Source organism: Indicator indicator, chromosome 9, assembly GCF_027791375.1.
Source record: "Indicator indicator isolate 239-I01 chromosome 9, UM_Iind_1.1, whole genome shotgun sequence".
In the NCBI taxonomy this organism is placed as follows: Eukaryota; Metazoa; Chordata; class Aves; order Piciformes; family Indicatoridae; genus Indicator; species Indicator indicator.
The window spans coordinates 17,885,376-17,957,464 of NC_072018.1; the positions used below are offsets into that span (position 1 = coordinate 17,885,376).

Below are 72,089 nucleotides of genomic sequence, written 5' to 3' on the forward strand. Positions count from 1 at the left end.
CATACATTTTTAGTTCAGCATGACTGAGCTTTAGATATTTTCTAGCTCTGACACACTTTTTTTTTTTTTAAATGATTACATTTTAAAAGAAGTTTTAATTCCTGACAAGGGCAACTGCCAATTTTCATGCTCATAACCCAGCCATTTTTACTGAGTTGCTCCTCTGAGTTGAAATCCTGAGCTGAACTACCCTTATTCATTTATTAATTAACTACAAGTCACATTAGAATTGCCACTTAAATGTTAATGACTTTGTTTAATCAAAATTAATTGCAAGCATATGATATCTCATAATGGTAAATGTAAGATAATAGCGCAATTCCACCTCTGGGCCTTTATCACACAGGTTAACAATCTACCATTTCAAATAGCTGAAAGGAATGCAGAAAATCCAATAAAGTTTAAATTTATGACTATATTTTGCCCAGGACACTGTTCAGGAACTTGACTACTTCAGATTAACCATAAATACTACAGAGGACTCAAAGTGTTGAATTATTTTAAGTTTTGATGCATAATAAAAGTTCTTGCAACCTCTAATATACTGTGATACTGTGATAAGTGTTAACTGTGCATAATACATATACATGGAATCCGTACAGCATCATAGGATAATGGTTTAAAATCTAAGCTTGTATTTAAACATAACATGCATTTCTGGGCTTCAGAATTTCAGGAGAGACCTTAAAGACATTGACAGAGCTAACTAAAGACTCTAGTGTTAGGAACTCCATCAGTCTTTCTGTTTTAACCCTAAAGCAAATTTAATTATTGGAGAAATTAGCCATTTAGTTACTGAAAATATTAGTAGATGCAATCAGGTAATTATTTCATAATCTCAAGCTATTACTTCTCACTATTTCTCAGTTGCTTCTCTTATGAACAGACAAACCTCTCCATTTTGTAGAGGCAACTTCTACAGTGCTCTTATGTGCTAATAATAGAAAACTCTTCAGTTTGTAAAAGAAAAATTCTGATTATCACCAGGAAATTTCAGTCAAAAACTGAGAACTAACACACAACACAGAGAGAAGCATTAAGGAAAACCACCTTTTAGTAAAGCTTTGGTGAGACCTTTACCATTCTATGGAAGGAGTAAATTATGACAGAATTACACAGTTGTTACAGGAAGGAGAGTAAGCATAGAATCACAGCATCATAAAAAAAAAAAAAAGAGGCTGGAAAGGAGTTTTGGAAGTCACCAAATGCAATCTCTTGCTTCAGGCTGATCTAACTGAAAAATTAGAAGAGAATGTCCAAGTCCTTGTTCAGTCATGTTTTCAAAATCACCACAGAGGTGGATCCCACAGGCTCTCAGGGAAGCACATCCCAGTACTTAACCACCCTTAGAGAGGAATTTTTCCGGTGTGCAATTAGAATTTCCCTTGCTGCAACTTGTGATTGTTGCGTCTTGTCATCTCATTGTCATGAAGAGCACTGCCTAAGCGCCATCATAATGCATCTCCTTCCTCCCACAGTCTAACAGCAATGGTTTTTAAGAACTCAAATTGAAAAAATTCTTGGGATTTCAGTTACGTTTGAGTTTTCAGCATACCTGACCTGTCATCATCAATTTGCCTGGGCCTCAGCTGGCAACTGAAGATTGGAGACTATGAACTTGCCCAAATCCTTTATCTAACCACTTAGTGTCAGAGATGTGGTGAATTAGCATTGCTTCTCCTTTATTTGTATGCTCTTTTCTTCTGTACTTGAAACACTTCAAATTCATATCAGAGCAACTGTTCAAAATTTGTAGTTGGATCTGAAGTTTGCTGTGTCTGTTTCACACCTGGAGAACCTTGAGCCTAAGACTGCCTACTTTTCACAACAGTATTTGATGGTTTGATGAACTTATCTGGACTTAAAACTCCATATAATCTATATCCTTACTTTATCATGGTCACAGTTGCTGTACTTCTACATTAATACTGAAGACAGCTTGATAAACGTTTCATTAATTGTACATATCAGTTAACAATTTCACACTGAATGTGAAGCACAAGGTTCATAAGAAAGCATTTGCTAAACTCACGTGTGAATGCCAGCATCTGCTTAGTATCATTCAGCCAATAAATGATGCCCAAATATAGGTCATTTGTGTTTTCTGGACAGATATGTGGACAGTGAAGAAAACCTTTTCTCTCATGATTGAATATATTCAGAACTCATTCACTGCTTATAATTCCTTGGTTATAACTTCATTGACAGCCCATGAATTTATCCAGAAAATAATAAGCCTCCAATTTCTTAGAAGCTGCATTCAGTTAGAATGTTGCTAATACTTAGGATAACTTATCTACTATGCTGCTGAGACTTTTTACGTGATTTTATTTGATATAGGTTATTCTATTCCCTGCTTTCTTTTTCCCTTCTACTGTTGCCAATACTGACATCAGCCCAGAGACCTCTCAAAGACATTGTGAAACCTTTAATCCTTTCCAAATTTTAGCATTAGAAAAGGGTTACCAGAAAGATGGGCTTGTGTTTACAAAACTCATTAGGACCACAAGCACCCAGGTAAACACTAACTAAGGTAACACTGAAGGCTCCAAGAATCCACCACAACCAGCAATTGGAGGAAAACTAGCTTTAGGCATTTCTGGGATGGAAAAGAGACAAAGACCTTTCATCCTTTTGCCAACCTCAGCTCCAAGCAGAGAGGTGAATACTAGGCCAAAAGCAGGTCCTTGTAAGTGCCAACACAGGCCTGTTAAAGTGGTTATATCTTTGAAAAGAAACCATGTGCAAATCGAGCAATAATTCGTTCCCTCTAGCCTAGTTCTTCCCATGCATTTATTTACAGATATTACCTTTCTTCTCAGTCAGAAGCAACACAGGAGCTGTGAATTCTCCTTTTGACTAGAAGATCCTTATGGCTATTTAACAAGCATGTACATGACCCAGTGTGCTTGTTTGGGGTCCATGGCCATGGCCTAATGGAAGATTTGGGTCTGCAGTTCATTAAAAAAAACTAAGATTAAACAATAACAGGCAGTTTGCCATTCCACAAGGGAATTATTCTCCCTTCCTATGGGGAGATGAAGATTTATGGAATCTATACTGAAGATACATAGCTTTAACAGGCTTATCAACAGCAAATTGGAATTTGATGTACTCAAAAACTCGGTCAAGCTGCTGTATCATGGGTCTAAAGCTAGCTTTTAATAATGTGATTCTTATACACAATGCAAATTTTTGTATAATGGTTTTAATCATATTTTAGAACTTGATTATACAAAATTCCCTGTAAGTTTATTTTTCACTACATTAATATAAAATTTTCATTACTGTTCTCTGTGAAGTATGTCTGGCTTCAAGAGACATGCATATTCATCCCTTATCTCTAAAACTTGAAGCCCTGAGTCACAAAAGTAAACAGTTAAGATTTTGTTGTTCAAATGCCAGCAGTGCACCAGTCTTTGGGAAAATGTGATCAGAACAGGTTAAGCCCAGTAATGAAAATACTTCAGCAAGTTTAGTTTACTGAGAAAGTGAACATGTGGAGAGCAAGACATAAAAAAAGGTTTTCAACCAACTGGAAAAATTGATAGTTGTTTGTGTTTTTTTGGTGGTGGTGTTATTTTATCTTTATTATCTGGTCAGTTTTGTATTACTGCCTGCTTATAGCAGTAAAAGTACAATGAGTACTATTTAGAAGTGAAGGTGGTTGTTAAAGTAAGAGCAAGTGAAAAAAGGAAAAATAATTACAAGAGTCTAAAGTATGTACTTTGAAAGTTATGACAACCACATGGATACTACTCGACCCAGAAGATTTGTGAGATCATAAAATCTCAGAAGACCTCAGAAAATATGAAAGTTTAGGTAACCTTTAAGAAGATACCTAACTGTGTACCTAAAAAACTGACAAGCCATGAAGAAAACAGAGAAATTGGGCTACCTCCTGCTGGCTGTTAGCCATCCTTCCCCAGGGGTACATGTCTAAGAGCACACACAGAGGTCTAAGAGGCTGTAAGATCAAGGGGAGCTGCCTTTCAGACCCATAGAGAAAGAAGTTAATCTGAAATATTGAAGCTGTACTCCCCCTTTTTTATTCAATGGCCTTAGTGTGCTTTGAAGAATACAAGAACATCTATATGAAGTCAGGGCAAAGGTCACGTAGCCCTGTATCTGTCCTTCAATGACTAGCAGTGCATGCACAGTAAAGAGCAAAACGAGAGAACAAAGTACACGGGTGGAGAATACTTTGTCATCCATTGCTGTGGAACTTCCTGAGCCAGAGTTGTTGTCTTCATATTAAAACAGACATCAGAGGAGCTTCCTTCTAGGTATTCATCCTTGTTTCACAGTGGAGCTACATATTATGTGATGAACCATATCATGAAGCCTCAGTCACCAACCTCGTTCCCAATGCAAAGGGTCCCAGTCTGTGTGGTTCTTCCTCAGATGGCAGCTGTTATTCACCTTGGATGACCTCTCCCACTCTTCTCTTTTACGTTATCTCCCAATCAGGTATTTCCATTATGCCACTATGACCAAATTAATGTATCTCTGATTTAAGAATATGATATCAAATAGAGTAGGTTAGGATTTTTTTCATTTGAAAAAAAGCATGTACTGAGAGTAGGACACCTGGTTCTCCGTATTTGTTTGTACTTTGTCATTTTTCTTTCTGCTGCTTTATGAAAGGTGGGATCTTGTATCAGTACTCATCAAGCTTTGGATAAATGCAGTGCAGCTTCTTTTACATTCATATCTGTAACAATAAATTTCCTCTAATTCTAATAGTGTGAAGTCTCTGTGCTTATGCTTTGGATGAGATGACCTTTGATTTTTTAAATAGTATGAATCTTCAGGACCGAACCCTTTCTTCATCTGCTCAAAATCAAATAAAGCTTGACTCATTAATTGTATAAAGATTCACTTCTTCAGTGTCTGCTTTAGTAAATCTAAATCTCAGTAAGCGTGCAGTAGGAATATAAGTATCAGTCATATAAATATTTATCTACATCACATCATATTTATTCACATCATAAACCTATGGACTGGTGTCACAATCATTTATCTTCTGTGTGCATTCACCTAAACCTGTATATGGCAAAATGATCTGTTAATACAAAAAATGTCTCAGAACTGACAGCTGGAAACTGATAGAAGTCACAGAGATGATCTATCAGCAAGACTGTCAGAGCACTCATGTCACTTAAGACAGTCAGTGTTCTTTCTGATTACATTCACAAAATGATGGTATCAAAGTTAGGAAGTTTTTTTTTTTTCCATGAACAAACTGTGACTAAAACTGTAACTTTTTTTTTTTTTTTTTTTTTTTTTTTGGTAGCTGTGAGGTTTCATCAGTCAGTGGGATTCCAGTAAAATTATTCCAATCAATAGGATGCTTCAACTGGTCTTGCCCAATGTTAACATTTCCATTGGCAAAAGGAAGGGCTGTTTAGGCAAACAAAAGTCTGGCCAGTTTATGCAGTCCATTCGCAAATGCTGCAGCTCCACAGCTCCATGAATAAGGATGCTGAAGGACACATCCTTGCCTCATCCTACTAGAATCCAGTTTTATAGTTATTATTTAAGAATTTGTCTTATTGAGGTTGCTTATACCATCTTCCTCCACTGCTTCCTGTGGCACCAAGACCCTGAAGTTTACTGCTTATGGGGTAAAAACATTCTTGATTTTGACAGCTGACTGTGGAGATTTGGCTTCCAAAATGCTAACCAAGCTAACCTTTATGAAATATCTGGTCTAGTATAATAGTGGAGGACTTAGGTTGATAAATTCAGACAGCCCCCAGATGCATGGAAGAATCTCCAACAACATTTGCCATCCCTTTTTTTCTATCTCTGTGCAAGGACTTTCTCAGTATTTAAAAAGACCCTTTTATTTTTTTTCGTCTCTTCTCATCACTTGGCTTTGTCATTAATTTTAAAGTTGGCGCATTCATTCTCCTTAGTAACAATAGCAATAATAGTGCCTTATAATTACTGATATTATTGCAGTACTGTTCATTTGTACTGCACGTGTGTGTGCATGCATGTTGCTTAAGTTCTCAGTTACTGGGTCAGTTACCCACTCTGCTGGACAATGTAAAGGCACAGAAAAACACTTTTATTGTACAGATACTAATGTATCAAAAAGATCTGGATTCATTTTCATGCAGACTGTCTTATTTAGAAAGCTATTACTGGTCTCATTAGAGCTTTTTGTTTATGCTAAGTCAGTACTCAACCACTGACCTCTCTAAAAGAAAGAAGCAGTAATACTTGTAAATTTTATCACATAAAAGTCCAGCTAATTCAGTCAAGCTCAGAAGTGCTTTTGTGACCATGTCTGCCTTCTTACCCTTTCAGAAATAATTTTAGAAAATAGATCTGCTCTTACAAATTTGCACAGCCCCACCTCTTTATGGACAAGTTTCCACAGCAGCACGTTCTACTTCCTGACCACACATTTTCATGGGATAAAAAGTGCTGTGTACTAGCTAACTATAAAGTAAGAGTACATTGTAAAAGTTTGCTCATTTTTACAGCAGTTTCCTCCTCCCCTGTCTTTTTTTTTTTTTTTTTCTTAAATCAAAACCAGAGAAATTATTTTGGGGTGTGAGAAGAGTCTAATTATTTCATCCAAGTGATCCTGTGTCTGTAAAGTGTAGTCCATGAATGTATTGACAGTTACTGTTTTTTTCCTGTGCATTCCATTACCTGAATTAGATGCACAGGAAAAGTCACAGCCTACTGGCCACCAGATTGATACATTACTTCTTGTTGTATTGTATATTTTCACTTTTTTTTTTTTTTTAAATTTTCTTAGAGAACCATCATCTCAATGTCACAGTAGAACCATGCTTAGCTTTAGAAATAGATATACCCTTCACTTACTACTGATAAGTAAAGGTCAGGAAAAAAGTTAGTGTTTAAAACCAGAGTGGATGAATTAGTGCTGATAATGCATATTTACCAAGGCTACATTGCATTGTCTCAACTGGTTCCTGTAACAGCTGCTTGTGGTTATGCACCACAGGGTATGGTATGCACAAAGCCTATAAGAAGTTTTCTATCTATTGCCATTAATTTAAAATGATAAAACTTGGTATGTTTAAGCTTTGGTGTGCTAAAATCATACACGTTACCTGCTGATCTGTTTGCAATTCCATAATCTTGCTAAAGAGATGCTCTTGTTTTGGAAGAGCCTTTCAGAAAGGATCTCAAACGTTTCTAAAGGCAGGACTGGCACCTTGGGGCACCCGGTCTGAGGGTGGGCAAGGAGAGTGCCACTGGTTGCAGGAAGGCCTGGCCAGCACCGCAGCCAGTTGGGAAGCTCTATCTTCAGGTGTGCTTCTCTAACCGGAGATATCACAAGTAAGACGTGATGAAGAGATTTCTAAAGTAATTGAGCTATGGGAAAGGGGTTCATACATATAACCTAAAGGTCTCAGATAGGCATCCCTTGCAATGACTAGCTCTCCCGGAGTTAACCTGGAAACTGTGACTCGAGGCTGACTGGTTTCGTTTTGATCCAGCCAACAAACTTTTGCTCTCCCACGCACACCCCTCTTCTAGGCCCCCCCGGCAGGGCCGCGATATGCGCTGTCCTGACCGCCTCTGCTCCGCGGTCCAGCGGACACCCCTGGCTGCAGGCTGGCCCGGAGGGCAGGGCAGGGCAGAGCCGGCCGGGATGGGGCGGGGGGGACTCGCCGCGCCCCTGGGAAGGCGCTGCCCTTCGCTCCGCGCAAGGGCCGGGCCTCCCCAGTTCAGGCAAGTCCTTGCCCCGTTCCTGCGGCGGCGGGTTTGGTGCGACACAGTCCTGACATGTTGTAACTGGTTTCCACACCCACCGCGCCTGAGAGCGACGGGAAGTACCTGCGATGAGCCCTGCGCCGCCTTGACTTGCCGCCGCCGCGATCGCAGCAGCCGGGTCGAGCCGCGCCGCCGCTCCGGAGGCGAGACCCCACCGCGGGGCACTGGCGCAGTAAGTGGGTCTCCCTTCTGCCTCCCACGGGACGGGACGGGGCGGGGCATACTCTGCCTCCACCAGCCCCGCGCTGCGGACGGGCAGGTGAGACCGCCACCCTCCGCCCCCCACCAGCGGCCCGCTCGGTGCGGAGCCGCGGGGCGTTTGAAACGGAGGCATGGGCATCGCGGAATGGATGCGGCGGTCCCGCCGCGGGCAGCAGAGGGGAACGGGGAACCAGCGCCGAGCGGCGAGTGGCGGCGGCAGGAGAAGGGCGGGCAGGTGTGCGGCCCGCGGGGACAGGCCCCCACGCCGCGCTCCCTCCAGGGGCCGGGATCTCACAAACCGGCCCCTCGGCCGCTTTTCGGTGGCACAGAGCTTTGCGGCCCCGCAGCGACTGGGAATGACACACGTGCGGGGTCCTCAAGGCTGAGGTGTGCCCGAGCACGTGGCGGGGCCAGCGGAGGGCCGGCGGCCGCAGTTTTGCCTCGAAAGTTAACTTTCTGGTTTCAAACAACAAAAACAAAAAGAAGAAAGCAAGAAGCAGGACCGCTTGCGGTGCTGTTTTTCACTTGAATTTAATGCCCTTTGCATCCAGAGAAAATACGTAATTTCACTAATAATGAAGTAATGCTCCTACGCTGTTTAATGTAGGTAATTATTATTTATTCTTGATACAATTCCCTAATACAACAGTTGTTGGAAGGCAGCTGTCATAAAACGCCTATTTGTGCTGCTCGTAGTAGGCCCCAAAGTAGTGGGGAGGCTTCTCAGCAGAACCACAGATCAGAGGTGCTCAGCTGGATGTCCCAAAAGCCACACTTGAGAGAGAGGGGCTTGCAACACAATGTTCTCGTGGTTTATATTTCTTTTATCTGAGGGTGATAAGGTTGAAACTTTATATAGAAACTGTCAAAGCAGTGACATTTCCTTTGGAAAAGAGATAAGGATAACTCAAGGATAGCACCCTGGCCATGGCCATTCTAAGGGCCAGGACAAGATTGAGGTTAGAGCTGCTCCCCAGAGTTGCTAAATAGGAAATTTGTCAAGTCCTGAGAATATTAGTAAGGCAGGGAAGTTACTTGTCTTTAGTTTTAGCATTAGGGGCTCCTCTTAGAGCCACCACAGAATTTTCTGCAGTGGGGATTTTTCATCTGCTGCTTCTGTAGAAGCTGAGATACTCTCTTTCTGCAAAAAGACACATTTAATTTTCTTTCAAAGAAAGACCTCTCTTCTTGCTATGTTCTTCATAATGGCACTGGAAACGTCTGAGCATATTGTTAATAGAAGGACAAGAGGATCTCCTTTGTGTAGGAATCAGAATTTTTCTTCAGCAAAAGATTCAGTTTTAGCAGCTGTGTTTAAATTCCATTTAAGCCCAAGAATAACTTTTAATACAAAACGTTTAAGTAACTGATCCCTGTGTCCAAGCAGAGAAGATAGCCAATACTCTGGGCTAGAATTAACAGCCAGGGTAATTTCCCAGGCTGAACAGCAACTTTCCTGGTGCTGATAAAACTTGTGATCATGTACATGAAGTCTGATCAACCTCTTGAAGCCTCTAGTGATAGCCCTCATGCTGTATGTATCACCTTGCTAATAGAATTGTTGACCTGTGGAGGATCTTTGAAAAATTGAGTTGATTACGCAGAAAGCATTACACGTGGCTGAAGAAGACACCAAAAAGTTTATTTTAGTATTTTGTCTAAACATCTGCCTTTCTACCCAAAATTAGATTGGTTTTGTAAGGGTCATTCCTCCAAAATAGCTCTTACCTTCTAAGGAGGAAAATGACTGTCAGGACATGTAGAGCTTTTGTCAAATATTCATGATGCCATTGTTTTAATTCGGGAGTTTTCTATTGTTTCTTCTCATGAATATATCACATGCTGATTTTCTTAATTCCAGAAAACAGAATTAGAGCTATTTCAATTTTTTCATCTATTCTGTGATTTATTTCTGTGCTGACAGATTTTATATTTACTTTCTAAATGATTGTGCATTGCTTTAAGCTTTGTTTATAAACAGGACTTGTAAATCAAAGATCAACATCAAAGATGTAAAATAACTGTAAAATAACTATTCTTATTGGGAAGACACTGCACTAGAAGTCTCACCTTTCCATGATTATAGTATATTTATACCCTGCTTTCAGCATAAGTCTGTGCATAAATTATTGTGTTTGACCTATGCCACAAATAATTCATTCATTGTTCTCAATGAAAACTTGAAAAATATACTCTACTATTACAAGAAACAAATCAAAAGGATCAAACAAAACAAAACCCACACATGAGGCAGCGCACACATGCAATAATATTTTGCCTTTTATTTTTTTCATAACATTCAAAATTTTGTATTGCATAACTTTACATATTAAGTATAGTCCTGTTGCCTTATATTATTTTCAAAGGAAAGAGTGAGAGGAAGAAAGGGATTTAGTCAAGCTTTTGAAACAAACACATATGTCTTTCTCAACTATATATATGAAATCCATTGCAAAATGCAATCCATTTTTGAAGTATATCCATTCCCAGGTAATAAGAAGGTTAGAAATATCTTTCATTTGTTTTTATAAATCTGATTTAGTCTTAAATGTCATAATAGGGCTTACGGTTTTACTACACTGTTCAGAGAGTTACTTGCCTTGGAGGGCCCTTCAAAAGGGGTGTATTAGATTCTCAGTAAAGTCACCTGTGTTAGTCCCTGTGTTAGTGTTCAGGCTCTTCAGAATAACTCATCTGAGTAAATCTGCATTTTGTACTCTTGATGGTTTTCCATTCTTCGTCTAAAAAGACTTGAAAGCCTTTCGGTGATTGGCTTCCATGGGACACTGATTACAGCATTGTAAGAGTTTGGCCTTTGAATCAGTCTGTCATATCTGTACCGTGTCACCTTACACCACAGCCTGTATCTGGGCAAAGCGCACAGGTATCATTCCTATTTTGTAACGTTTTATTTCTACCTGTGAGAGCAGTGTAGAATGCATATCTGTCACAGGAATATATGTAATTCTTGATTGAGGGAGAGCAGTCGAATCCCTTTGACTTGCTGTTTTCCAGCTCACCACAAAGAGCTACTCTGGAAGCAGCCAGAAACACTCCTTTCCCCCAGGCTCGAGAGCAGTCCTATCTGGGAAGATCTACCCTGCTACTTGGCTGAAAGACAAGATTCAAATGGAATTATTTCATATGACATGCTGATGCCAGCCTCAGATCTGGATTTTTCTTTCTTGGTCTCTTTTTTTTAACCTCAGACTTCCAAATTTCCTCAGAAATCTTGGCTTAATTGAACATTTAGTTGGAATTTGGAGTATCAGCAGTATATGGAGATTTTGATTTTCATTCCTTTAGGTTAGTGTAGCTAATTTATGTTTCTTTTCAAGAAGCTTTAAACTTTTCCCAGCAGATGGTGGAAAGCAAATGCACTGTTTGCAAAAAAATCTGAAAGGTCTAGATTTGAAGAGAAAATTGTGTTACATTTATATGCCAGTAAATGAAATCAGAACTCTGTACAACTATTTCTTGCTATTATACTTCTACACTATTAATTAAGCTTGTAGGCAAACCCAATGCTAACTTTCAAGCTATACTCTGTATATGGTTTTGTAAGTATTCTTCCTTTGTTGGATGTCCTTTCTAATTTTGTTTCTCATCAGCTTTGTGCCCTAGCCCTGAAAGATGAAACAGGGCTACCATGTGTCATCTTCCTATTTTACATGGCCATACTCATGTTACTGTCATGAAAATACACACTGCACCACACTACCACCCTTTTTTTTTTTTTTTTTTGTGGCTTACCTGTTTAATGCAGAAATTAATTGCAGTTTAGGTTTTAGGTGAACGGTAGAGTTACTGGAGTCCCACAGGGTTGCAAAAACGTGAAAGGAGAAACGCTGGCCATTTGTCGTCTCTCTACTTTAAATCCCAAATTGTCACAGCACGAAACAACCCTCTCAGCTCTTGTTAAATGTAACAAAAAGGTTGTGGCCATGAATTTATAAATCATCATCAGTAAACAAATTATTAAAAAAAAAAAAAAAAAGTAAGATTAAAGCAGCCGCTCCTTTTGGCAGAAGGAATGAGCAGGGTGGAAACTAGACATCAGATTGCTGATTCAGAGTTTGATCCCAGATGTGGGAGGAGAAATCTTTCTGGAGTTCCTCATAACTCACTGAAATGAGATAGGCTGGTCCTGCTTGGGAGCAACAAATGGATTAGATCAGCATAGGAGAACAGATAGATAAGGAGAAGGACCTGACTGTCGTTTCAAAGAAACCAAAGAAAAAGCGTTGCAGGAAAAGTAGTGCATCAAAAGTAGGAAATGTAATTGGTTTCTCAAGTGTTTCTCTGAACACTGCTTTGTGAGTTGTTATAAAGAGTTTTGAAACACAACCTACGGTAGCATATTGGAACATGCACCAGGTATGTATGGGTGTTACTTTTGTTATGAGCTCTACTGTAGCTTTTAATATAAGAACTTCATCAAATCACTTAATTACGTATTTAGTTTTGTCTTATGAAAAGAAGCTCTTTGTCTAGCTCTTTAATATTCATTTGGCAATATTAATCCCTGAGCCTTTTCAAAGCAATTTTAAGTTCTTGGAAGATGCTAGAAAAATGTATAAATGTATAAATGTATAACAACATCACCAGAAAAATATTTTTCATAAAATGTGTCGTGGATCTGTAGAAATAGTCTGATTGTTTTCTTACTTTTCTCTCTTTACAGATAGATCTCATCAGCTCACAAATGGCAGTTTAAGAGACTTTATACAAAATATTTGTGAAAATGGAAACTTCATCTTTGCTATCATCCTTACATGATGAATGCAGATCAGACAATTATATTGAACCTCATTACAAGGAGTGGTACCGAGTAGCTATTGATGCTCTAATTGAAGGAGGTTTAGAGGCCTACAAAGAATTTCTTTCCAAAGAGAGATGCTCAGAATTCTTAGCAGATGAGGAAATTGATTATATTTTGAACAATGTTCACAAACTTCCTCAAACCACAATTTATTCGTCTAACCATGCCATTGATGATACTTCTTCCTCGGGAACCTACTGGCCCATTGAATCAGATGTGGAAGCTCCAAATCTTGACTTAGGCTGGCCCTACCTGATGCCTGGAATTTCTGGTGGCACGAATATTGATCTACTTTTTCATCCACCAAGAGCACAGCCTTACACTATAAAGGAAACTATTCGGAAGATGATACGAGATGCAAGAAAGGTAAATGTGAAAAATATTATTGAAAAAAAAGGTGGCAATAATAACATAGCTTGTGTTTTACTAGAGTTTGGTTTTTTTTGCTTCTGGCAGGAAAAAACATTTTGACTGATAGCAATTGAAACAGAAAGATTTTCCCAGACTGAGATAAGTCCCTTGGTATCATGTGCAACAATGTGCACGCTTAATTTACAAAGTGTGATTAATGAAGCATAATTACCATTTTACTGGAATGCTGACCAGTTTGTGAGAAATTTGTGGATATTTTTCTTTGACCTCAGCTGAATATGTGATACTATTTTACCCAACCTCAGGATATTTCCTAAGATTTCTCTCTTGTATCACCGTGAACATGCATGGGTTTGTTGTGGTATCCAGTTGTTATAAGAATGTTACACCTTGACGTAGATCCTGTTCATGTGCCTTGAAAGCCTCAGGTTCTGTGATTTTGCGTGCCAGTTGTCCTCACAGAAATTATTTAGACAGCGTTAAAGAGAGCTCAGACAAATGAAAATAAAGTTTAGGCAACAAGGAGATAGATTTTAGTTGGGTACCCTTCCTTCATTTCTGACTAATGACAGAATTTTCAGAAATGTGAGCTCTTCTCTAGATGTACTTTTTTGCACATAAGGAACCTTGAGTTTCGTAAAGCATACCCACTTACACCTGAGTGACAGGGTGCTGTATATACAGCTTTCTGGTGTCAGTTCTGCAGATGTTTGACTCTGGGCCATGTTACCTATGTAAACAGATGTGACAAGGTTTCAGAAGTATTCCTGGCAAGTGCGTCATGCTCTCCTTTCTGCTATGTGAAATAAGTTGGATTCTGTGTGACTATAGCCTTTAAGTTGGTAGGACCAGCTCTATCTTGAGTTCATCCATAAACATATCATTGACTGAAATGTGTATGTAAATGTGTGCAGTAGAAACAGGCTGAAAAGGGTGGGGAAGGAAAGGACAACATCTTTTTACAATGTCTCTCCTCTATTTAGATAAAGCATATCATTTGTTGCCATAATAGAGTTATCAGTAGGCCTTTTATCCTGAAGTTTACAGTCTAGAATGACTACGCTCAAGGAAGAGAATTATTACTTACCTCCCTCCTTGTCCATTTCAGAGTGAGATTCAATGTTTTCTGCTTTTCTGTGTAAACAGGCGTGATCCTGGTTTACCCAAGATACTCTGTGATCCTTTTCAACTGCATCTCCTGAACCACTAATGTATCCACTCTAAGCGAACCCACAAAAACACAGTTACCTCTGTTGCCATGACTAGTTCGGTTTTGCTACAAGGTCTTGAAATGCCAGGAAGAAAGGGTGTGTTGTGTTAGCTGCCATGATCTTTGTGCCTAGCTGGGTGGCTGCCTGCAATCCAGTCCCATTCTGATGGCTGTCTTCTCTGGTGGTGGCGCTGCCTTGTAGAACAACATTTTAAGGAATATGCCTCTTGAATGCAGCTATGGAGAAAAAAAAAGTCTGATTCATACCTCTCTTTGGAAAAAGGTTGAGTGCATAGTATATTGGTTCTCTGATGTGCTTGTGGCACTTCCATTTTATAAAGATATATATGTGTCACTGTCAAAACTGACAGCTGAAAGGTTTGTTTATTTGATCAACACAATCTCTACACAACAACCATAACACTTTTGATACAGTGATATGGGTAGCTTGCATGAGGAATCAGCAATTAAGTCTGAAAGACATAGTGTTGTTCATCTGTCTGCAGATGCATGGAAAAGTTTAAAGGATTTCAAAGTAAGGCATTTTGAACATGCTTATATCAGGCGAACACTTTTGTAAACAGGCTAACCTGCTTCTCCTAAGCCACTTACAAAAATAGTTATATTAAACAGGGTGCTTTGTTATGGAGTAGTTATATGTTGTCTTATGAAATATTCAAAGGACATACGACAAGGTTAAACATGAAAGAAACCTGTAAAGAATAAACAAGTTCTTCAGCAAATCCCATTAAACCAATACAGCTCTAAGCAAAATTGATGGGGATTTTGGCAAACTTCTGTGGGAGAGTAAACAAACTGTTGGAGGTGGGCGTATTCATATCACCTAATTTTAACCGCCGAACTTGGGTGCCTGAGTTCAGCACTGATTTCCCTGGGCTACCTGAACATTTGGTGCTGTGGGAAACCAGTTCCTACAAGAGCAAGGCAGAGAATGTGTCTGCACTGATTCACCCAGTGAAGAAACCTATATATTTATATGTATATACTGCCCCAAAAATTCATGGAGGAGACTAAGCCAGGTGAAACATAGATTCTTCTGAGTATTTGGAGATATGTAAGTGTAAGATGACATTATTAGTGGACTTACTCTTGACCTCTTTCATGCTTGATGCATCACAATGTCACTCCTTAAAATGATCATTACATATGTTAATTTTGACCTCAAGAAGACGTGTTGTAAACAACATTAGGCAACTTCCTTGCTGACAGTGATTTTTCCTGACTAAAAAGGAAAATAATTTGTAAGGCTACACTAAACATAGTGACTATGAAAAAGCGTTGTAAGAAAATTCTGTCACTTGCATGTTTCTTAAAAGCATAATCTGCATTAAAAATATGCATATCACCTTCATGCTAGAAGTACAGGCAATATAATAACTGAGTTTTTCTTACAGAAATGGATCGGTATTATTAAATCCTAGAAAAATGACCCAATCATTTGAAGGAGATGAATCCATGCTTGTGATATGTGCTTCTGATATTATATTAGATCAGGGGAAATATATTGTACATAAGATAACATTACACTGCACTAGGGGATAGGTGTGATGTCAGTAGGGTGCCTTAGGTCAAACCTGACATGTCAATGAAGTGGGTGTATTGGTGTAACTAGACCTCATCTCCAAATGATACAGCTTGTCAAACACCCTTCTCGTCAACATAACCTGTGTTCATACAAGGAGGCTGCTTGGCTGTGTCAACTGGGAGACACTAGTCTTTTCCAGATGTTTATATAACCACGTGGGGAAAAAGCACTCAAGATCTGTCTGACCTTAATGATGGATGGACTTCGGCAAACAAGCCAGTAGCCTTATTTCTCATGTCTTTTGGAGTCTTCTACCTTTAATCATTGTCAGATTTCCGGCTTCCCAGGAGCTTGAGGTGCTCCTATGGCCTGACTCATTCCAGTTGGACTGTCTGAACTGCAGCTGATAATGTTTAGCAATTTTTCCTGAGAAGATTATTCACCTGGGAAATGATATCAAGTTGATTACTCATCTCTGTCAGGTGAAACTTCCTTCTCTTACTATACAGTAACACAGAGATTCAATAATAAGTGTCTTCTCTCAGTATGACTTTTCATAAGAGTTGTGTCAAAACAGTCGGTTATGAGACCTATTCATGTGTGCAAGGAGTAGCTCATACTGTCTTCTCAGGTATGATTGACAGGGTGAAGCAGCAAGGAAAGGGCAGAACAAGAAAGGGTCCTTCTGGCAGTCTGTTTTTCTCTTACTTCATTTACTGGAGTTCTCTCTCCACCACTGAAACATTCCTGCACAGTTTTAGAGAGAATGCGTATCTCTGAGTCTTTTAGATTGACATCCAAATAAGGATCAACTGTTCCTGGAGAGAATTCAAACCTGTTTTTTCAAAGAACTACGTTGTTTAGACAATACAAGCATTGCTTATTTGCAGCACAAGCCAGAAAACACTGAAACGCTTTGGGATTTCTGCTGGAAAGTATGAAGCTGCATGCTATTTGATAAATATGCACAACTTTTCACTAGTTTTATTTTATTCAAATAGATGAGCAGTTGTAAGCCTGGGTTCATGCAATCAGTGGTAGTTGTTAAGACTTTTTTTTTTTAAAGTTAATTGTTTAGAAGCTTAAATAAAAATTTATGTCTACTGTGTTACCATTTTGGAAAACGAATTGCTCATGATTAGGCTTCTTAATGTCAGAACACTTTGCAAAACTTGGATCCTTGGGAAAGAATTAAGTTACTCTGTAGAAGAGTATGAGTTGTTAAGTCTTGCTGGGCCCACTGTAGGTAGGCCCTTAGTAAAGGACTTTGAATTCTTGTGAGATAGAGTTATGCATGCAATCCAATGCCTGTGTTGTCTTCTAGAGGAACGGACCTAGTTAAATAAACAAAAACAGTTGACTCGTTTTACAGTTTAGAGTTGATTTCTTTTTCACTTTCTTTTGTTTCAGATGAGAGTAAAATGTTGTGCATTACAGAAAAAAATGATTATTCACTATTAATCTCATTTGGTTGTGTGTATAATACAATAATAGTAATATAGTACTGAATTTAGTTTAGTATGAAAGAAAATCAATCCCTTACATGCCTGTATGCCTATACAGAAAGAAACATGTACAATATGGGTGTGCTGAGCAATCTTTTGATACTCTTTCAATGATACTCTGTAATTTGAGCAGACTGAAACAACAATACTGAATCGTGCTGGTGGCAGTGCTCGTCTTAGCTCGTTAATTGCAGCAGTCCAAACAGATGAGAAGGAGGGGCTACATTTTTTTTATTTTTGTTCATAAAAGCTACAGCAATCTGCTGAATTCAGGGAGAGGGAAGGAGGACTTGTGTTCAGGACCCCTTACTGGCCAGTTGTCCTGGTATATTTAAAGATGTAATTAATTTATAGGTATTGCCATTTTTATGTCACAACTGTGCTAATGTGTTATCAAGGTATCACATCTTCTTGATGAATTTAAAAATGGAATAGAGAAAATTAAAGGCCAGATCTTGCAGGAAGCTGTATTTCATTATTAATTTTTGTGTCATTCACATATGTATAAGAAGTAAGCATACATAGATGCTTTGTAGCAATATTTTTTCATTAAAATCTTTCCTGGCATTGATATAAATCTTTGTCAGTCAAAACAAAAGTGCTATTAAAAAGTCATTTAGGCTTTTTGCACATTCAGTAGATTAAAATGTCCTTTATCATATTCAGCAGTAACTTTGTACTGCAATATGCTGAAGCAATTACAGGTCAAAATATGCCATAAATACAAATCTACTGATTAAAAAAAAATAAAATTGCCCAGGCAGAATGTTTTTTTTTCTTTCAGTGCCCAGTGCAGTGTATTTGTGTTTTGTCCCTCTCCTTTTCTTGCTTGTCAAAACCCCCTCAATGTGGAAGTGCTATTTTTGTGCTGAATTCCTGTCCTCAAGAGAGTTTTTCTAGGTTTTTTCAGCTAGGGCACTGGCTGAAGAACTGTAGGCTTGATTACTTCACATTCATATTATTGCAGGCCTTTTTTTTTTTTTTTTTTTGGATAACTCACAGTTTTAGCATATATTTTCATTCCTAAAAATTGTCCAGCATAGTTGCTCATGCTCTGGGGGAAGTGGGGGGGACACTGTACCTCGTTTTCAACTTTAAATTAATTATATATTTGTTATGTATCAGAACTTGGAAGCTAAAATATTATACTATCTGTACTGCAGTGGTATTTGCATAATACAGTATGATAGAAACTACGTGGAAAGTGGAGAACTGCTGACAAAGAAGAAAATGAAAAAAGCAAAATTACTCCAAGGAGTGTTGCCAGTTCAGAATTTCCCCATTTGGAAGGAGTGGGATTGAATGCTGTTGTGTTATGTGCATTAAGTTTCCTTATATATCAGATCTGAGTACTAGTCTCTACTTCACTTGGGTTATTTCAGTACAATTTACTTACACTGTATATAACAAGCACTGCAAGTATTCCAGCACAGGTGGCAAAGGAGTCAAAGTACACTTTTTTAGTATTTACCTCTAAAATAAGGGCAGACCTTGCCATTGATAACCAATGCAATTACGCCCTTCCTTTAAGCCTGTTGATAAAGTATGTCTGTAACTATGGTCTAATAAAGAAGTGTTATTCTGTACAATAAACGTTAAAAGTTCACATTTTCAAAAATGCTGACAGCATGCCTGAGACCTCAGAGGGCTTTTACTCTTTAAAATCTTGTGGTAATTTACTTTGGGAAGTAAGAAGCAATGGCCACAACATAACGGGGTGTAACTGGCACTGAGTCTGCCACTTTTATGGTGGGATCTGCAGACATCCATAAAATGACTCACCTCAATAGAGCTGTTCAAGACAAATAATTGCAAGCTCTGTGTGTAGCTTGGTCAATGAAGTTAGTAATTTTAAAGTATACAGTCCACTGATTAGTAAGCCTGTTGAATTTACAATAGTGATAGTTGTGTTATAAATACAGACATGGAAGCAATCAAGCTAACCCATCTCTCCTTTCCTTGCCTTTGTTTGACATACTTGCCTGTAGTCTGGGTGCTTGTTTTCTGAAGATGCAAACATAATTCAGAATTTATATGCTCTTTTTCACCCTTAGCCATCAAAGATGACAAACGCATGCAGTTTTATAGAAGAGACTACTGAGCCACAAAAACATTAATATATATAACAGTTCAAAAAGAGATACAATTGTAAACCAAAAGTTGGAAATTACAATATCTGAGCAAACCGTACTCAGAGCAAGCAGGGGCCAGATAATAAGTTTTTATTTTTTTGTCTCTGTGGTTTTAGTTGATTTAAAAAGAATCATAGTTGTGCATTTATAGTTATGAAAACTAATTCCCGAGGAACATCAGTACTTCTCCAGAAAAAGTCTGCATTAGTATATAGCTGTAGCTTTGTAGCGCTTACTTTGCAAAAATATTTGTAACAGCTTAAAGTCTTTTCTTATCTTCAGATAAAGAGGGTGTATCTTCAAGACACACACAGGCTGTTTTCATACCTTAGCTAAGAACTGATTATCTTAACCAGTTCTCTCTCTTGGTCTGGCATTCTTGCCATTACTGCGCAGAAGATGTGAACCAGAACAGATTCCTCACAAACAGGGTCTGTTATGACCTCTGCTCTCCCCAGCAATGCATGTGGGCACAAAGCTGCCTTCAGAAAACTTAACTGCTGCGTCCAGGGGTTTTTGCTAACAGCAGCACCCAATCTCCTCAAGCCTTTTCACTTCTGCCAGGAATCTTGCTGCTAGAGATGAAGCTGGGCGATAGGATAATATGAGAAGTTATGCACCATATCTCTTAGAGATGAAAAGAAAACTTTGATATCTACTTTATCCTCTAGTAATCAGGCTTGAACAGTAGCACAGGATCGTGCATTCAGGTAGCCAAATGGGTGTGCCTTCAGTTCAAACAGCAAGTACAACATCTTCATGCTGTTTCCTTGAGCTGTAGGCACTCTTTGCCAAACAGACTGCACTTCAGCTCAATAAATGCCCTTTATGGCTTAAGCACTAGTAAATCATTAGATATCACCTTCTAATTCAGGTGAATCTGAGTGGTATCAGCCCACAGAAGTATTGTAGTTAGTGTTTTCCTGCTAGGCTTTTGATGCTCAGTAAGCCAGAAATAAGAATGAGGAATAGATGAAATAACCAGCGTAGAAGAAGAGCATCTGTTGCTTCTCTGTTGGCCCTTTCTCAAGAAATGCCCAGCAAGGGACAGCCCTTTTTCACCTGTTCAGAATTTACTGGTAGTGAGGGGTACCTCCTGATCAGACACATCAGAGGCACAAAACAGAAGTGTCAGTGTCAGCCAGCAAATCTAATTTCCCTCAAATGCCAGGGGCATGGCCTGTCAGAGCAAACAGGTCTCCATCCAGCATGACAGAGCACAATAATATCTGAAGCTATCTGCTGTTCTGATAATCTCTTGGCACTGCTTAGTGGTGGATTAGCACAGGCATGCAATCATTGCCTGAAATGTGAACAGTGTAGGTTTTTTTTTTAAATAATAGGCAGGTATATGTGGCTGCACAGCATCTGTTTGACAAGAGATCTGTAACCTGTCCTTGCTGAGGATGGGTCTAAAATTATCAGCCATCAGTGGATCCAACTCTTACAATATCATGTACTGTTAAAAGTCTACAGGAAGCTGCTTTGAAGTGTAGCAAAAACTAGGCTCAAAGGAGATACTTTTGAAATGGGAAAACTAAGTGCAGAGATGATACTGGGAATTATGGCTGATTCTTCTATTTGTTTATTTATTTGCTATCACCTTATTTCATGTTTTAGCACTATATTATCACAAGTAATATCTTAGTATTTTATGATAGATTTTATGATGCAGTATGTGATTGGAGTAATATCATCAGTTATTTTGTTCATGAATTCTAGGCTTGTTGAATGACAGTAAGCCACTTGTGCAAGAAATTCAGTGAGACAGGTGATTAGATTTCTTTTGCATAAATAAAATTTACTGATGGAAGTGCAGTCCAGATCCAGGATTGCAACCTCCTGTTAGAGAATTCCTGTCTCAAGTACAGGACTAGTACTTTGACTTGAAATTTGTAGGAGTTAAACAGTGTCTTTGCAGTGAGCTCTTGAGAGTACAGAAAGCCCTTCTGTGTAAATGTTAGAGCCTTACAAAGACAGAGCTCCAGGTGCTTTATGGAAAAATAGGAAGGAAGGAAAAATCATTCTGTTCTTGGGAGTTGGGAAAGAGGCATGTCAGAAGAGCAGGGTTCTCTGCTAGCTCTTTCAGTTGTTGGAAGGCTTCGTATTGGAAAGCAGGGCAACAATTATACATTGTTTAGACTTCCTGAGGGACTATATACTCCAAAGCCTGTAGCGTGGGAGCTTTGGATCGCTTAAGTCTTACAGCATCGTGTGGAAGGGGACAACTTAACAGAAATGCAGATGGCCCACTGCTTGATTCAGCCGGGCTCTTCTCTGTGCCATTGTGCACTGATCAGAAGTAACTCCATGAGAAATGGTATCAAATGGTTGGAAGTAAGGCACAAAATGTGTGCATAATGTCAGTGATGTGCAGGCATTTTTGCTCTCACCCTTTGAAGTGATCATACTTCCAGTACAAAAGGAGATCTATACATTTTGATTGAGTTCTTCTTTCCTTCCTCCACTTCTTCATTGCCCACTCCAACTCTTACTCCTTGGAAGAGTCCCTTTCTTCTCTGTCTTTTCACCTCTCAAGGTACATCTCAGCCAGAAGTGACCATTTACTACCTGCTTTAGGTACTTTTGGAATCTTTCCAGAATGTAGTTCCTGGCGTGACATGGGATTGTGAACTCCCTCTTAGGTCAACAGTGAAATGTGGGTGCCTTGGAGGATGCCATTCCGCACACTTCAAGCAAATGCTTGCAGTGAATTTGAGTCTTTTGCCCATCCTCTATCTCTCCCAGTAAGAATAACATCATGATTTTAGAAATTCAGCAATACTTTTGAACTGATAGTCAAATAACCCAATTTTATTGACAGTATTCTGATATTTATTATCAGTTGTAGATCTAACAGACTAATTATTAGGGATGCATTTTCTGAATAGAATCATAGAATTGTCAGGGTTGGAAGGGACCTCAAGGATCATCTAGTTCCAAGCCTCCTAGGCAAGGACACCTCACACTCAGGTTGCTCAGAGCCCCATCCAGCTGGGCCTTAAGAACTTCCAGGGATGGGGCTTCTACCACCTCTCTAGGCAACCTGTTCCAGTGTCTCACCATCCTTGTGGTGAAGAAGAAACTATTGTATTTGCCCTCTGTTGTATTTTGCAATAAATTGAAGTTTTTTTCAGCAACAAGGATGAAGTTTAGAGATAGAATATTTGTGTATCAGAAATTACAATATGCTACTTAATTGCCACAATTACTTCTATACACAATTGATTTTAATCTCACTTTGTCAAACAATACATTTAATAAAATGAAAAAAAAAATTAGGTGTTAGTAAAGGACAGAGAGTGAAAAATATAATACTTGCTCAGAGAAGACACTTTATTTCTTCTTCAAACAAAATTAGATCCCTAATCCTGAGAGGATTTAAATACTTCAATTTGTGTACACAAGAGGTTCCATTAACTTAACATGCATAGGAATTTGCAGGATTGATGCCTAGGGATATGACCACATATCAGTAAGAATCTGATTTAAAATGTTTAATTAATCTTTCTCTTAAATCATGCCACAGTGCACCTGTAGTACAAAATAAGCATATATTTTCAGTTGATTGCATCCACTGTGAGCAGCTGAAATAAGAATAACTTATGTCCAAAGAGAGCGCTGTAATTATTTTATTCTAATTAAAAACTGTATTGAAGATGAATATATAAAATTCAAGCAAGATCTTGAAACCAGTAGGTTTTTTCCCTTTCTCAGATGCTATTCCATGCTTTACTGACCCCAGCATGGACATGCAGCTCCTTCAGAAGTCTAACACAAGGCAATGGATGCACATATGAATGTTACAGAATATAGGCTGGTCCTTTAAAAGGAAATTCAAGAGCAAGACTAAGCTATCATGTGAATGAATAAAGAGCAAGAATAGGTTTTGCCAATATAGAATGTAAGAAAAACTTTTATCTCTGACTTCTTATAAATGGCCTCAATGAAAGATCAAGTCATATGCTAGCAAACCTTAAGAGTTTGCAGTGGAGACAGAGACTACATTAGTTTTTGCCATATTACACATGCTTACTGAGCTCATATACAGTACAAGACAGACTCCATAAAGAAATTTTTCAGTTCATACTCTAAGGTGTTTGAAATGATTGCAAAACATATATTAAAAGTGCACATACACTTTTTCATACATGCTGGCATGCAAGCAAGCAAATTGAAAGGAAAAGCAGTAATAAGTGAACATCTGGAATTTAGTTATTAGTGCAGAATTGCTCAAAATAGTTTATGGATTTTGTCTTTTAAATGCTACATATTCTTAATTTTTTTAAAAATAACAACAGTTGAGAAATAGTTTCATGAACAGTTATGACACTGTGCTGTTACAACATTGTATGTACACAGTGAGATATACTAATTTTTAATTTTGTTAGTGGCATTTCAAAATCCCTAGGGATCAGAATTTCATACTCTACCAAATTCTATGAAAAGACTTTGCATACACTATCTGAGGAGGTGGCTCACAGCATTTAGTTACACAAAGTATTCCTTCTTGAGGTATAAAGCAAAAGATAAAAGCATTTCAGTTTAATATGTTACTCCCTCATTCATAACTCAGCTGTGTGTTTTTAACGTAGAACATGGTAAATATCTAATTTATTAAATACATAATAGAATTTAAGTGCAGGCATTGAAATTACCGAGATGAGTAATGTATCTGAAATCAGCATTAAAAAGATGATCTTTGACAGACTTTTTCCAGGTAGAATATATTTAGTCTAAAAGGAACACAAAAAAATGGACACTGACTGAAATGCTCTGACAGAGCATTAACAGTTGTGGAAATACTGTACTGAATGCAAAACAAAAAACTCTGTCATTTTAATTCCGAATATATTCTCTGTCTAGTTTTAAAGAAGTAATAATAACCTTATTGGCTGCATTTCAATTCACTTTGGTGTTTACATGGAGTTTCTAGTTTTAAAAACGGAGCTTACTAAGAGCTGCTTGTTTTCATGCAGTTTATGTGGGGATCCATACTATAATGCATGCCAAAACAAAGTTAATATAGGTTTAAGCGTAATTTTTCCTTGCTTAGTAGATCAAAATTTGGGTAAACTCTTTGGTCAGTCTTTGCTGAATCGGTTTCACAAAGTTTAGGTAAAAAATCTCTGATGTGGCACAGAACTACAAAAATTTTCATACTGATTCCTGTTGGAGGCATTGCTGTCCTTACAGTGGAGGTGTAACTGGTAATTGCACCAAATAGTTTCCTATTTGGAAAGTGTGAAGAAATCACTTTGACCAGGCTTTAGGATATTTCTCTTAATGAAGATAATTTTGAAAATGTGAGAAGCACTGTGAAATACAAATTAAAAATAATCCAGTACCTTTTTCATTTTTTATCTGAATTAGTGTCTTCCATTGACTCTAAATCCCATAGCACTATTACAGTAAAAATACATTTACTTAGATTTTTGCACCATGTTTTTCAACAGCTATGAATAAAGCCCATAGCTGTTACAGTGAGTAACAAATGTTGATTTGCTATGATTTTGTTTCTGAGTTCCTTATTGGTGGCTCTGGATGGGATTTTAGCCTGAAACAGTAAAATGTAAAGCATCCTACTTGACCAACCTTATAACTATAAACTCTATAAATTGAATAGGGGAAACCTTTTTACCTACAAAAAAAGGAAAAAAGTGACATTAAATAATTTCCAGATGAGTTTATAAACAAGTTACAAAATATTTATATAAATAAATATGCACACACTCTGAAATTTCATTGACAAGCTTTCTGTCAGCCACTCCTTCAGCAAATATTTCACCACAGAGGTGGAAATGCAGAACTCATATGAATATAATGTATGCAAAAAAAATATTTCATGGTCATTATTAACATATTTAACTGAGTTAACAGTTTGTGAAAATTGAGGATGGCATTTCACTTAGGATATTTTAATTAATTTGAAAGTCATGGTTGGCTCTTGAAGGTCAATAGGTTGTCTCTGAATTATTTTAATTTTAATTAACTGTACCCTCTTTTCCCTTCTTTACCCCAATTTGCCCAAAACCACGAAACAAAATATCAAATTAAATGTTTGATTTGGTTTTAAGTTGCCAAATATTCCTCAGTCTTTCAGAGAATCATTCATCTGCACTTTTTTGTTTGGTTGGTTGTTTTTAGGCATGCTTTTAAGTGCTTTGTGCCTGGAATTTTGAAGGGATTGAGTCTTCTGCACTGCATCCAGTGAGACTTCCTACACTCAAGGTTCATTCCCCTCAAAATGCCAGTGGCAAGCCTTTAGTTTAAAGCTAGTTCATAAAGACATGATCTCCCTGACTAAAGACTAGTGGTGATTCTGATATTGTAATGAATAGTTTGGGGTTTTTTTTGTTTTTCTTTTTTTTTTATAAATCAGTCTTCTATGCTTATCCCCTTCAAGGATCCTCTCATTGCTTTCTTTTTCATATATATGCTCTTCTGTTTGATTTTATTGGAAAAGCTGAGTAAACATGAGCCTGTAATCAATATTTGTATCCTTTAAAACCCCATATTTTGTTACCAGTTTTTCAACACTCTTCATGTTTGCATCCATTTCCAGATTACAAAATCAGTAGAATTTGATAAAACTCAGAGATTCACCGATTCTGATGCCAGAAGGGATAATGATACGATATGATATGATATGATAATGAAATCTGACATCCTGCATAGCGCAAGCCTGACAGTGTTGCATCTTCAAAGAGCTGATACTAAGAATAAATCTGACCTTAAAACACTTGGGTGCTAGTCTTTCCATCAGCACTTCTGGGTAATTAGTTCATAGTTGCTCAGGAGATCAGATTTTTCTGTACAATCATTTTCTCTAAGTGACGAAAGTTGCTTGAAGAAACCCATTTTGCAAGCCTGGACCAAACCTACCTGATCTTTCTGCTTCTGTGTCTCATCACTCAACATGACAGTCAGCCGAAAGAGAAGATGCAGCGAATTTTAAATGCAGGACAAGGTTGCTGCATAGCTGCAGGGATTGATTTCAGAAGGACTTCAGGATGCTCAGCTTCTCTTCAAATAGAGGCCATTAGCCTCTGAGGATCTGTTCTCATGGCACAGTGCAGGGCAGCAAGGAGATTCGCAAGGAACAGGGTATTTCTCCTGCTCAGAGTATCACCTTAGTGTGACTCGATCATTTCCAGTCTAGTCAAAACTAAGCAGTGATGGTCTGACTCAGGTGTCCCTGCACAGGACAGCAGTGTGACATGCAGGCACACACCCTATATATTTTCAGTTTCCCAGATAAACCCAGATGCAATAATGCTATTCCCACATGTATGAAATGGTTTGTGCTTTGCATATGAAAAGCTTTTTGTATGCATTTTAAGTGTTATTGCAAGTAATTTAAGAGGAATTCAAAAAGCTGCTTATTTTTTCTGATAATTTTTCTGAACCTTTTATGAAAGAGAAGTAGCAGGCTTCATTAAGTTTGTTTTTTTAGTTATGCACTGGATGATTGGGATGACCATAAATAACATTAGGCTATTAAAATATATTTCTAGGCTAATATTTTCTAGTAGAATGCTTTTTTGGAGTGATACACATGCTTTTCTAGTTCCACAAATCTTTATTGATGCAAATACTTTTTACACTCTTAAAAAATCATTATTCTTTGTATCCTTTCATTTTTCTGAATATTGTGATTAAAAGCATTGGCTTAGAATGTGGAAAGCTGGTATACAATTTTTTCTTGGCACACAGACTTCCCATCTATAAATATAAATAGTACCTTAGTATGATGTAGGTAGTTTGAGGTACTCGTGTACTAGGGGTAGTTTCAAGAACCCAAGATGGAATTCATAATCTTCTAATGCTTGAAAACTTTATGCATTTGTTCTTGTTCATGAGATTGTTTGCTTCAGAGTATTTTGAGATATTTCAGTCCTATCCAAATACCAAGCAGAGAGTCATTTGCTTCTCCATTATTTGCCTGTATTCTGCTCATACTTTTCCCTTACAGTATTCCTCTTTGCAGCTGTGTGAAACAAGACAATACCTTATTTGTTGTCATTTGTAGTAGTGCTTCTAATTTAGGTTGCGTTTCAGCAGATTCTGAGTCACCCACATAAATGTCATGGATCTTAGTTGTTGCATACCTGATTCTTGTTTCATTGCAAACATTGTTGCCATGTCAATTAAGATGATGTATATCATCCTTTTTTTATGACTGATAAGTGACTGGAGTATCTTTTAGTTATCAGCTACTGGTCACATTTGACCAAAAATGATAAACTACCTGAAAAATTCCTTCCTGACAGATGCACCTCATCTCTCTAGTGAGTGTAGACTGCACCAATAGCTGGGAGCAGGTTCAGAATTACAAGGAAGGACTCTGAAGAACAAAAGATACACACATTTTTAAATGAGCACGAAAAAAAGGATAAAAGGTGTTCTGTTACTACACCTGGAAAGAGTGCTATTTTCTTCTACCATATTGCAAATAAAATGCTGGTTTGAAAGAGGCAAGTAGTAGAATATTTGTTTTCAATGTTCATGCACGTGTGCAATCCTTTATGTGCAGGTGTACACACTCTGCTACAGAAAGCATGGTTTCTAGGCATGCACAAGCACACAGGATTGCGCAGCAGTTTGGTATGGAGAGCCTTATTAGCATGAATGTGGAGTGGGCAGGTTACTCAAGGGAAGATCTTTTCTGAGATCAGAGAGGTACTTCACAAAAACAAATGTTTATTTGAAAGGCACTAGTTTGCATCAAAAAGCAGTTATTTTCCAAAGTGTGGCTGGAATAAAATGTTTGCCTCTTCCACAGATGTACTGCAAGATCCCATCTCCATCCTTACTTGAAGCAACTCAAGTCATCTCATATATTAAGCTATTAGGATGCTTGGCACATTTTTCAATAGCAAATTTTCCAACAGAATGTGGCTTAATGTAAGTCCATGAATGTTTTGGCCAGTGGTATTTGCTTCTGCTTTTTCTTCCTTACAGTTAGACAGGTTCTGTTTTCAATGACAAGAGCAAACAAAAAACAAACAAACAAAATTGCATTTTTCTCTCTACCTCTCATGTTTGCTATCATGTATATCCCTGAGATATAAATCTGTTTAGGATGGGAATGCTATATGGTTGCAAGGGCCTCCCTGGTACAAACAGGCAGCAACTGTCTCAAAGAAAGCTGGTGAAGCAGTGCAGTGGGTGCCCCTTAGAATGATTTTCTTCTTTTTCCATTGTTGAATTCAGGTGTCTGCTGTGATGTTTTGGAAGAAACTCCCTTGTCATAGCAGGAGCTTTGAATTTCTTGCAGGTGCTCAGCAAGCTTCCCAATTAGGTCCTTGATTATCGTTATCCAAATCTGAGGGAGGTGTGTGTGAACTGGTATGCAGTGTACATCAGGAGGAATATTTTGTAGAAAAGGGAATGATCTCACATATATGAAGTTGTAAGTATTGTGATAATGATTCTCTCCTACCCATTAATGAAACCCTACTAATAATGCCATGTTGGTCACTAAGGTCCATTGAGTATAAAGGGTTCATTTACTTGCATGTTGATAACTCGTTTATTTGAATAACCATTCATTTTATCCATCCATGAATGAGTGCTTTAAAGTAGCCTTGTGAGAGTGAGAAAAATGAGGGGAGCAGACTGTGTGTAGGATGACAAAGCCCATCTGTGGCTGAGACAATGGGGTCTGGACTGCAGAACTGTCCTGCAACCTGGCTGTGTGGCTGCCTCTCCTCAAATATATCCTGGAAGTGACCAGAGACTCTGATTTAAGAAAATATTATGAATACACTAAACAAACTTAAACAGTAAAAGTAAACTTTCATGTTTAATGAAAAACTAGTAAATATCAAAGATGGAGCACTATGATTGTCCGATCTGACTTTATCACGAAGACCATTTAATCTTTCCTGTGACTTTGCATAAGTACATTATCAAATTGCAAATGATGAATTAATATTTCTCCTGTGGCCTAGCTGAGGAGCTGCATGCATATCAGTGAAATGTGACACTAACTGCATGTTCAAAAAAATAGCAGCAGCAAAATAATTCTTAAGCTGTATGGTTTGTTGTCTGACAAAGATGGTTATTCAACCTTCAGCTCACAGAGATAAAAGATCAGTTTAGCAAAATCCTGTCAGAAAATAAATAAATAAATAAAGGTTTCTTTTAATTTTTGGAACTTGTTTATCTTCGTTTTCTTTCTTATCTGTTGCTTTGCACTGACTCCCTTAAATGCCTCCACATCTGTGGAAGATTTACCTTTGAAGAAGAATGTCAGGATTCTCTCTAAAATATTTTAAGAGTTTTTTAAAATGGAAATGTCCTTTTTTAATACAATATTTAAAGCATTGTACTACTACTGAAGTTATAACTCAACTAGTAATGATTTTACTTGTAATTTGCCTCTTGTTTTATTTTTTTAAGTGCTGCACTTGACCCAGGAATTAAATTTTGTTTAATACCTTACTTAGTTCCAATTCACTGTGCACTCCGCTGGGGTCTATGAGATTTGTAGAATTACTTATCTGCTTCATTTCAGTTTGCTTCACTGGAGGTTTAAACAGGGCTTTTTTAATTGCCTCCCTGCTATTTCAAACATTTTGCTCCATATGGTAATGTGCATAAAATTTTGAATTTGTTTTCTTCATGAAAAGCTGCACATAATTACTTACTACCTAGATTAATCTTTTCTTATCTTTAGAACATTCTGCTGATGCTTTCAAACTCGTCTGCAATTATTTTTTTTCTCTTTCATCTAATCTGTAATAATCTAGCATGCCAAGGTAATGGATTTCACCTGAGGATCTCAACATGATTTGAAGCAATGATTAATTAATTACCTTCACAACCTGTCTTTAAAATAGGAGAAATTGAAATGCAGCTGGCCAGCAACGCAGTCATTAGCAATGTGTTGCACCATTAACTGTAGCTGCTCTATAAGCAGCTATTGTAATCCTCTTTTCTTTCCTTCTCCCAGGATGGATCCAGCTCAAGTGGCACTATGATGAAAAAAAAATAGTTAAAATCTTATGGTTAGATTGTTTGCTTGGCCTTTGTGATGTAATTACGTGCCATATGGACATAAACAGGCACATATTGTGCCTCTAATGTGTATTGCAGAGTAGTGATCTGACATCACTGCTGTTGTGGAGTTTTAGCAACTGTTACTACATGTTTTTGTCCAGACACGGTATTTGAACTCAAAAATATATTTTACTACATCATGTAGCTGAACTGGAAAAGCAGAGAATTTGTCAGAGTTAAACTCTGAGAAAGCTTCACACTATTCCTCCACTTGTATTTATACAGGAGGATTGTTCTTTCCTTGGTACTGACCTATCACTGACCTGTGATGAGTAATTTTAAGCAGCCTGAATTCTGTATTTTTCTGGTTTACCCTAACCATATTCCTGCTTGAACATAGCTCCTTAAACATAATTAGGTGCATCTGCAGAGTTTAAAATTAGTGGTAGTGAAGTAAATAGCTTCTGTAGCAAGAATCAAAAGCTTTATTGTGAAATATAATAATGATATAGTCATAAAATATGCAATAAAAAGTGACAGATTTTAAAGTTTGCTTAAAAGGCATAGGAATCTGTTTTAAGCCCACATTCAGTATCCAAAATCAGTTCTTTAAAGAGAGAGAGAGAGGCAGGAAGGGAGAAATAAAGAATTAAGGGAATGAAGGGGGAGAGGGAATGGAGGGAAGAGAGTGGTAAGGAAGAACAAGGCAATAAGAGAAGAGAGGGAGGAGTGTAACAGAAGTAGGCCATAATAATCTGTAAATTATAGTGGTACAGTGGTTTTGCTTGCACTTTCGTGACATCAATGAAGATCTTTGAGTCCTACAAGTTGCTGGAAGTACTCACACTCAATAAAAGTGTTTTTACAGGACAACTGTTTTATACACCTGGCCGTTAACCAGTCCATAAGCGTGTACACCCCATGTGTCCGTTACTGACTCGTAATCATCTGTATGAAGATGAATACAAAATTCTTGAATAAAGATGAAATAAGCAATGGTTTTTGTCCCACTTACCCTTCCCTAAATATGTGATTAGCCTTTTTTTCTGCATTCATTGACTCTTGTGTTGTTTTTTCTTTTAGAAGTCAGGCTGAGCAACCAGCTTGGTTATGAAACTGATTTTTTAATATTGAGAATAAGTGTTATTTCTCTGATATTCAAAAGTTTAATTACAAATGGCCAACAGCAGAGAAGGGAATTCCTTCACTGTCTTAGGTCTTAGCTGTTCTAAAAAATATAAATCAATCACAATTGTAATGTTCCTTGTTAACTTATAAGGACAGGAGATTATGCTACTTCTTTCTAAAGACTAACAGAAGCCTCTCTTAGGACTGAGTTCTCCACTTTGGTGTTACCTTCGCTAAATCATGAAGTAGGGGAGGTTTTTAACCAGAATTTGTTCTAGTCTCAGTTGGGGTTCTGTGGAATTTGACAATATCTTCTGCAAAGACTTACATTTTTTTATTCTCCTTTTTTTTCTAGATTTATCTCTGAGACACTTTCACTAGCAGTGTTCCTTAGGATTATGAAATCTTCCTTTTGGAAGAAGAAGTTTCACATGTCTATAGACAACTAACCTCCAGCAACTAAGGATGTAATTAAGGCTTGTTTTCAATATTGAGTATAATTAGGTCATGCTCATTGGTCTGTATGCTTCCACTAATTTGAAATCTGGCAGTTGATTTTTTTTTTTTTAATTGGGCATTGCCATCCAAACTAGATTTGTTTTCATTCATATGCAGAGGCTTTTATGGTAGAAAATCACAGAATTGTCAAGGTTGGAAAGGACCTCAAGGATCTTCCAGTTCCAACCCCCCCTGCCATGGACAGGGACACTTTCCACTAGGTCAGGTTTCCCAGAGACATCTTCTAATGAATAATCATCTTCTAATGAAGTTCTGTTACTTACAGCGAGGTCACCTTGGTATGGCTCATGGACTTAGTAGTATGTGGCTTACAGGACCTCTACCACTGTATGCTTTTATTCTTCTGCATGCTAAAAATGTTTGATAGGCCATTGTTGTGGACTGTGGTTAACTTACTCTATATAGGCATTTGAAAATTTGTCTGTCTGAATCATAAGCAGCTCTGAAACACATCAGCTTTGTGTGCTGACTTGGATCTGCCACAATCCTCCTGTACTTGGAAACCTAGAAAATAAGTGTTTCCTGCTTTTGAAACACTTATTTTCATTTTCCTCTACTATTTTCCAGGTTTTACTATGGAAACAATGCTTCCATCTCTGTCTTAAATCCCTGCCTTTCTTTTTTGATTCTCATCTTCTGTGTTCAAAGTACCTGTAGTACATATTCATTCCTGTAAGTAATTACAAGCGCAGTAAATAGAGTTAAACAATATAATTATTTTTTACTGGGGTTTTTTTTGTGTGTGTGTGTCTGAAATGTACTAGCAACAGCATTGAAACCTGTCCAGGATATTTTAAATGTGCTCTTTATTTATAAAAAAAGAATATTAGATATTCAGGTCTTCCCATTTCATTTCAGAAACATAAGTTTACTATTAAGGTCTCAAAGATCACAAGCAGTGCACAGCTCTTGCATAAGCAAACTTAAAAGTAAAATTATTCTTCCCAGTCTAGAAAAGTGGGTCTGAATCATCTTTTCTTCCTATAAATCTGCCTTTGACTGAAAGAATCTGTCATTGTTTCTATGTACCTTATTAACAAATGCCAGCAAAGATGTCTGCTTTAAAGAAATGTTGCTTGTTTTTAGACTTTCAAGTCTACAGTCTGTAAGTGTTCATTAATATTGTGGTTTTCTGCACATTGTCTACTGTTTTTAAATGTGTAAACTTTTAGGAAGTGGGATTCAGTGTTAACAATGTGCTTACACTTTATTCTTGAGGAGATGGAGAAGAGCAGGGGGAAGCACACTGCCTCAGAACTTCATTCCGTTCTTGGTTGGAGAAAAACCACCAAAACATATTCTAAAAGTGGAGGGAAAAAATATAAATTAAAAAAAAGTCTAGAATTGTTACTTAGATTAGCTGAAATCTCAGATGTTTACTTTAAGTCTTTGATAAGCCTCAAATTATTTGAGTATTTCTTGAAGGAAATCTCATAAAAAGCCCTCAGAAATGTTGGTGCCCAGTCTAGTTTGCCTTGGCATGAAGACTATTTGTAAGCAGAAGCAGTCTGAATGGACACTCTTATTAGATTTTTTTTAAATGTTTGTGTTCCTTTGTATTCTGCACCCCACACCACCCTGTTTGATATGGCTTATCACATGGTTGTGCATTGCTAGTTTTGGGGCAATTACAAAGTAATGCATGCATGAATAAATGAGTAATTCTACTTGGAAACAAATTCAAAATAAAAAGTATAACATTATAATATTAATTCAAATAGCCTGAACATCCCACAAATATTAAGGCATCCAGTGAGAACCCACATAGTAAAGCTGTTAATACTCTTTTGAATAAAAAACTATTTCTGAAGCAGCAAGTCTTTGAAATTCATCACAGAGAAAGCCAGAGGCTAGAGAAGAACCTTTATTTTTGTCATGAATTTCCATTCTGGGATAACTGAGTTGTAGGCTGTCAGAAATCCTGCCGTTTCCTTTCTGTTTGCTTTCCTCAGAAAAATCATGGCAGCTTCCCAAAATAACAACTGAATAAGAACATTCTGAAAAGCTAAATGTAAATATCAAAATTTTGCTACCTAACCAGCTGCAGCCCACATGCCACTGAGAACAGAGCAACGACATCAATGGCAAGAGAAGAAAGGGCAGAGTAAGCTCCAAAAGATGTTCTGGCTATCATGCCAAGGATTTTCTGTGCTGCCTTATGTGCTTCTCTGTAGGATCGTTGCCTGCCTCTGTTCACAGTGACAGAACACAGCTTGCTTGTTAAATACTAGAAATGGTTTAGTTAGTGATGGGAGCATTGCAAACAGAAAGGAAAGTGTTAAAAAGGAACATTGTGAGTGCTTGTTGCTTTAATCATGCATGACAGTTATTTACAGGTTTGGTAAAACTTTTCTTGTCTATGGCACTCCAGGTGCTGTACAGTATTTGTTTCTTTGCAGATTTCTTCTTCCAAGGTTTAGGCTTATAAACACTTCATGCAAAGTCCCCACAAAGAATCCCCAAAATATCCCCTTCCCTCCTGGTGTCTCTGTGGCTTGGTGAAACTCTTATTCTGCATGCATGGAAGTTAAGCTTCAGAGGAATTATTGCCTCTGCTGCTGTAATCCTTCAGCCGGAATAACAACTACCAAACCCACAGGTACAGACCACAATTATAAAATAAGGTAGCTTCAATACATTTTGCAGAATTCCCAGTTGCATGAATTCTAAGAGTTAATGCAGGTGTCACTTTAAGAGAGCACATGTATGACTAGCTAGCTCAGCATGCAGTAGCTTTCTGAAAGGTAATGCAGAAGGCTAATGTACATTTGCTTTTCAGAGAAAATGGTCTTATCTACATTTTAGAAAATTCTTCTTTCATGTTGGTTTTAGTTTCATTGGTAGAAGCGGTAATCCAGATATTCTGATCTGCTTTTTTTAGAGACATGGTAAGATGCACTGGAGTTGCCAAACAAAGCGTTACTAAGAGCTGGAAAGTTCCCCTACTACACGTCTTTCTTACATATCTTGGACAGAACAAATGAGGCTTTGCCATGTGGGCTACACAATTACATATATTTAAACACAGCTGAAGTATTTATATAGTGCTTTATGTGGTTGCCTGCACATATAATTTTCTCAGAGTATTTTGCATTTCTTTTCCATATATATTTTTTGGTCTAGAATTGTAGTTTACCTTTGAATTTTTGGACAGTGATTTTTTTCTCACAAATTCTCATTTATGTTGAGTGTGTCTAACATACTATTACAGAGAGAAGCAGTTGAGATTATTGAAGACTGCTAATATACATGTCAAAATTAATCTTTATTCGCCTTAAAATGCTTGTGTAAGTGGTAAGTGACATAATAAGCTGAGGCTTGGTAATCAGAATAGAAGATACATCCAGTTCTGAGCTATGTCCTCACAATTGATGGTGGAAACTTCTTTCGAAGCAGAAGGAGGGAAAGAGGTGGTGTAGCTGCCTGATATAATAAAGTGCCAGACTTCCCTGTAGTTAATTAAACTGATTGTAAAAAAAGCAGTGATGGAAGAACATTTTGAAGTACACTGTGTGGTTATGATCTATTGCTCTCTGAATGCAGAGCCAAGTTAAATAAATTAAATACTCTCTAGATGGTTCTGCTCTAGCAGGGCAGTTGGACTAAATGGTCTCCAGAGGTTCCTTCTAACCCCTACCATTATGTGAAATGTGATCTCAGGGAGTCAGTTTTGGTGATAATATACTACAAGTAATGACATTAAGTTCATGGAGGTTGCATAAGTGCAAATCATCAGAGTATATATTCCACTACGTTACTACAGTCGTGGGTCATACTCAGATATTTGGTTACTATTTGCATCTAGACTCTGTTTATGGAGGAGAACTCCCACCACGATACTACTCTTTGACACTTACCTCAAGACTTCTGAGGTGCTGCAGTTGCTATGTAAGAACTCAGCAATTCAGCAAGCCTGAAGGTGACCTGAGATATTCAGGTGCAGCTCACAATGATTTCAAAGCATGTTTTGCAATGGAAGGGTGTGTTGTGCAAATCATTCCAGAGCTGTATTTAATTTTGAAAATTAATATGAAAGTAATGAGCTATCATCTTAGAAGCACCCTGGTGTTTGCAACAGTGCCATAAAGTATGGATAGAGTATGTTTTTTTAAGATGTAGCTAATATAAATTGCAGCAAGCATAAAGTGGATCTAGACTCTTAACCGTAAACAACAGCACAGTATAATTTAAAAAACCCTCAGTAATTTGTGGGATGTACTACATAGCTTACCAGCATGAAGACTATCAGCATTGATCAGAGAATTTGTCTGTCTTTTATGGTACCTGAAACTCACCTAGTCTATTTGCTGCCTGACTCCTGTTGCTAACAGCAAAGTATGCATACTATCTTCTTTCTGCACTATTGCAAGGGTCATGACATACCAGCTCTGTGAGGAAGACCAGATTCAAATAGTGACAAGCATGTGTGCCACAAGGGGATTCTCTCCGAAAGAGAGAGATGTGAAAAGGAATTTCATTGGAGTACCAGGGAAAAGGTCGATGAAAACAGTTGGCATTTCTACCTGAAATGTGGTTCTTCAGTCTTGGGATGAGGAAGAGTGGTGCTTTTCAAATGTGCTGCAGAGCACAATGGATTTTTTCATGGCATGCTCTGAGTCAGCCTTGCATAGATTACAAGAAATCAATACTCTTACAGCATAGAGTAGGTCTTCAGCATTATTCCCTCATAGGTTATTGATGTAATGGTGTGTGTCTCTTAGTAAAGCCTGACCAAAGGAAGTTGTTGCATTAGAGGATTCCTGGTTTTAATGTTTATAGAAAAGGAGGTGTTAAATTACACACTCTGCAAGATATCCCTTAGAGTTATAATTAGTGCTTGTGAAAGGAGTGAAGTGGGGCAATAAAACTGTCAGTAGTTCACAAAATAGACTCACAAAGCAGTAAAAGCCTTTCATCACATCTGGGTCTTATTTTCAGTACACGCCCAGTAAAAGAGTTGATTCTGATGTCCTGAAACTAAACTGTGAAGTTTAAATCCATTGATTTTTCTTACCAAACATGGGAAAGTAAAGGCAAAACATCTCCTTTACTTCTCACGACTATTTATTTATAAGCTCTGTTTGTTTTCTTTAACCTTCACCGCAAAGTTTATAATTACTACCAAACATGGCAAAATTTGCTTGGATTTTGACAATGATGGGAGTGGATGTCTGAATTGCAGACTTGTTCAGTTGGAAGGAGCCTCAGGAGGTCTCCAGTCCAACCTCCTGCTTAAAGCAGGGCTGGCAATAGGGTTTAATCAGGTTGCTCAAGGCTTTATCCAGTTTGGTCGTGAAAACCTCAAAGGATGGTGACTGGACAACCTCTCTGTGCAACCTGCTGCACTGCTGGGCTCTCCTTGTGGGAATAAGGGGTTTTCCCCTATATCTAGGCAGAACTGCTTGTTTCATTTCACCATTGTCTCTTGTCCTGCCACCAGTATGAAGAATCCAGCTTCATCTCTGTAAGATCTTCCATGTAAGGCACTGGGGACTTTGGTAAGATTCCCTAAAGCCACCTTTACTCCAAGGAGCAAACCCAGCTCCTTCACGTGCTCTTCACAGGGCAAGTGCTCCAGCCCTGAGTATCTTGGTGGCCCACCCCTGAAGGTACTCAGGAGATGTTTGGTGATAGATGTGTTTGTACTGTTGGGATTGGCAACTTCTTTCTCTATAAGCCTTTGAGTAGTTTCTGAAGGTGAAGCAAATATAATGCATGTGAATGGTCCCAGACTAGCAACTCCTAGAAGCAATGACTGCTTCAGTAACTTGATAGATCAACAGAAGTGAGCATCAGCTTCCATTTACAGTCTCATAATATCCACTGTGGTGTTATTTTGTCATGTACTTAAGTCCTGTTTTGCATGAATGTGCCCAATTTTTTAAGATACTTCAGCTATAGATGTTTATTTTCACAAATCTTGTCACTAGTATTTGAAGTAGGAGTGAGCCATTTCCTGAACTTGGAAATTATTAAAACTTGTAAAGAAGGAAAAGAACTTTTTATTAAAATGTTCTGATAGTTTACAAATAATAAGTTTTAAACTGTTACTTTATTCAGTACAGTGCAAATTAAATAAAATGCGTCAGCTTTAAAATACTTGCTAGAAATGTGTTATATTCTGTGACATTTATGGAATCCATGCTTTCTGTATCAAAATCTATAGTATACAATCAAACAAGTAGTTTGGTTTGTAGCAATCAGTATACAGAAATGACCTTATCACTTAGTAATGCTGACTAATAAAGTACTTTGGTAAATGACTTTTTACTCATATGTATCATCTGCATTGTTCAATCTTGGCACTGTTATTCCTCTAGCAATTGAGCCTAATTGTGTTTTTGTTGACTATATTAATTGAGTGTTGCTAAGAGTGAATGGGCAAGCAAATGAGGGCATCTAACAAGAATCATCTTTGGTCTCCAGGGAATGCAATAATGGATGTCCAGTTGGTTGTCATATCATAACTGTGGCTTTGCATATGTGTCCTTAAATCTGGCGAGGACTTTTCAGCTAGTACAAGCTTTAAGTTTCAAAATGTAATCCCTATTCCAGTTCTGGAAGTGAAACCTAATTTTTCTTACAAGACTACTGTGATGCTTTGCAGAATTAACTCCAAAATTAATAAGCTAAATGCTTTAAGATAATTCTGCTAGTGAAAACAGAGAGGATTTCCCTGTTCATTTCCAAATAACAGAGTATCTGGATAGTTGCATGCATGCATCTCTCTCAAGCCACCAACTTCCTGGTCTACTTGCCTACATATTTGTTTCTCTTCTCTTCATAAAGGTAGATATGGCTGTTGTAGTCAGTACTGGGTTTTAGGTTTTTTGGGGGTGTTGTTTGTTTTTTGTTGTTTTTTTTTTTTTGGGGGGGGGGGAAGGGCTTTTTTTGTTTTCTGTATATTTCTGCTTTATCAGCCTTTGTGACCAGAGATGCTGCAAATAAATCAGCATCTTAGATACCTGCTGTAGGAAAATGTTAGAGTCATTTTTGAAGGCTGTACTGTTGATTCTGAATATTTTCTCTATTCACATCAGTGTGCACCAATAAATCCATTGAGGATTTCTCTCTTACATTTAAATAGGTAATGAGCATATATTTTTAAAAGATTCAAAGAAGGTGGAAGGTTAAGAAGAAATTAGGGAGTTCAGAGGGAGGGGGACACAGGTAATGAAACAGAAGTATTTGAGAACAGACTTTCTTCTTTGGTCTCTTTACCTAACACACTTGAACTGTCTTGGCAGATTTCTACTCAGACATAAGTGAGACAAGATGGATGAATGAATAGGGTTGCCATGTTCAGTTACTGTTGTATATCTCAGAAACAAGAACAAGCAAAAGCTCAGTTTGAAAGTCATTGAATCCTTAGAGTCAAGAAAAACTTGTGGGTTTCAGTCTTTCCATTCAAATTTAGATAACCATAGAATCACAGAATGTTAGAGGCTGGAAGGGACCTCGAAAGATCATCCAGTCCAACCCCCCCCACCAGAGCAGGATCACTTATACCAGATCACACAGGATCTCATCCAGATGGGTCTTGAATATCTCCAGAGAGGGAGACTCCTGGGCAGCCTGTTCCAGTGTTCTGTCACCGTCACAGTGAAATAATTTTTCCTCCTGTTTTCATGGAACTTCCTATGCCTCAACTTCCACCCATTGCCCCTTGTCCTGTCACTGGGCATTGCTGAGAACAGCCTGGCTCCATCCTCTTGGCACTCACCCTTCACGTATTTATAAGCATTAATGAGCTCACCCTTAAGGCTCCTCTTCTCCAAGCTAAAGAGCCCTAGCTCCCTCAGTCACTCCTCGTAAGGAAGATGTTCTGCTCCCTTAATCATCCTCATGGCTCTGTGCTGGACTCTCTCAAACAGTTCCCTGTCCTTCTTGAACTGACAGGCTCAGAACTGGACACAGTATTCCAGCTGTGGCCTCAGCAGGGCAGAGTAGAGGGGGAGGAGAACCTCTCTTGACCTACTGACCACATCCTTCTAATACAACCCAGAATGGCATTGTCCTTCTTGACCACAAGAGCACATTGCTGGCTCATGGTCAACCTTCCATCACCAGGACCCCCAGGTCCTTTTCCCCTTCACTGCTCTCCAGCAGGTCAGTCCCCAACCTGTACTGGTACATGGGGTTGTCCTTTCCCAGGTGCAAGACTCTACATTTGCCCTTGCTGAACGTCATTAAATTTCTCCCTGCCCGTCTTTCTAGCCTGTCCAAGTCCTGCTGAGTGGCATCACAATCCTCTGGTGTGTCAGCCAATGAGATATAATGAAATATAATTTGTACAGTTAAAAACCACATTTATGTTTATTTTCAAAAAGTCAGTCAAACAAATGAGGTAGTGCATGGGCATATTGCTAAAGATTTTGGAGAGAATTTGATTATTTCATGCTCTTCATTTCCACTGTTAACTGGTGTTTTTTTAAAAAGTCTTTTTCTTTGCCAGATGACAACGTTATGGTTGGCCAAGTCCTTTCATTTTCACTAATTCAGGAGCTATCTTTTTACATTCCCTAATGACATTGTTATTCTATTCTTTATAGGTGAGCTTTTATTAATATTTCTAGTGGTTTAAGTATGTTTGGCATGAGTGAGTCTTTCAGTTGTAAGCAGATAGGATACAAAAAGGTGATTCACATCACTGAAGGGAGACATGTCTTTGACTTGAGTCTGTGCAACAGCAGTTTTTTGGAGGTAAATGTTGTAGCTCCAGAATAAGACAAAGTGATTGTAACTTAACAATTACACCATTAAAGTTGAGATACAGATAGTTTAAAGATTAGTAAAAATAGTAAAACATTTGATACCTGTGAAAGAATTTATTTGATTTTAATTTGCACAATGACATCTCGTTGGAACTTTTCATGAAGACTCTAGGGGATAAGAGTATTGTCTTTAGAATTTACTCAAATACCTGTTCTCTTACTGTTATTAGTTCTTTTCAAATTGCTAATCATATGTCAATGGTATATCCTCTCCAAAAGACAAGTAGTGGGACATTGCTTTTCCCAATCAGAAGTACTTTATCCTCATAGGCTTGAAAGGCAGTGGTAGCAGGTAATTAGCACTGTAATCTTCTTGAGCTCAGGAACTTTCATCCCAGCAAGAGTGCTGAATCAGTATGGTCCTGAAATCTTCAATTTCTCTGTATCTTCAATGTCCATTTATTAACTTCTTCAAAGATGAAGAAGCCCCTTGTACAAAAATGTTGTCTGATTTGGCTTTTTTTCCATGCATACCATAGTTATATTTTAACGGTTTAATGTTTTCTGGTGTATTTGTATTGCTATTTCCCCTTCCTTTCTCTTCCACTAGATTTCTTATTTTTCATATAACCAATCACTATACACACCCTCAACACAACTGTTTGCCCAGACTTTGACACTTGTGACATATGTCACACTGACAGTCACCTAACAACTCAAGAAGGTCCAGTGGTCTTGAAAAGTGTTCCAGGTTAAGTGGCACCACATGAAAAATAGTAGAACTTTTTGATCTGTCAAAAAGTGTTAGCTGCCAAGTGCAAGCTTCTGTGAAGAGCTTTGTATAGATATTTATACCTACAATAATTTGTATCTTTTCTGCTTTTTTCAGGTCATTGCCATTGTTATGGATATGTTTACAGATGTGGATATTTTCAGAGAAATTGTGGAGGCGTCTGCTAGGGGGATTGCAGTATATCTCCTGCTTGATGAGTCAAACTTCAGTCACTTTTTGAAAATGACAGAGAAACAAGGCTGTCAAGTTCAGAGGCTCAGGGTAAGGCTTCCCTGTATTCCTGTGCATGAACATGAATTCATTTCTCCTCAATCTATTGAAAAGGGACTATTATACAGTGATGTGTAAATAGGTAAGCTTTCAGCAGAACCTTATGTACAAATGTTTTTCTTGTTAGAAAGACTTTTAGCTCCTTCATGTGTCAAAATAAGACATACTTTTTCATATATTATTTATAAAATAATTTTCAGTTATGTATTCAGGAATACTAGGCTTCTTTTGCTTTCTTTTAAAGTAGCATGCAAATACTCATAAAGCTTATGTAAATTAATAAATTGCTTACTTAATTTTATGATCTTTTTCTTCAAAGGTATTATATATTAAAATACTTTTTAAAGCCCAAGATTCTACTTTATTAGTGTTTGTCTGAAAACCCATATTATGGTGTGTTAGTATTACTTTTATACATGAAATACATAATTTTATCCTCTGAGAAAGATAACAGGACTAGCATTTAAATTTTTCACAAATTTAAGTAGTACGCTAATGTTTAACAGGGATTAGGATACAAACCATGAGCTGCACTGACCTGAAGTAAATGCTTTATAAATACTTGTAGATTTGTTGTAAACAGCACTGAAGAAGTTCCAAGGATGTTGTCAGAGCTTCTTTGTGGAGTTCTGAGCACTGCAATAACTGAAACTTCCTTATAGTTCCATTTGCATTTTTTGTTTCTGCAACTAGCAAGGCCAAATATGAACAAAATAGTATGAAAGCTTTTCTTAGCAGAACACCACTTCAAGAACCCAACATTTTAAGAACACATTCAGAAAATCAGATGGAGATGTGGTGTATTTGTGAGGATAAAGAAGGCTTTTCATTAAGATTTTGGAATAACTATTTGGTATTTTATACCCATTTTTGCTCTAGAGCAGTTACTTAGATCCTTAAAGTATTCCCATACCATTTTCCATTCTTGTTTCTTGTGTGTAAGTATGTGGGATTGCCCTCTGGTGGCCTGATGCACAGAGCTATGGAAACATTTGGAGAGAAAACATCAAAAACTTGTGTTCTGTAAACAGTGGTCATGATTGCCTTTGTTAAGTCAGTATTTGGCAATATTTCCATAATCTGGAATTTGAGATACCACCATTTGCTAGTTGCTTGGGTTAGCTATGCCATAGAGTTTGGGAGGGGTGGGGAAAAGGTGCATTTCTTTTTATGGCATGAGCTTTATCCTCATAAAAGAAAGGAAATTAGGAGATGCATTTCAAGTGATACCTCAAAAAATGCTATGGTATGCAGTTTCAAATTTGTGCACTGTGTATGTATAACTCTTTTGAAAGCTTTAACATCTCTTGGATGTCTTTTTGATGCAGTTTTGTAGACCTACAGGCATTTATATTGTGGTTGAAAGAATTAATGTACATACATTAGAGTAGATTTTGTACGAATTAGTGTGGATTCGAGGGATTTGGACTTGGCCTCTTCAGTGACATTGTTTTATGTTTCTTTTTCATAATGGTGGGAGAAATAAAAGACATCTGTACTCTGCAAGGTTTAAGAGAATACTTTGAATTTTATTGGAAAATGAAAAATTTAAGCTGAAGAGCCAAGCTATGTACTGGGTTTCCAGCTTAGCTTGTAATAAGGCTCTTCAAATTAATGGTCTTCTCATTCAAGTGCTGCTCCCAATGACTGTTGCTCTGAGAACAGAAGCTTACTACCCACAGGAATTCTCCTGTGCCTTTTTTGAGGATGAAGAGAAACTGTAGGTGACCATGAAAGAACAGTCAGTACTTGGGAGAAGTTTCTGCCTTTCCCTCTTTCCCATCACCTCAAGGTTCACAAAAAAAAAAAATAAAATCACATTCAACTTTTCATGCTCTTGGCTTCTTCTGTCAGTGATAGCAAGAAGAAGATGGAGATGTATGGATCTCTTTCTCAAGAGGCAGCACCAGCAGCATTGCTCTTGTTATTCTGTGAAGTAATTTGATTCAGTCTTGCAGGAATGTGGCAGGTGAGCCTTGTGATAGGGAGTTTCTATAAAGCTTTTCTAACACAATGCCTCTTCTGGCTCTTTTTCTTTGAATCAGTGAAAAATGAGATGCAGTGATGAGTAAAACTGTATTCTTTAATTTAGATTTACAATCCAGTAGCCTTCTGTATAGAAAAAAAGGAGAATTTTATTCATAAATCTATACTAAATATCTGTGCACACAATTTTCCTCATCTCTAGTCTGACTGCATATCAGGGCATGTTTCCCTCTTTATTGAAATCTGTAATTGAAAAAAAATGAATAGACTATATATTCTGTGGTCATTTTCTGAGTTCCATATAGGAGAAAATTAAATAAGGGATTTGCTAGAAGCTTTTTGATTCCTTTTTACTAATGAAAAAAAATATATGTAATGTTCAATTATACTTCAAAAATTTAAATCATGCTTATGCAGCTCTTTCTGGGAGGGTAGTAGTGCAGTCATACATAACAAGAGGTTAGAGCTTGTTTCCAGGTCATCATTTGAGTGTCATTTAACTGGATAGCCCTGAAGGTCAGCCTTAAACTGGCCACTGGAGTCCCTGAGTGTCCTACAATCTGCTTTTAGAGGAGGGAGATTTTCCTGTGTCTGGCTTCAAAAACATCCTCAAACGTCTTGTCCTTGATTATTCTTCCATGTATCCATTAACAGTCACTAACAGAACCGTTTTACAGGACCTGAACAGACTTTCCATTTAACTCACTATGGATGATCTTAAACGCATTTGTGTGCCCCATCAGGCTAGCTTGGTTGCTTCAAGATGTGTGAGTTTGTTGGTTTCTGATTTATCCAGGATTTTCCTCTCAGGATTCATAAATAAGTTATTGCTTTATCTACAAAGATGAAGTGATCAGTGACACAGCACTGTTAGCAGAGGAGTCCTGTACCCTGAGGATGACACCAGGTATGAGGATAAAGCCCAGCCGTTTCATACCAAATGGGGCTTGCAATTCAATATGTATATGTTTACTGCTTGTAATCCAAAGTGGAATGCATTCTTACTAGATATCCTCAAACTTTGTCTGTGTTTTCGGTGATGATTCAAAGTATGCATCCCTGGCACCTAATTAGAGGGTTTGAAGTAGGTGAAGGATGCCAGATGAAGGAAAAGGAAGTGTTATGCGGGAAAGGTGAGCATGTAAATGCTGTGTTCACATCTTTTGGAGGATGACCTACTGAGACAGGGAAAGAGGGCAGGATTAAGGAAGCAGGATAGAAAGCTGCAGGAGGAGTAATAAGAAAAGAGGAAGAAGAGACTACATGGTTGTTTTATATTTCAGCTTATGAGTACCTCACACAAAGGGATTTTTAATATAGTATGGTAATTTGCAAGCCATTAGCCTTGCTTGTACCTCCATCATTCCAGACTCCCAAGTGATATCTTGTCCAGCATCAGGAGGGCCTTGTCTCAGTAAGTCTTGATGTGTTCAACTGGCATATTTCTAGGCCAGCATTACTTGTTATGGTTATTTGAAAACGTATAAGCTGCCTCTTAAGTTACATTTTTCAAATTATAATCACATAAATATAATTTAATATAGCTAAATATAAATCTGATATACAGATATAATACACGGTATGTAGAACTGAGTAAACCATTGAAGGAAATGCAAATTTTCGTGATTAATTCACAGAATTTTATTTTAAAGTAAATAAAAGTTTGCTATTGTGATAGACTTCAGAATGAATAAATTCCATTTTTTTCTTTTTTTTTTTACTTTTTCAGGAATTAACATTTTCCACATGATTAAATTTCCAAATAAAAGCTTTTTATTTAATTACTTTTACTTAAAGCTTGAGTATCTGCTGGAGAAAGAATTAAGTAGGGTTGACTTGTTCAAAGTTCAGCAAAAACCACACTGAAAAAGCAGGAAATTTTACTTTCATTAATGAGAAGACTTCTATTCAGAGCACAGAATACCTGAATGACACAGTGCTAGATTGTCAAAAGTGATTAGCAGGTGGAGATGCAAAATTATGTTAAACGCCCATTTAGTAGTGCAAATTGGTTTCTTATTGTTATTCTTTTTTAACTGTTTCTGAAAATAGATCTAAGCATCCATCTGTATTTTAACTTTTAGAACTTTTACCTTTTAAAATTTTAACTTGTAAAGTTTATGGATAATACTTTTTATTTATCAGATTAAGAGATAAACTATGTATTGTTTCTAACACATTCGCCAGGTATTTAGGTCGCAGACAAAAGTAATCCTTAAATGCTATCTGTACATTTTAACTGAGTTGCATATTTGTTCAAACACAGCTTGACAAAAATGCTAAACCTAATAAATAAATAAAATGTAAAGAACTTGGATATCTTGAGTTCAACCATAATTTGCCACCTTGGTAGCTTTTAAATGTACCTTTTGCTTCTTGGATTTCATTTTGCTTTTGATCAAAGTTTTAAGATACCAGTGATTAAATATATGTTGATTTAGAAAGCATGTGTTGTTTGAAATCATGCTTTCAATTCATGGAGATTTTCTCCTAATTTTTTGTAAATTTTCTATATGGAAAGATGAAAGTTCATTGGATTATACTAGGCGAACTTCTGCAACCTCTGTCTGTTAGAACTTCATAAGTGTAACTGCTCCCATAAACTTTAGTGTAAGTGCATTGCAGACTCACTCATGCTTTATAGGCAGCAATCTTAAATACTCTGTAAGCTTAAACATCTCTACAGCTTCCTGAGGAGAGTAAGTGGAGAGGGATGTGCTGATTCTTCTTGCTGGTATTCAGTGATAGGATGTGTGGGAATCATTCAAAGCTGCATCAGGGAGGTTTAAACTAGACATTAGGAAGCATTTCTTTACTGAGAAGGTGGTCAGACTCTGGATCTGGCTTCCTCCGGAACTGGTGGATGCTCCAAGCCTGTCAGTGTGTAAAAGATCTTTAATAATATGCTTTAACTTCTACTCTGCATTAAAGTGATCAGGTGGTTGGATGATTTTGCTGAATTTAATCTATACACAATCTTAGCCATTTTGCTTCATGTACCAAATTTCAACCTGTCTGTGTAGTAGTCCAGGGAAGCAAGGCATTCCTCTGTATTCACAAATCTATAAGAATACACTATTTCTGTGTGTACAGTCTATATAATAATCCTATGGATTCTGCCAATGCTAAACAACTGAATTCACTCCCACTTAAATACTTGTAAATTGCCACAAATTTGTGTTGGTAAAACAAATGTCACCATACTAGAAACTCCTGTAAATATTGTGTTTATTCACAGCTGTATTCAAAGCTATTTTTATGTCTTGTGAAGCATTTTGCATCTCACAGCCACATGAGGTAGATGCTGTAGGCCAGTTTACATTGAATATGAATGTTTATTTTTCTATTTAAAAAAATTCTGTAACAATTTCTGATAAATACTTCTGGTTTCTTCTACAGCCATGTAAGAACTTTTAAAATATTACTATTTACTAATAGTCCAGAAGGTGTAGTAACACATATTTTGATTTGTTTGTTTTGTTTGTTTCTAGGAGCTTAAAAGAACAAGTGATAGCAGAGAGGGGAAAAAAATACTGACTTAGATTAATCAATTTCATCCACTGTCTGGGAGAAAAAACGACTGCATTTTTGAGATCCCACATAGAAAATTTCCCAAGTGCAGTTTACTGTGTTCACATAGGTAACACATAAAGCTTCTTAAAATAGAATTCAAACTTAACTGCTGTACAGAGTTCATGCTACCTTTGCATGCTGTGACAACATCTGTGAATTTAGAAATAGGACTGATCCCATGGTGCAGAGCTGATGGAGAGATTGTACTGGTGATAAAACTGCAATGGATTCTGGTGCAAGGTGGTATCATTCATGGATCACCTCAGAGTGTTTGTAGATCTAGCAGCCTTGTTCAAATAAAGAAAAAGTGATCCAAGCTCCCTAGATATTGTCTTTCATTAGCTGAGATGCTTGGAAATCAAATAATGTACATCAGATGGTGAAGAGATGTATTTGTTTTACAGTACTAAACCTTTCGTCGAAGACTTCTGCCAGAACCTCATTTCTGAGAGTGGTGGCTATGGAGAAGAAGAATTTTAGTTTCTGTGGCCCAAGGGATCTCCTGTCTTGAAAATAAAGCAATAACTGTCCACTTTGGGTCCCTAGGGTACAAATTTGATTGTAGTTTACTTCCCTGCAGAGTTTATTAATATGCAATAATATAACACTTCTCCTACTGTGTGTCTAACTTCTAAACCCCTGGATGCTAAATATGGAAGGTAGTACACCAGCTAAAGTATTTCAACCATCTTTTTCAGAACATGAGGGTGCGGACAGTAAAAGGACAAGATTACTATTCTAAAACAGGAGCAAAATTCCATGGAAAAATGGAACAAAAATTTATTCTTGTTGACTGTAAGAAAGTCATATATGGTTCTTACAGGTAAGATGAGTTACTGAGATTTCTGTAGAAAATGTGTCATCTTAGTACCTTTACAATTTCAAATTTGTTTTTTTTTCCCTATTTCTGAAAATCCTTCTGGGGAACTCAGTGGACAAACTTAGTTATCTTTTCTGCAATTTAACAAGTTATTTTCTGCAATTTAACAAGATACTTACTGCTAATTAGCCTAACAGGCACACATTTTGAGATTCCCTACTAGTTTCTCATGAATAAGAAATAAAAGCTTTTTAAATACAACTTTTGCTACAACTCGAGATGTGCTAGAGAGAAAAATTCTGATTTTTATTACATGGTCTGAATTATTTCATAGCAACATTAGTTCATAAACTCTCTTGAATAGTTCTCATCGTAATAATTTTCTAAAGCTGACATTATGCACTTACTCAGTGGTACTCTGTAGTGTATCATAGTGAAATTCAGAGCTGCCCAAGTTGACATAGTCTCTCTTCATGTTTGGCTAACTTTTTTTATTCTTCTTTCCATGTTATTTCCAGTGTATGGGTGCAAAGCTAAGACTGGAAGAATTTAGAGATTTGCCAAGCTGAAAAATACCTAAGTTAAAGCAGGGAGAGTTTTATCTCATACATTGTGAAGTATTTTCCTGCTACACTTCTCTCCATTGGCCTACTGAATTAGTTTCTGCCAATGTTGTGCCTGGGTGCCAGATGCACACTCATTGACTTTCTTAGATTTGCACCACTATAAGCTTTCAAAAATCTGTTTTTCATTTCCTCTGAGTCTCAGGCAGCCCCAAATTCAGCCTGATGTATATAAATGGAGGTTCATAAATGACAAGTTCATAAATGGATGAGTATAAGAGAGTCCAGAGAGAATCTGCCTACTTTGACTTCTACATGCAATGCTAGTCTGCAAGAATGTGATAATTTTTCTTGTTTTGAAAAATAATATTAAGATCTCGAACCACAGAGGCTGAAATAATCAATTTCTGTAGAAAATAAGCTTGATTTGTGAAAGAATCTAGTGGTTTATAACAGGAAAGATGAGCCTTTCTGAATTCTTGCTCTCTGAACTCAATGTATAAGTTCAGATTTTTTTTCAAATATTACAAAATATATTATTCTTAATGGTGAAAATTAATAGAAAAAAATAGGCAGCATGATTTGATTTAACCGCAGCATGCTGTGATTTCCTGAACATGCCAAAACTAACAAACCGAGTAAAATTAAGTCAAGAAGCTACTTACATGAACACAAGAAACCTATTTTCTAACATTCAGAAGAGAAATGCAAGTAAAACAAGTTAATCAGTTTAAGTTTTTCACTTTTTTTTAATGAACATAAAATTGGAAAACAGATTTTTTTCTTTGTTGCAATTTACAAATTACATGCTTTGAGACCATGATACTAGCCTTGTTGAAACATCCCTAATGTACATGTTAATGTATTTGATCTCATTTCATAGTAGTGAAGTAATTATAGATACTTAGCTTTGAGCATGTGTTCAGCCTTTTTAAGCACAACAGAAAAGAGGGAAATTTCCTTCATCAGAGTCTCCACGTTGCAATTAAAATAAATGTTCATATCCAGTCTCATGTGCAGTAGAAAATGTAAAGCTTTGTAAAGCTTTTAGCAATTCTGAGATGCATCTTTTTGAAAATATGTTTAGAGTGAAGTACCTTCAGAACTGATGAAGGACTTCTACATACTATTTCAAATTGAATTTTCTTGCAGCACAACCACACATTAACATTCTCTGACTCAGGGGTAAATACAATGGGTCTAGTCAGTTCTGGTTTAGTCTTTGTACAGGTAATTTTGCTCCATTAGGTATTTGTCCTCCACTGTTCTTCATTTGAATACCTTTCTTTTTTTTGCAATATCCATTTTTTATAAGGGCAATTAAGTAGTTATAGAATCGTTCCTACTCCTGCTAAAGCAGTGGAAAGTCTCCAGACGAATTTAACTGGTACTAGATTAGACCTTCTGAATTCAAATTACATGAATCATGGCCACAGTGTATGTAGTTAGTTAGTTAGAAAGTATTTGTATAAAACCTAGGTTTGTGTGAAAGCTTTCTTATGAAAAGTAACTAATGTAATACTTTAGATCAGAAGAACTCTTTCTAATGGTCATTTTTTTCTGCTTTCAGCTTTATGTGGTCATTTGAAAAAACCAACCTCAGTATGGTTCAAGTTATCACAGGACAGCTGGTTGAATCCTTTGATGAGGAGTTCAGGACATTGTATGCCCGTTCTTCTGTTCCAAGTTCCTTTGCCCCAGAATTAGTGCGGGTAAACAGTCGCAGGACACTCTGGGATAATGATACATACCAACATTCAGTGTCTTCCTTGGCTTCAGTTTCCAGCCAAAGAAACCTTTTTGGTAGGCAAGACAAGGTTCACAAGATAGATCCTGTTTGTTGGAAAACTCATGGAAGATACACGGTAAATGAAATTGATAAATACGGTTTGAGAAATCAAGCCTATAATAAACAACCATTTCATCCAGGTTTTAACATGCAAAATCCAGTCCAGCAGTATCAACCTAGTGAAAAAAATGAGCACTGGAAGAGACATAGTTATGCTGGGGAGAAGCCAGAAAGGACACCTTATCTGTTGCTCAACAGAGCTATTAATAGAGCAAACAATCCATCAAATACTTGGAATATGCCATCTGACAGCCTTAGTATTGTTTCTTCATTACGAGGAGGATACACAAATAACTACAATACACCCCAGCAGAGTTTTGCTGATCAGTTCTCACGACCAAAGGTAAATCTTGCAGAAAGAAATTCCATTGTCCGGAGATCTTTTAACGGAACAGATAGTCACATCCGCCATTTGCAGCAAAGGATGCCAACCCTCGAGCACACAACGAAGTCGTTCCTGCGTAACTGGAGGATTAAGTCATATTTGAATGATCAGTCAGATTATCCAGTAGAGTCCAATGGGTCAGCCTTGGGAGACAGGTATGATAGCTACGACACAGCTGAAAACATTAAAGCTCATGCGCTGTATTCTCATTCTCGCTTACGATCGTCATTGGTGTTTCAGCCAACTTTACCTGAACAGCAGGAAGTAAGCAGCTGTGCTAGTTCTTCAAATTCAACTATAATTGGGTCAGAGGGAAGTGCAACACCTAAAGGGACATCTAATCATGCTCCAAGTGTGGAAAATGGTACAGATAACATTTTAGAGGAACTTAGCACAAATGTCGCACCTAAATCAGATGCACCAAAAAACCAAAGAGTTCAAACTGCAGACAATACAAAGCCTAGTGTCAATTCAAATGCAGTGGGTGATGCATCTCTCTACTTGTACACAACACTGTGTACAGACAAACATGCAGAAAATTTGAAGAACCTTCAAAGTGAAAATATGCTAAAAAGGAGAAGTTTTCCCATGTTTAATTCAAAGTCCATATTAGACCCTGGTGCCAACAAACATGCATCCAGTTACGTTTACAGCACACTGACTAGGCACAGACTTAAGGAGCCAGTTAGCCCAAAACTTCCAGAAGACACACTGAAGAGCTCTAAAAGTTTACACAGTGTGACCAACCACTTGACTCAGGAGGGAAAGAACCTCAAAGGAGAACTGAAGAGTCCGACTGCTAGCAAAGCAATCTCTATGGCTGCTCTCATTGAAGCTAACAAAGAGGAGACTTGTAAGGATTGCACTTCAAAGAAAGAAAGTAAGAGTTCCCCAAGTTTTCTAAAGAAAGGATCCCAGAAATTGCGGTCACTTCTTAATCTCACACCAGACAAGAAGGAAAGCTTGTCAAAAAACAAAGGTCCTGCCTTTTACAGAATGTGTAGTAGTTCTGACACATTAGTTTCTGAAGAGGAGAATCAGAAACCAAAGATTTCTGAGAATAAGACAGATTCTTCCCCAAGGAGAAAGAGAAACACATCAACAAATTCTCAAAGTAGCTTGAACAAAAGTAAAGAAGATGTAACTGGCAGCCCAAAAAAGTCTCCTAAGTCTCCGAAGTCACCAAAACCTCAAAAACCTCCATCTGATGAAAGCAGTCAAAAGTGTCCTCTCTTGTGCCCCCTTGAAAGTAAGTTCATAGAGACTGCAGGAGATGCATCTACCCCAAGATTTAACACAGAACAGATTCAGTATCAAGACGTAAAGGAAATCACCTCCAATACCACTCCTGAAAGTCCCTCTGTTTCTGCTCTTCAAAGAGCAAGTTCAGTGACACCACAGCTGGCAAGCTCAAAGCGCCAAGAGGAGCTAAGACCTCGTTTGAGTGAAAGGCGTGTTTATAGCCGCTTTGAGCCGTTCTGCAAGATGGAAAATACCAGCCAACCGGCAAGAAATGCACCCAACAGCGGGTCACATCTCTCAGATATCAAAAGCAAGACCTTAGGAAATAATAATTATGGCAGGAGTAATCACATGGTCAGCTACAACTCCACTGCTTACCATCCATTACAGCCTAATGAAAATAAGCTGAGAGGCTTTATGCAAAAGTTTGGAAACTTCCTACACAAAAGCAAGTAAAACTGTTTGATTATGCTGAAATACAACAGGAATAGTGAAGCTGGACTTAACTAGACAAGACTGACTGGCCACTTCTGTAGAGCTTTCTCGGGTTTCTTCTTAGGTCTAGGACATTAGAATGAATGTACATGTTTTTACATAATTATCCTAGAATTGTTATACGTAAGTCTACACAGAAATTCTGTGTCCAGAAGATGTCTCAAGGGAGTTGTTCATAGTGTTCATATTGTAAGATTAATTTTATACATTTTCTTTGTGAAGAAAGTATGTACTAGCATATTGTAAGATTAAGTGTGGGGGGGAAAAAAAGATGGAGCATGGTTTTAAATTTAAAAGAACACTGTTTCCAAAGATTTGCCCTTTAAAAATAGGATAGCACTAGAAATAGTGGCTTGCAATTTTTCAGCATTTATACACATTTTCAAATGATAAACACAAATGTTAATACATTGCATGTTTCTTAACTTGAATTTTTTTAATCCTCCTCTAGGCTTTATCTTGTTAATAATTTACCCCGTAGCATCTATTGAACTGTTTGGGCAGCAGATGGATCTATCTAACCTCATTGAATTTTTCATGTAATATGATCTTTTTCTGAAGTATTTGGCACACAAATCTTAAAGTGACCTTAAGCTGAGATTTCATAGACTTGTTTACATGGTTAAACTAGCATGAATGTAGAATAGATGTCAAAAAACCCCCAACCTTATTTATAAAAAGGTGTCTTGAACATAACTTACAACTAGTTTAAATTTCAAAGAGTTAATTACATTTGCATAACATGCCAGTATTGTGTAATGTGTTCTAAAAATTGCTTTTTGTTATGTTTTTCTATTTGGTCTTTCAAAAATATGTATCTTTAGACTTCCATTTCTCAGGTAAGTTTTTTAATTTCACAGGCAGCAGTCTATTTAAAATGTTGCCAGATATATTTGCAACTTTGGCTTTAGTAACCTGTTTTTTTAAAATAAGATTGCAAATGCTTAGACTAGGCATATCAGGAAGTTTGCAATCTCAGCCCTGCAATGCTGCCTTATGTCAGGATGAATATTACAAGGCCAGGAGCAATTAGGCATCTAAAAATGGGATTCATAAAAGTCAGTGCATCAAACAGTAAGGTATCTCTCCGAAGCCAAAAAGTGTGTCAGTGAAGGGTGATAGTAGCGAGTGTTTAACCTTTTGAAAGTATTTGGGCATCTGACTGCAGTCTAAGGGACACATTTTTGTTCACACTTCTCAGTCAAAAAAAAAAAATTCCTGATCACAAGTGACTACAGCAGGTTAATGATTACAAAAAGCACAGGCAGACTGATATGTTTGGGCAGCAGTGTGGCATCCCGTTCTCATCTGCAGTGTGATGCCAGAATATCCATAGCTGTCTCATGCCCTCCTGGATGTGGATCTTGTCACTTAGAAGAATGCCATAACCGTTTATCTGCAAAGTGCTCTGCCACAGTTTCGTTCCAAAGTCAGAAATATCCATTGCTGAAAGCTTTAGTTCTTGTACAGCATTTTCATGTTTCATGAGTGTGATTTAGGAGATTGCTTCTGTCTTAGATTGGAAAGGAACTACAGTGTTCTGTGGAGGAGTCCCACTGTGAAGACCTTGGCTTTAGAAAGAAAAATGGCATTTCACGCACCAGCTGTGGCCCTGGGAAGAGATCTTACATGAAAATAAACTTTTCACCAAGAATTTGCTCTGGCTCCTATGAACTCACCATAGTTATTGTCAGTGATTTCAGTGAGGCAATGTCAGCTTTTTATGCATGGTGTTTCTCAGGCAGTCTCATTAGTCCAAAGCATCATAGTAATGCTTCACTGTGAGGCTGGCATTTATGAGAGTGAGAAAGTCTTGTGTCTCAATTCTTTGCTGAAAGTGTAGTCATCCCCTTTGCTCGTGACCATGGAAGAGATTTTATGAATTGCATGATGAACACTGGTGACTTTGTTCCTTCTTGCTGAAATGCTGCAGTTGGTATTTTTCCCAAATGAATACTTATACTGAAATATTATGTCCCAACAGTAGCATTTTCAGGCAAGGAGTGTCTTCTTAGTGCCCCAGGCATATTGTCAATATTGGTGCGACATATTTCCACAGCTATGCAGCCAACAGCGATGCAATATTGTATTTTTTGTAACTCTTAGTATTTTTAAGCAGGGCAGAAAGTTGTCCAGGATAGTGTCCTGATTAATAGCACAGCGGAGGAACTTAATCAAAACACAAATGGTGCTAAAAATAGTGGGATTAGGTTTTAGGAGGATTTTTCGTTTTCCCTTATACTCTGATGAGCTCTGACAGACACTTGTAGGCAGTACTGTATTTGGGGAGGAAATGAGAAAGGGAGAACAGGAGTCTTGGGGCAAGTTTTGAAGTGACAGGGCTTTCCACTATTTAGTAAACTTCAAGAAATGTATTTTGATACAGTTTAGAAACATTTTACTGTATTTTTCAAAGTAGATTGCTAAGTAGAGAGTCCAGAGAAGCAGATATTTTAATTTACTGGGGCATCCATGTTTAAAGATACATACTGCTATTTTGTACCTGCACAGAAAGTACACTCCACTTCAGTGAAGAGCCTGTTCATAGACACAGTAGAAATAGGGGTTTTTTTTGAATTTTCAGATTTCTCCTCAAAGATCCCACATAGGAATGTTTCTGAATTAAGGCCTGATCTGAAATGAATGCAAATGACCACCATGGGCCTCAGTGGAAGTAGGATCAGACACTTAACATACTGACACTGCTGTTTTAGAAGTGTTACAACACCCAGTGCTGCTTGGGGAGCAGGAGGCTCTGATACCATGGGAAAAGCAGCCTGATGCCCAGTCTGCAGGAGTAGTTTTGAAGATGGGAAGCACACTGGGGAGCTCTACAAGTGTTATGTGGACCAATTGTTCTTTTGTTCTCTTCAGAACTGTGTGCTAAAGGTGGGACAATAATGCTCACCAGTCCTGTCTGATTTGCCTCATGTCTCTGTGGCAACCCAGCTGTTCACAAAATAGAAAGGAGAATTATGGGGGCAAAAAAGATACCTGCATCAGCAAAGAGAAACAATACACACATTTCTGGAGGGAAAAATAGAATATTTTGTTTGTTTGTTTTCTTTTCCCAAAGCTTGTCCTGGTGCTTCTGCTTTTCCAAGGAGATGTGTTTTGTTCAGTGTGCCCTAAACATGCTCTGCACATTTGCACATTGCAGATTTGTTACACTCCACACACACACACCCATTGCACTCCCAGTTTTGTAAGACTGAAGTAATAGCTGTTGTCATGTGTGAGGCCATTTGGGCAGATGGCTTGGGAGTTGTGAAACCTATAAAAAACTATGCGTCATTTCCACATTAAATAACTCCATTAGCACCATAATAGATTTAGGAGGGTGGCCATGCAAAAGTCATCAGTTATGCAATGCTGAATGTGGCCCTCAGGAGCACCATCGGCAGTGGAGGGCTTTTCATAACGCTGCCCATTCAATTCTAGTCATAAATGAACCACCCCTCCATAGGGTCATAACAGCCTGTGAATCAAATGCCTCATTTTTGTAGCCTTGCAGTAAACAATTTTTACCACCTCAGATTGCAAAGTGTTGTTTGCTCTCTTATTAATGTGATTGCACTGTAGTCTCTATTCCCCCTAACAAACACGGACTACATGTAAATGAAGGTTACAAATTAAGAAAAAATCGATATCCAGCTGTGTAATACATAATAGTAGTATTTTTTACAAACCTTGAGAGGAAAAAAAAATTTATCAGACAATAGATATTTGTGCATGGATAGGTGAAAAAGTACTCAGGAAAAACCGCTCAATCATTTTTAAGCTTTCTGAAACGTGTTAGAAAATGTTGCAATATATAAAAGAAGTCATAAGAAAAATAATACCAAAATCTTTTGCAAGTTAATGCAAAAATAAAATTTTAAATGGCTCTACTAAGCTGTGTGATAAATATAGATTTTTTTCAGTTGTAGCATTATGTCAGGAGCTTTGCAACGATAATACAGAGGGATCAGTAAGATTGCTTGTGGTACTTACTGTAATTTAGTCCCTGTATTAATATTGTAGTGCACAGTACAGTATTTAGGAGATCTGTAGTTTGTTTTCATTTAAGTCAGGAAAGCTAGAGCAACAAAAAGCTGGTTCATAAAGTTCACAGGTGATTGAAACACATTACTCCAGTTTTGTCTTTGCTTGCATGAGTACATATTCCATTAGCACCCCAGTGACAAGAGAGGAGACTGCAGTGCTCAAAAGGCCATCTTGCCACCTCATTCTTACAGATGTCTTGGTACCGTTTTGTAGGGCCTGAATTTTTTCAGCATTTTCAACTCAAACTAAAGAGTTACAATTAGGTCTCCGTTTTTCACATTTTGACAGGATGCCAAAGACACATTGCATGTTCTGAGAACTCTTTTCTGTATTAAGAAACAGGACGGAGAAGAACATTTGCTCTTGGACTGCTCAGAACAGAGCTGCTTTGCTAACAGTGCAGATTTATAATTTAGTGATGTTGACTAGTTAAGTTTTAATCCCCTTAAACTCCTTCTTGCTTAGAATGAACCCCCACCAAGTCAGCATTTAAAAGCAGTTTTCATAGATGTGGCAGTTTAAAAGTGGTCAAATCCTATTTCTGAAAAGCCAGAGGGATACAGGGGGCTAGATTCCCAAATCAGTCTTAGAAAATCTTAAAAATATGTTTTCTAGGAGAGAATCTGATTTGCTAAAAATGACTGGATATCTGGGCAGAAGGGATCCTCTGTGAAGATTATCTTTCTCCAACCTATAACTTACAATTCTGTGGATAAATGCAAAATATAGCTGGGGGGAATAAGAATCACTTCTGATAAGAGGTCTATGAAGCATGTTTATTTTGATAGTGTTGCTTCCATATCTAAATACAGCTGAGATAAAAAATGACTTTTCTCTCCAGAGCAGACAAGCATTACAATAGTTGAAGTAAAAATATTTTTAAAGACTGTGCCAAGGTGGTAATGTTTTATTGTGTCTGAGAAATGAATGCAACTTATTTGTTAGCATTCAGACACAAGACGCTTGCCTGTTATTTGTGCATTGTCTGTTTGCGCTTCATTTAGCAATCAACATGCTCAAAATTCAGACTGATTGTCTACAGCTTCCCAAGCCCTCTAACGATACTCTGAAGAACTGATCTGATGAGACATTAAACACATGCTTTTTAAACTAGGCTCTCCTTGGATAAAGCATAAGACCAGACATATGTGTTTCTTAAATTTTGGTGCAAAAAAAAAATCTCAGCTGCAGTCCTAGCTGATGTACTTTGGAAACTGTTGAGCATATGGTTTCATTCTTTTCTTTGGGGCCATATTTAATTTTTGGCCCATGACAACACTGTGTTTTAACATCAAGTCTGGCTTCTTCCTAATGTCACATACGCTGATGTTAAAACATCACTATCCTGGTTTCAGAGCTTAGATCAGTCTTCCTTAGTGCAGGGTCTGTGGATTCTTGGTGATCCATGAGATTTCAAAAGGTGATATGGAAGTGAATTCAGATGACTAAAAAAATGCAACCAGAGAAAACAGAAAATCATTTATGCTTATTTCTACATACAGCAAAGGAAGCAAGTAAAGTCAGAAGATAAAGGCATAAGTGAACATTCAAATTGTATTTTGTACTGGTTGAAAATGAAAGCTGGTACACCAACGCTGGGGGGGGGGGGGGGGGGAAATAAAAAAAATGCTGAGAAGCACTGATTTAAATGGTGTAAAACAAGTATAAGAGATGTTAAACACTCAAGACCCAGAATAGTTATTACTGGGTAATGTGTTTGGTTGGGTTTGGGGTTTTTTTGTTGGTTTGGTTTGGTTTGGTTTGGTTTGGTTTTTTGTTTTGTTTGAGGTGGGGGAAGGGAGGGAATGGAAATTCCATCAAGTTGGATTTCAGTGCTGAGAGATATAAAAGACTGTGCTAATTTCATTTTAAATTGTTACTTGATATGTAAATCCTTTTTTAAAAGATGAAATTCCTGGATTACATAGCAGCTATGTTACGGATATACTGTGTTTGTACAGATACAAACCAAAAATTGTCATGAAATAATTTATTCCTTTATTTTTTACCAAATAAAATGTTTCTTTTAAAGCTGAACTCATTCCTATGTTCTTGATTGCACTGGCTCATACCGCCATTGACATTTCTCATTTCAGAATGTAGAACATACTTTTTTAAATGCTGACATCAGATGTGTTGAATGAAATGTAAACCTTGTAAACCAAGGCATCAAAGCTACTGTGTGGCAGCATCACTGCATGTCTGCTACACCTTCTACAGGACTAAGAGTACACCCAAACAACAGAGAAGGGACTGAAGAAAACATCATTTCAGTATATAATTTCAGGGATAAAATATAGGTGGCAATAAGCTGGATCAAAAATGAAATGGGGTAAGGTCAACTATCTTAGTATCCTCTATTTACTTTGAGAGCCTTGTATCACTTCCCTCATCTGACATTTTTAATTTCCTTGCTTTCCTGTTAATTCTGCCTTGCTAGCGATGTCAGCTTCAATGGTCTTTTGTGTGCCCTCCTCCTGTCTCCACCATAATTTTCTATTTACGTGAAACATCTTTCAGAAATAGGTTTGCCTACCACCTCTTGTAAATGATATTAGAAAAAGTCTCTTCCATCACATTGCTTGAGAGAATTTGGTTCAGACAGCTCCATGCGTGAGCACATGCTGATACTGAATGGCTAATAAGAAATTGATTTTCAATCTGAATATTTGCTCAGTGCCTTTGAAAAGCCACTAGGAGAAGTAGTAGCCTCTCTGAGTAGCTTAGTGTCTATATTTAAATTTAGTGGAAGAAAGAAAGTAAGAGAGAAAGTGAAAAGTTAAAAAGACAAAGGTTATGAAAGAGTGAGGTGGTTACCAGCTACCACATATAAAAGCTGATAGGGTTGTGGCAGTGTGCATGCAGGTGCACATGCATGTACCTGTATGCATCACGCCAAGGTTGCTACTTGTACAGGAGCTTCTACTTAGTAATATAAGTAAAATTCACCTTGATGTAATTAAGTGCAAGCCTTTTCCCAGTTCCCACACACAAGAAGTCATAATTCCCACCTCTTTTCCTTTCCTTCCTGTTTTCCTCGCTTAGGTCCAACCTGAACTTTATCTTGCCAGCAACTCTGTCTGCAGCATTTCAGCATCACTTGGTAAATATTAATGAATCCCAAAACTTCTCACTTTCTGACCATATGAGTTGGATCAAGTTGGAAATTATGCCTATAGCTAAATGAGGACAACACAAGTTGGGATTTCTGACAGGAAAGTACATTCGTGCCATTCATTACTGAAAATTAAAATGTGCCAATTTTAGAGAAAACATTGCTGGAAACCAGAATAATTAGAGTGAGATATGGCAGAATTACTTAAAGAATTCATCTTAGATGAGTTAAAGATGTCATCCTCTTTCAATGGATGGGAAACCTGGGACTGCACTGCTCTCTCACACTGGAGCAGTCTCCATGTTTTAGCTCTGTCCAGTTCCACTGCCTTGAATTTACTAATAATATGAGTGAACTGGAGAGTCCATTTCCAGTTGTGTAAATTGGTTCTTTTTTAGTACAAGCACATCCTAACTGACAAACTTGTTTCCATAAAAATGTCACTTTTGATATTGCAGATCTCTGTATATAATAAACAGCTCAAAAATGGCCAAGTTTCTCACTATTTGAGACATCTAGATATTTTTTTCTCTCAAAGCAGTGACTAGTGGTACCTGGGGCACTGTATTGTGATAAATGTCAGTAAGTATTCAACACTTAAATAACAAAAAACCTGCAATGGCCAGGTTCAAATCCATCAGCCACAGTCTTCACAATTGCTTTCCTAGACTCCACAAAAATGTATCAGAGCTTTCTAAGATAGGATGGACAGTTGGCTCTTGAGGTTTGTTCAAGTCCATGGATGGCTACACCCAAGTGATGCAGAAGACTCATAAGTGGACAGGTCAGTGAGGCAGATGGGGGTAGAGGTCAGGATGCTCTCAGAAACTTGTCAGATGATTTCACTAATTAAAAGCATTACAGAAATCAATATAGCCATAGGAAAGCAAGTGGTTGCCATATACTTACCCTCACACTGATAAGCCATCAATTAAAGAAATGCACATCTCAAAATTCATAGCCCCTGTTCCCCCTCCTCTGAGCAGGGCAAGGGATCAGGGGAAAACATGTGTGCTGGAGCAAAAGCGATCTGGAAAGAAGCCTGTTTGTCAGCAGATTTTTTTCTCATGCACCACATACAAAGCCTTTAGGAGGACAACATCTGCCACTGGTTACTTGACAGTTTTAACTGACTTGCATCTCTGGCTCAGATGATTCCTGCACTCCAAATTCTTAGTGATAGGGTGAATATTCTGGAGAAATATTGGTGTATGTAATCTTCTCAGCCAAGCAGCTCATAACAGAGAGGATCATGCTATTGCCCTTTGATGCTTCAAATGGTCAGAGAAAGCATGGCAGATTATGGATCTAAAAGAGTGTTGTCACTTGCTAGGAAGACGTAAAGTGCAATAAGGAAGTGTAACTCCTGCAGATTTCAAGAGTGGATGTTCATAGACTAGCTTTTTTTAAACTTAATTTCCTTGTGGTTTTGTCGTACACAATGTGCAGACTTAAAGCAATGAAACTGCCCCAAAATAACTTATTGAACCTTTAGGAAATTATATACTAAATGAAAGTTTTGCCTGGAATATTTTTGCCCATTTTTTCCCACCCACCACACAGACATGGCCAGAGAACAAAAAGCAACGAAAATGAGAGGAAACCTGGGGGCAGCTTTGTGTTTCACACATGTTCATAATTTTTCTTCTACCAGGGCTTCTGCATTACTATTTGTTTTAGCTGTTCCCTGAAAAGTACAGGCTCAAGCTGCATCTCTTACATTGGTGTTCAAACCCACATTTCAGACTTGTGTTTAACTCCTCATTTAACTCATTCTTTCATTCACCCCTCTGGGATTTTTAAACATAAGCTACACTGAAATGCTTTTTTCCTGAGGAGTATCACTTGTTATGGATCTAATAGCTCAAAGGTTATATACATATGTATATATGCATGCACATACATGTTTATTTTTCCAGCTTGATCAGCTCTAAAGACATCAAATATATTCAACTATGATCTACAATTCAAAAGAGATTACTGTCTCAGTAGATAAAAATTTACAGTCTATAATCTTTAACTTAACAGGTAATATTTTATTCAGTTCACAAGCCCATAATTGGTTTTAATTACTTTCAGATCAATTATTTATAACAATGTTAATCTCATAACCTGGAGAGAGTAAATGAGGTTGATAGTTGACAGTCTGAATTCAATCACCATTTGATTCACTTGGATTTCCTTGAGCTAGCTCTATTAATCCTTACCAGAAAAAGTGAGCATTACACTAGGATATACACTTGCATAAGGTTGGGCATACACCTACTTGTACTGACCCAGCAATAGAAAGAAATAAATAGTAGAAAAAATGAAATAAATAACATTTAGCAGCAGATAAAATAAAATTCAATCTCTCATGCTCAGTTTTGAAGCGAAATGTTAAAAATCATGACAGGCATTTGGAAATTGAAATCCTGTTTTCAAAATCACTGATGTGATAGCTTTTGGGGTTGGTTTGTTTCTTTGGGTTTTTTTTTTTAGGGAGAGGTAAACTGTCTGCCCTTGCTGAACACAATCAAGGTGAGGCAGAGGCTAAGCCAACAGGCTGCTCAGTGCCCAGTGAAGAAGGAACTTCACCTGGTGTTTTTAGTGATTCTCAGAAACTGGAAGAACTCCTGTCCAAACAATCTGTAGGTTTCCCCTAGCCAGGCTACAAATGTTTCTATATATTTATTTCAAGTGTGGAGCTCAAATCTAGTGGGGGAAGACCTGCATCCTGTTCTGACTTACACACTAACAGGTTAAATAGTTCAAAAATCCAGTCTCAAAGTCTTTTCTCTTGATGTCAGTGAATCAACATGTGAAGTCTCTGTGAGATTTCTGTTACTGGCAGGCAGGCACTTAGCTAAACTGGAACATCTTCCTAAATATCACAGAAAGGGGAAAAAAAAAAATTGAACAAGTGTATCACACACCCCCCACCCCCCCCCCCCCCAACACCAATATTTCTGAATTTGAAGTCCTTTTTTTCAGGTGGGAGCAGATAGCTGTGGCAAGGAGAAGTACAGAGGGGAAGCTGGAGAAGGGACCAGCAGTGTGATTTCTCACTTTTCCACTGGATAAAACAAAATTACATAAAACTATAAGAAACAGGAACTTGACCTTCTCAGTACAGTGCATTAATAGCTCTATTCCTGTAAGCACTTCTGAGAAGTCTCAAGCAAGTCTGGTCCATAGTGCTACTCCATCTGATGAAAATATAATGCATACAATGATAAAAGGTCTGATATTCTTTTTTTTTTTTTTTTTTTGGTCACTTCCCCAAAGAAATTCCTTTCCTCCAAACACTGCTACCCATGCATTTATGGGTACAGCACAGCAACAGCATCATTCTATAGTGATGCTCAGCGAAATGGTCAATCAACAGCTGCTTTTGCAGTTGTAATGAGGTTGTTAAGCTACCTGAATTGCTACAGTTCAAAGCCTGCTTGGATATCTCCATTCTCTAGTGTTGGCAAAGGTGTAGGCACAACCACAGGAGATGAAAAAATGGCATTTAAGCCATCCACAGTTTCTGAGATTTTGTACCAATGTATTGTTTGATATCACATTCATGTGATACGTGATTAGACCCCATGATATTTGTACATGCATAATATTTATTGTATTAAAATTAAAAAAAAAAATATTTATGTATCTGACCTGACAAAGTACTGAAATATTTCAGAATAAAGTGCATATTAATAAACAGCCCTGGTTTTGCAGAAGATTCCTTACTGACCTCCAAAATTAAGAATGGGCTGTTCTTTGAGGTTTACTTTAGCTACTAATCAATTATATGAAATAATACTTAGGACACATATAATTAATTTGCTTTCAGTATGATGATGGTACAGACATAAAAGAACAATCATCAGAAGAAAGGGAGAGAAAAGAGGAACCTGATATCAGACTTTTTCAAATTGTTGTTGTTGTTTGGGTTTTTTTTCTTTTTTTCATGTATATCTTGCATACTCTCTGTATAGATGAAAAACTGCAGATGAATCATAAAATAAAGGCAGTGTGAATGAACGTGTTCTGCTTACTATAAAACACATTTAATAATAGATTCATTACTGCCAGCTAATACTAGAGCCTACAGCTGTTACATCTAAATAACACTGAGGCAATTTCCATGATGATTTACATGTAAGAGAGTGCAGTTCCAAGTCCTGATTTTCAGGATGGGTATTATTTTTAAATGAAGGACTGGACTAGTACTTGTGAGATTAAGATTCCACAGTTCTTCCACAGGTTTCTTGTGTAGGCAGCTAAGGCCTGATTTCTAAACGAGCTGTGCAACCACTTTTTAGCATCTTCCATTTGTGCTCTAAGCTAAAATAAAGAATCAGAGCTGGATGCAATGACAAAAAGGTGGGATTTCTTTTTCCTTTGAATAAATGTCTCAGTCAATAGGCTTCTCTTTTTCACCCTTATCTGTTTTGCTATCTGATGGCTCAACTTCAACAGCGGTGCTCCTACAGGTTTTGTCCTGAGAAGCTGCTGGTTTTCCCTCAGCTTTGTGTGAACCTTCTGTATCGACCAGAGACAAATTCAGACCAGGTATAGATGGACCAGGTACCTCAAATGTAATAAATGCCAGAAAGCTTGACTAAGAAATTTTAAAGGCATAGATGTGTGAGAGATGATAATTTTCTCTCTGCCACCAAGATCCAGGCACCTTAGTGGTGACTAAAAGCAGAACAGATCAGAAAACTGTAATACTGTCAGCTGATTGGACTCCAGTGACTTTCCAGTGAGACAGAAATCAGGCAGGCTTCTGAGGCTTGAAATATTGGATCAATGTGAATAAAATGGGTGTTTCATGGGTGGTACTTCTGCTGATCTGGCTTCTGGTCCACTTTTGCTCTTCACAATACATAGTAATCCCACTGCCGAAAGGAAAAAAAGTGAAATATTCCATTACCTCTCTGCAACTGACAGGGACAAATTTGCAGTATTTCCCTGTGCCCATTGTACAGCTTGGCTGCTCCAGGCTCATTTCCTTTCCATCTAGCCAGTGAGAGATCCTAAATGGCTCCGTAATGTATCAATTTTTTAATTTTCTGAGCTATATCCATTCAAGACATTCAAGACAGAGTGCTGAATAAATTTCTTCTGCTTTATCATTTGGCTGTACTACTTCTCTAACTTACAACTAGTTTTATTTTAATAGGGTAAGTTTTACTTTATAGGCTTGTGAAACAGACAGAAACAATGATGCTGTGTAAATCTCTTTTACAATTAGTCATTGTAATTTACAGCACTTGCAGTAGTAAGCTCTGAATAAATGGCTTTGGCTTTTTAAAAGTTTTAACTAAGCAGGTTGTACGTGACTTGTTCTGCAATCATTGTATTAGTTTCAATAGTGCTCTTAAATTAACATTTGATTTTGCTTTAAGAGCAGCAACTGTGGCAACACAAGGGTAATTCTTTGTTCCTTTTTAAAGCAACGTTGCTTAATGTTTGTAGGATTAATTCCACTCTGCTATTTAATTTTTATTTCCACACAACTTTCTGCCAAGATGGAAAAATGAGGTGACAAATGTTAGAGATCCATGTGGCTGCTTCTTTCATAGCACTGGGAACACAGCAAAAGTTGTGCTGTAGGGAGGAAGCAGGTGCAAGTGCTTCCCATAGAAATGAGTAGGATGATGGGGGCTCCTGGAAAAATCATATGGAAAGGATGGTGAAAGATCCTCCTAGAGGGGTGGTGCAATCACTTTACCTGGAAGTGTTCAAAAACCATGTAGATATGGCACTGTGGGTCATGGTTTAATGGCCGTGGTGGTATTAGGTTGACACTGAGTTGGACTCAATGATCTTAGAGGTTTTTTCCAACCAAAACAATTCTAAGATTCTATGATTCTAAGGTATACACACTTTCTGCAAAGCCAAGGAGGTTTCACTGTACTACTTCATCAACCACAAGCTGTCTTGCTGGCCACAGACAGAGGCAGATTCCTCTATGGAATGGCCAAACTCAAAGTAATCCTTGTTAAGAGACTTGTAAAGAGTCTGGGCAGTGAGGAGGACTGAGGTGCAACTGGATGCAGACATCTCACTAGGAGATACAGAATGGGGGCTATGGCTGGTAATCCTACCAAGGAACTGTAGCACCTTCTGACCCTAAAAGGCACAGTTCATCTCCTCACTGGCTTTGCACAAAAGATGTAAAATTAATTACCAAGACTCTGCCAGTAGCTCTCAATGTTTTGAGGCATTTTTTGTTGAGCCATGAGGAAGGAGTGGCTGCATTAATGGAACAAGTGATTGAAATACCTGCTGTAAGCCAGAGTCTAAGCTTGACAACACAATGATGTGCTACACGCCCTTGTGAAGAGCTGGATTGCACAAGCTATAGCCAGTCAGGGATTTTTAGCTTAAAAATTTCGGGAGGAGTTACCAGTGCCCTGAAAGTAAAGCTTTTTTATTTAATTTCTCTTTTTCATTTTGGCCCTCCAGGCTAAGCTACTTGGGTGAATTTGTCAACTTCCATTGTACTGTGATTTTGGGCACTTTCAAACAGCTGTCCACTGCATGTCCCTCCAACATCTTTATGGTTTTGATGAAGCTCAAGTTGTTATACCTTTGCACAGCAGTCGAGCATTGTACGTCCCATTCCTGCTCCTGCTCACAACCCCCAACTCTGGGCATATCCTTAGTGTACAACACAGGAGGCAGCAAGTCGTTATGCAGGGGAGAGAGAGAGAAACCTCAATTCTCCCCTTCCTGCAGGAAGCTTGAAGCTGTTGCTTCTACTACACGTAGAGATGTCTCTATTCCTCTCAGGTGGCAATCTGTCTTCCTTGAGAGAGCATCCCCAAGGGATGAATGGTATTTACGGTAACCTTTGGGTTTAATGTGCAGGCTGCACTGCACGTGTTATAACTTTGTTTTATCTTGTCCAGACTTATGTCTGTGTAGGCTATCTCTATGGGTACAAAGTTTGCTCTGGGGTCTTGTTTCAACAGAGGTAATGCTTCCTGATTTAGTTTAACATAATTCAGTCTGTGATCTATGCACTACTGTTACTCCACAGAACAGTTGCACAAAATGATTGCAGATATGCACATACCACCCCCACCAGCACAAAAAAACCCCAAACAACCAAAACCAAACAAGATCCCCAAAACCAACTAAACAAAACCCCCAAAATCAATCAACCAAACAACCCCAAAGCCTTCTTATTCAATCAGGTACAGAATGAAGCAAAATGAGGAAAATCAAATAATAGATGAGTACTTAAATCCACACTAGAAATTAATAGTATTGTGCTGGAATTGTAGGAGATACTCCTTTCTTTTTCTCTCCAAATAGTACATGGTTCTTTAATTAAATAAGTGTCCTGGGATAGTTAATTTTCTTCATAGTGGCTGGTACAGGGCTGTGTTTCAGATCTAGTGTGAGAATTGTGTTGATAGCACACTGATGTTTCAGTTGTTGCTAAGTAGCAAATATCCTAAGTTAAGGACTTTTCCATTTCTCATGCTCTGCCAGCAAGAAGCTGAGAGAGAACATGTCCAGGACAGCTGATCCAAACTAGCCAAATAGATATTCCATTCCACAGAACCTTATGCCCAGTATATAAACAGGTGGTGAGTTGTCCAGGAGGGACAGATCACTGCTTGGGAACTGGGTAGACATTTGTCAGCAGTTGGTGAGCAATTGCATTGCACATCACTTATCTTTTCTCGGTTTTTTTATCTCCCTCTTCTTGTTATCCTTTTCCATTACTATTATATTGTTATCATTTGTTATGTTTTATTTTAGTTATTAAATTGCTCTTATCTGAGACCATGAGTTTTACTGTTTTTTCAGTTCTCTTCTCCATCCCACTGGAAGAGTGGAGAAGTAAGCAAATGGTTACATAGCGCTTATCTGCTGGCTGGGATTAAACCACAGCAATAAGTTAGTTGAGACATCAGTTAAATGAAATTAATTTAGATTTTGGTTTAGATGCTCTGGAAAGGTTTTTGCGCCTTATTGATATTCCAACCATAACAGAGTATCAATTTGGCCACTTAAAAGTATTGTTTTATTCAAAAGTGTAGCTGGCTAAATGCCAACAATGCTAACAATGAGATCTTTCATGAGGTTTTTGAGATAATGAATAAAACCTTCAGAAAATTTCTTTAATTGTATTTCCAATGTTTCTGTAGTTGCCAGCTGAGATATTGCAGATGTGTTAAATTTTGTTTTCTTAATTGGAAGGAAATAATTGCTCACTTTCCACTCTGTGTTAAAAATATTCCGTGGAAAGATGTCTTAGAATACATTTTAGTTAATATGAAGGCTATGTTGTGCACTTATCCTAAAGGATACTTTTGCTGTCAGGTAGAGTTTTATCAGTATACCATCATGGAAAACTTTGCAGTTAGCTCCAAATACAATTCCTGTAGATGAACAATCTCTCCTAAACCTGGTTCACTCTGCCACTACTCTTGAGAGCCTCAGAGCAGGGTAAATTGGGGGTTATCACTCCCACAAGGTGGAGACCATCAGCAGTTAAGAATAACTTTCTCTGTGCATGTAAACAGCACGTACTGATTGCCTGAAAGCAGTCAATGGAACAGTCTTTGAGGTAGGCTGTTAGCATATAGTGTCAGCAGGAGTAGCCAGTCTGAAATCCCCAGTCCATCCTTCCCTTTGTTCCAGCCTCTCCCATGGCACAGGGTCAGTTTGCCTCTTTGTTTCCATTATGTTTTTATCACCTGGTGTCTTTGAAGTCACTTCAAAGGTCTGCTGTTAAAAATTAATATCCAGTAGATGATGCTTCCTGTTGTTTTAGGCAGAAAAAATGCCTCAAGTAATAGTCCTGCTCTTAATGCTTCATTCAACAGCTGGCAACATTTCCCTGTGTCTCCTTGTCTTCTCTCTTTGTCATTAACCCTTCATAACCTCCTACAAACAACATGCAGAAAAGAAGATATATACTGAACACAAAGTATTTTACTATATTTAAATCTGTAGCTATTGTATAAAGTTTGTTAGGCATTGGTCGTTTATTAATATTACATATTAATGATGATCACAGTATCTGGAGGAAACTTTCTTCTCCTTCTAGTTTTATATCTGAACAAATCCACTGGCCTTTACAGTGATATTCCTGCATTTCAATGATATGGACAGAAGTCTCGTGTGTGTTGGTCACTTACAGAAGATCTGCTGTATAGATGTGTGAAGTCATTACTTAGAGCTGTAATCCATAATAATGTTATTTTGTGTGAAGTTATAATAATTTATTGTCCACAATTAAAATTTTACTCAACATTTTCTAGGCATAGCTATCAAATGTGTGGTAGTGAGATGGTTTTATAAAGCTAAAGCTGGGAAGCCTTAGAACTATCAGCTGGTGAATCTGATTCAATAGGGCCAATGGGCAAGTTTTAGGCCTTAGACATCTGCTTTTAATCCCAGGTAATTGGCTACAAATGGAGAAATGAGAATTCCCTCCGCATTCCTTTGATAAACAGCAATGAAGGAACCTGCTTCTGTTTTAATATGATCACCTTCCAGTATGGATGTTTGGGAAGGGAGGAGAGATTGAAACTCCACTGGTCTAGTTGTAAGTTCATATGTTGCTCTGAATTACAGCTAACTTAGTTACTTTCTCACTTTCTTCTCAGTTGTGAATATCTCAACCCTAGAGAAAATATGACCAATTGTGTGCTGGGAGTCTTCAATTTGTCACTCCTATTTGGCAAATTTTTTGTGCCTGTAATGAGTGCAGAGGAGGGCAACGAAACTGGTGAAGGGTCTGGAGAATAACTTTTATGAAGAGCAACTGAAAGAGCTGGGGCTGTTTAGTTTGAAAAAGAGGAGGCTGAGGGAAGAACTCATCACTCTCTACAACTACCTGAAAGGACATCGTGGAGAGGTTGGTGCTGGTCTCTTCTCACAAATAATAAGTGATAGAACAAAAGGGAAAAGCCTCAAGCTGCAACTGTGTATGTTTAGACTGGACATTAGGAAAAAAATTTTCATGGAAAGAGTGGCCAGGCGGTGGAACAGGCTGCCCAAGGAGGTGGTTGAGCCACTAGCCCTGGATGTGTTTAAAGGTTGTTTGGAGGTGGTGCCTGGGGACATGATTTAGGGGTGAACCTTGTGGAGTAGGATTATTGGTTGGACTTGGTGATTCTGAGGGTCTTTTCCAATCTGAATATTTCTGTGACTCTCTGACATCTTCATGTTTCTGAATGCAGATTCAGTACATGCTGTTAAATGTTCAACTTCAATAGTTTTTTGTAAAGTTCTGCACTGACTCATAGTGCATCACAATATTGCTCTTAAAAACACCTGGTCCAGGTCTCAGCTACAAATATCAGTAAATGTCTAACAAACAACTGATCTGCAATTGTTAAAGGAATGCAAAATATATCAAAATGAAACTAATCAATTTTCAAAAAAATTTCTTCTATGAGTCTACCTTGAAATAATCTAGGAGATGTCTATATTCATGTCTATATTCATGTCAGAATGTGGGAGCTGGGCCTTTCTTTAGTGTAAAATATTTAGCTCTAAGAAGGAGAGAAACCAACAACAAGTCCATAATAATGACACTGATGTACTTGCAGGGATGGCTTTCCTGCAGAACAAAAAAGCCAACCAATCAAAATCCTAAAAAAAAAAGTGTTTTCACTAGAATTACATATTTTATTTATTTATTCTGACCTTTCTCACACTGTCTTCAGAAGTGGCACACCCCATAAGGACTATGAAGTCTGCAAGTCAAGGCTCTTGTTTATGGACATAACATGTCTATCTATTTAAGGATACTCCCTATTGACTCACCTGAAATTGCAGCTTGCAAACTATGAAGACAGTCTTGTATTCACTGGAGCAATGTGAACATGCAGAGATTCTCTGGGGTGGTTGTCTTGCATGCTGCACACCTGCCTAATGACAAAGGAATGGAAGTCATTCAGGGATGAATGCGTTCGAAACCTGTATCTCCATGGAAACAGATGTAAGATTAGAGTAGAATGAAGAACAGACCTTCAATTAAGTCCTCAGGTATGAAACTGGACCTAAGTTACCTCTTTGCAATGCTTCTCAGGCAAATTTACTACTGCAGACAACAGAAGCGTAATTCATATGAGTATCCCCTGCTACCTGTAGGCCTGCTCGGTTAAAGAAAGGAGTTTGTGTTCTGATGTCACAGGGAAACTCATGTTACTTCATTAATATTAAAAGCTTTAGTTCCTACTAAAAGTATTCTTGAACTTAGCAGGTGCTGTTCTCTTGAGTGAAATAATTTTTTCATCTTGAGTTCTACCTCAGAAAAAATGTGTAAATATCATTCTTAATCAGAATAGTTCCCAAACTGTATTATTCATGCAAGTTGTACTTCAAGTAGTAAACAGGTTTGCCCTATCTGATGTGATAACTCATTCCAGCTCTGCAAATAGACAGGAAAGAGAAAGAGAATGCAATGACAAGACTTCTCAAACAATGCAGATACTGCAACAGTTCTTAATTTTTATTTACTGCCATAAGCCCATGATACTCAAGCCAAAGTGTGTCATGAGGATAACACAAGGAGAGCAGTGATCTTACTGATAACAGAATCAAATGTAAAATCTCTGAAATGGTGAATACTGCAGGATAATGAAGACTACTTACCATTATACAACCTGCTTTTTAAACCACTTCCCTGATAATTTAAACAAAGAGCAAGCTAACATAGAAAAGAAAAAAGCAAAAACCTTAATATCTTACTTTTCTTCAAGAAAATTCATTTTGTCCAGATACAGAAATTGTGGGGTTCAACAAGGGAGGAGTGGGAAGAGGTGTGCATGATGTAATTATAGTCCTGCCACTCATAGGTGAATATGTGTTTTCATCTTCATATATCTTCTCCCTCTTTATCCATCTTAATTCTTTGAATTTAAACACTGACTCTGACCTTCCTATTCCAGACAACCACCATTATGCCTGTGAGGAGCTGATACTGAACATCTGCTGACAGAAAAGCTGCTGACCTTGCATGTGCTTGATCCATCTTGTTACAAAGGGGAGTATCAACATAGGATGTGGTGTCAAGTATTTT

At 37.7% G+C, this 72,089-nt stretch overlaps 1 protein-coding gene across 1 annotated transcript; it reads left to right on the forward strand.

The window, feature by feature from the left end:
• Positions 1-12,709: 12,709 nt before the first annotated feature.
• On the forward strand, positions 12,710-52,857 carry FAM83B (family with sequence similarity 83 member B). The gene is made up of 4 exons (XM_054383801.1): positions 12,710-13,153; positions 41,810-41,974; positions 48,241-48,365; positions 50,496-52,857. The coding sequence occupies exons 1-4, from the start codon at positions 12,710-12,712 to the stop codon at positions 52,855-52,857; spliced, it is 3,096 nt and encodes a 1,031-aa protein (XP_054239776.1).
• The last annotated feature ends 19,232 nt before the right edge of the window (positions 52,858-72,089 follow it).

Coding starts and splice junctions, on each gene's coding strand:
- FAM83B (XM_054383801.1), top strand. CDS start 12,710: ATGGAAACTTCATCTTTGCTATCATCCTTACATGATGAATGCAGATCA. Junction 41,975..48,240: donor GTCAAGTTCAGAGGCTCAGG/GTAAGGCTTCCC, acceptor CATCTTTTTCAG/AACATGAGGGTGCGGACAGT. Junction 48,366..50,495: donor GTCATATATGGTTCTTACAG/GTAAGATGAGTT, acceptor TTCTGCTTTCAG/CTTTATGTGGTCATTTGAAA.